The sequence below is a fragment of the Trachemys scripta genome, chromosome 9 (assembly GCF_013100865.1).
Source record: "Trachemys scripta elegans isolate TJP31775 chromosome 9, CAS_Tse_1.0, whole genome shotgun sequence".
Classification (NCBI taxonomy): domain Eukaryota; kingdom Metazoa; phylum Chordata; order Testudines; family Emydidae; genus Trachemys; species Trachemys scripta.
Genome location: NC_048306.1, coordinates 24,325,982 through 24,398,070, shown reverse-complemented (window position 1 = coordinate 24,398,070; position 72,089 = coordinate 24,325,982).

Genomic DNA, 72,089 nt, shown 5'->3' with positions numbered 1-72,089 from the left:
GTTGGCGCAGCAGGGGAACTGGCCTTTTTTGTAATATTTCTTTTCCTTTTCTTGATGGTGAAAGGTGCTATACTGACGGAGGCTGAAGTGCTCTGCTTATCCACACAGAGGCACAGCAGGTGTAGACACACCAATACTCTTGCTCTTTCCTGGCCTACCCTGACTAATCTGGGACTTAACTGCCATTTTGGTTAACACTACAATGATCTAGGGATGGGTATCAAGTGGCATTGACTATCTATGCCCCGGCAATTCTTTGTCAGTTTAAAGGTAAGCCATGAGCTGATGTCATTTTTAAGGATATGGCCAGTGTCAATGTCCCAAAGCCTTATGGGAGAAGCCCCATATGTTTGTTGAAGGATTGGCTTAAAGAAGCCCGCAAAGTCTGGCTTCTTCTCTTACCTGTCCTAACCTCCTGGGCCTTAAAAACCAGCCTTATCGTCTCCTGATAATAGGTTTTCTTGTAAGGATCTGACTAGATGGTAAATTCCGCAGGGAAGTGAGTTTGTGTTCTGGTGTGTCTGTAATGTGCCACACACAGCTATGGCACTGTGTTAATTGTGATCGTTGCTGAACTTGTTCAGTGCTAACAGGAATGTGCTCGGCATTGTACAAGAAGCAAAATGAACACAGCCCTTGCTCCAAAAGAGCTCCCAGCTTACAAGATAGACACAGGAGACAGAACTCCCTGGGAAGCATGGAGGAAGGGGGAATGTCAGAGGGTCTGGTTTGTATTGTCAGCTTGTTGTGGGCATGACAGAAGGAATGAATCTTGAGGGCGTTGTTTTGGAGAGGAGGCAGCTTGGGGAGCCAGGAGGGAGAGGGCATTGCATGAAGGAACATCACAGAGATGGGAGTGAAGAGAGATTATTGCAGTATCACTGACTAATGGGCTCAATCCTCAGGCAAGCTGGTTTGCCTGGGAGCAACTGGCTGTATGCCACCCTTCCACCATCAATTATAAGTGACTCGTAAAGGCCCTACAGTCTAGGCACTCCAGCAGTGGTCTCTCCTATCCCAGGCAACTCCCCATTGGCTGGAGGGCAAGAATTCAGGACTGGGGGAGGGTGATGTAGTTGCAGTGATGAGGGTTCAGTACTATGCCAGCTACCCATTTAGGGGAATTTCCAATCCCCTCTGCTGAAGTATCACGAAGAGGACTCAACGTGTGCCAGAATCCAGCCAAAATATCTCCAGGACTCGCCCTGGAGACACTATGAGAATGGCCTCTGTCACGGTCTCTCAGTAGAGGATGCAACCTGGAAATACAGAGGCATCATAAACAGGAAAAAACATGTTAGTGAAGCATCAGTGTTATCTGAATGAATGAGGTGTGACAGCACTGTCTGACCACCCCACCGCTCTTTAATACATCCAGGCCACTCATCCCAAAACACCTGCCCAACCTCAAGTGTGCCACTGCCAACTCTCCCCTCCCCCCAAAATAAACACTGCTTTCATTCACTGTCCAGGCCCCCAGCCTCTCAAGCTGCACCCCGGCCCCTGCACTCTCCCCACAGCTGCGGGGACAGTAAACCAATCACATTACTTTGAAAAAGGGCAAATGGCATTGCCAACTCTCACAATTTCATTGCAACTCTCAAGACGTTTGGTGTTTTTCTTAAAGCCCCAGCTCCCAGAGTCATGGGCGCACATGAGAATCATAGCTGACAATGAAATAAAAACATACATTTCTAGTCCTCACAGCACAGATTGAAAATAGGACCACTGACGGCTCAAAACGCCAAATAAAAAGGACCCTGAACGCATTGGTGTTTTTAAACCCATGGCTTTGGGGACCTGGCACATGGTTTATGAACGCTTGGGGTTGGCGTTATGGAAGTTAAGTGACTGGAAGCTTTGCGGTAGCTCTGGGGCATGTTTGTGCTTCTCTTGTTTTCTCCAGGCCAGGTGATGTGTGATGAACTTGTCTATGTATCTGGTTGTCCTCAGACTTTCTACAGCACCACCCATGCAGTTGCTATTGACGGAGTGATGCACTGGAAGTTTCCAGAGGCCTAAGCAAACTAGGTTGGGCTGCTTGCGACGTTAGTAGAGAAACATCTACTGACAGCGTAATAATAAACGTCCCAACAGGGAGGCAAAAGGCCCCACCTCCCAGTCCCACCTCTCATCCCGTCCCTGAGACTAAAGCTCATGTGTGAAACAGACGGGAGTGCAGCTGAGAGCCATTACCCTGAGGGACCAGAGCAGGAGCAGGATTTGTAGGCTGTTGACACGGACATCCTGTGCAGGCAATGGAGGCTTTTCTATTGAGAAGCAGACACCTCCAGCAAACGCTTTCACTAACAGATTGATTATTACTGGTGAGGAAAAGGAATCCACGTGAAGCCCGCGTGCAGAGCCTAAGACTGGAGCAGGCCACTTGGAGGCAGACAGGAATTTCCTGAAAGGTGGATGTAGCAAAGCATTAAAAGACCAATAAATAAAAAACACCTTATATCCCTCTGCCTCAGCCACACTCCAGCTCTCCTCAAGCCTCAAATCACTGAGGAACATAGGAATTGCCACACCAGGACTCCATCCAGACCAGTAGCCTGTTCCTGACAGGGCCCACTAGGACATTGCCTGATGCTGCAGTAGAATGTGCAAGGACCCTTGTCAAGGACAATTATGGAGTAACTTGCCCTGCCCTGCCCTGCGTAACCTACATTTCTTTTTAACCCCAGGGAGTTGGTTTACACTTGAAACAGGAGGGTTTATCTCCCCAGTGTTTTTTCTAACTTGCCTACAGCATTATTATTACTATTCCATCTGTAATAGTACCTCGAATAAGCATAGTTATCATTTTTATTTCTAAAGTGCTCTAGCCTGAAAGCTGCAGAGAAATAAATGCTAATCAGCACAGACTGGGCAAAGGGCAGCCACACTCCACCCCCCACCCCACCCCCAGGCAGCAGGGAGAATTCCACACACCGCACAGGACACAGACCAAAAAGCCTCATCCAGAAGGATGGCTTTACTGCATATTATAGGGCAGAGTACTGCAAAGGCATTGACCCTGGTCAGAGATAAGAGTAGCACACTAAACTCTTACATCTCCATAGGGTAGCCCCTTCCAAGTCCTCTGCACAATTCAAGAACTCTGTCACTCTTTCCCAACAGTCAAGGGCCACTGTCACAATTATAAACTGAACCTTGGAGTTGTTATACATGACTCCCACAATAGCCCTGCTCCATGCCTTCGGATTGCTTTGTTCTTAAAGGAGCCAGTGATAGAATGTGCCATCAGATGCCAGCACTGAAGTCGAGAGGCATGTGCTCATGTAAAGAAAACTTGAGAGCTGTAAAGACTGCAGTGTGAGCGAGACACAGGAGCCAGGCACTGTCTAAGGAATTCTCCCTAGTTATTTTATTTTTTCTATATATATCTGGGTGATCATCTCTGCTCATGCAGCCTCATCCATGCTGCCACGCTGAGCCCAGATGTCTCCTTTAAAGAGGAACTGAAAAGATTTGTTTATAGGGCTGTCGATTAATCACAGTTAACTCATGTGATTAACTCAAAAAAATTAATCATGATTAATCGCGGTTTTAATCACAGTTAAACAATAGAATACCAATTGAAATGTATAAATATTTTGGATGTTTTTCTACATTTTTAAATATGTTGATTTCAGTTGCAACACAGAATACAAAGTGTACAGTGCTCACTTTACATTATTTTTATTACAAATATTTGCACTGTAAAAATGATAAAAGAAATAGTATTTTTCAATTTACCTCATACAAGTATGAAAGTGCAACTTATAAATGTAGAATTTTTTTGTTACATAACTGAACTCAAAAACAAAATGTCAATCTTTAGCGCCTACAAGTCCACTCAGTCCTACTTCTCGTTCAGCCAATCGCTAAGACAAACAAAAAGCAACAGAGGTCCTGAGGCACCTTTAAGACTAACAGATGTATTGGAGCATAAACTTTCGTGGGCGAATGCCCACTTCGTCAGCTGCGTCTGACGAAGTTGGCATTCACCCACGAAAGCTTATGCTCCAATACATCTGTTAGTCTTAAAGGTGCCAGAGGACCCTCTGTTGCTTTTTACAGATCCAGACTAACACGGCTACCCCTCTGATATAAGACAAACAAGTTTGTTTACATTTACAGGAGATAATGTTACCCGCTTCTTATTTACAATGTCAGCTGAAAGTGAGAAAAGGCATTCTCATGGCACTTTTGTAACCAGCATTGCAAGGCATTTACGTGCCAGATGTGCTAAACATTTGTATGCCCTTTCATTCTTCGGTCAACATTCCAGAGGACATGCTTCCATGCTGATGATGTTCGTTAAAAAAATTATGTGTTAATTACTTAGTGACTGAACTCCTTGGAGGAGCATTGTATGTCTCCTGCTTTGTTTTACCCCCATTCTGCCATATATTTCATGTTATAGCAGTCTCGGATGATGACCCAGCACATGTTGTTCATTTTAAGAACACTTTCACTGCAGATTTGACAAAGCGCAAAGAAGGTACCAATGTGAGATTTCTGTAGAGAGCTACAGCACTCGAACCAAGGTTTAAGAATCTGAAGTGCCTTCCAAAATCTGAGAGGGATGAGGTGTGGAGCATGCTTTCAAAAGTCTTAAAAGAGCAACACTCTGAGGCAGAAGCTACAGAACCCGAACCACCAAAAGAGAAAATCAACTTTCTGCAGGTGGCATCTGACTCTCATGATGAAAATGAACATGCGGCAGTCTGCACTGCTTTGGATCGTTAGCAAGCAGAACCTGTCATCAGCATGGATGCATGTACTCTTGAATGGTGGTTGAAGCATGAAGGGACATATGAATCTTTAGCGCGTCTGGCATGTAAATACCTTGCAACACCGGCTACAACAGTGCCATGCAAATGCCTGTGCTCGCTTTCAGGTGACATTGTAAACAAGAAGAGGGCAGCATCCTCTCCTGCAAATGTAAACAAACTTGTTTGTCTGAGTGATTGGCTGAACAAGAAGTAGGACTGAGTGGACATGTATGCTTTAAAGTTCTACATTGTTTTGTTTTTGAATGCAGTTTTCTTTGTACATAATTCTACATTTTTAAGTTCAACTTTCATGATAAAGAGATTTCACTACTGTACTTGTGTTAGGTGAATTGAAAAATATTATTTCTTTTGTTTTTTACAGTGCAAATATTTGTAATAAAAATAAATATAAAGTGAGCACTGTACACTTTGTATTCTGTGTTGTAACTCAAATAAATATATTTGAAAATATAGAAAACATCCAAAATATTTAAATAAACAGTATTCTATTATTGTTTAACAGTGCGATTAATTATGTGATTAATCGCAATTAATTTTTTATCGTGCAATTAATCGTGATTAATTTTTTTAATCGCTTGACAGCCCCATTTGTTTAAAATAAGAGTATTAAAAAGCCCTTTCAAGATCCCCAGCAATTAATCAACCCTACATGCAGAATTCAACTTTGCAAATGCATTTGAAAACAAAATACTTGAAGTTCAGCTTCTCCTTCGTTCACCGGCAAACTCTGGCTTTATGATGTTGTGTTACCCCTTGTTAGAACTGATTTTATCTCTACCAGAAATGGCGGGTCAGATCCTGTGGTCTTAACTCGGGCGAAACTCCCAATAGCTTTAATGGGAGGGGCTGCAGGGCTAGATCCAGTGTCTTTCCCTGCACATAGAAGCATAGAAATGTAGGAGTGGAAGGGACCTCAAAAGTTCAGGCCCTACTAAGGCAGAACTAAGTATTTGTTGCTCTGGGTGCTGAGGAAAGAGAGGGAACTGTACATAGAGATGCTATATACTCTGGGGAAGTTTGGATACAGAATCAATTCTAGGTCCAAATGCTGGAACTTGGACCCATCCCTTTGTCATTCTTAAGTCTATATGTAATGGGCCAAACTCTGCTCTTAATCACACCAGCGTAAATGAGGAACAACTCTGTTGTAACCAATAAAGCTGCTCTGATTAGCTCCATTGTAAATGAGAGGAAAATTTGGCCCAGATTCTCTTATTTGTAGTCTTAAACTGCTTTGCTTGGACGTAATTCTGCTCTCACACCAGTCTTACACCAGTGTGAATCCATTGGCTTCCATGGAATGACTCCTGATCCATGTGAGTAAGTGTAAGTGAGATCAGAATCAAGTCCTTTGTGTTTGAGCTGTGCAGTTCCTCTTTTAACCCAACACTGTGAGAGCCTTAACTGCAAGTGATGGAGAAGAGTCCATCAGCTCCATAGATGACAAACACACAGAGCAGCTCCTAACTACCGCAGAATGGTTTCCCTTTTGGAATGAGCCACCAGTCACCCATGCAGCTGTGAGCCATACTTGCATCTCATCCTCAGAGCAAAGAGTACAAGTCAAGTCCTAACAACAGCTGCAGCTCCACATAACAGATCTACCAGGCTTCTCTAGTGCTGAGATTCCCAAACAACTTCTCCCGTCCCCCCCAAGTTTTAATTTATCAGGAGAATTAGTAAAACACTCATTTCTCATCTGTCTAACATTTCAAACTCCTGCTCTAATACATCTGATAAATATTTACAGAGCCTGACATAGTTTTCAGCTCACTCGACTTTGTACCAAGCAATTCCAAACATTCATTTCCCTTCTCCCACCCCCCTCCTTTGAGGTTTATTTCGGGGGGGATGAGAGTTCCCACTTTTTAAAATGCTGATACAGTATTAGTCATGCCAGATTGACAGCTCTGAAGTCTGCATTCCTCTATTTATCCTTAGGACAGGTACAGCATGGGCAGCTGTGACAACTTTCCCCATACCGAACCTTTCTCAACTCCATGCCAGTGGGACCCAATCAGTCACTATGGGCCAGCTTCCAGCCAAAAAAAGGGAAGTCAATGCCCATGCCCATTCTATCCTTGCTTCACTCCTCTGCTGATACTGCCATCAAAGAGGCCAATCATGAGGGCCAGTTGTTATGCTGGTTTTTGTGAAGCAGGTACACGTCTAAGAGCTGAATTGAGAATCACGGTTCACATATGGCACCAAAAGGCCACCGGATTCTGCTAATGTCTTTGGTCATTAACAAACTCAGCTGGATTCTTACTGCTAAGGCCAAACACGCCATTAGCCATTCCCAGCCTTCTGAGCCAGCCCGGCCTACCATGTTTACCTTTTCACCCCTTACACATTAAAAACAATCCCCCCACCACCACCCCAGGTTGTGTGCAGTGTGGGTTATCTAGCCCTCCCTCAGTGAGTCTCAGCATAGAGCCATGAGTTCTGCCTGTGCACTAGAGTGAAGCCTGTCAGTGTAGGCTGCTGTAATATTGCCAGATGCATGTCCTAGCTGAGATTCCCCAGCAGCAGCCAGATTCTGAATGAACATGTTAAAATCCTATCTCAAGTGTGGCTTATTAGTGCTACATTTTGACTTGGAATATGTTGTGTTTGTATGGGGTTTGGCCAGAGTGCAGCCCAATGTAGACTTGGGTTCTAAAATGCAGCCTGAGGAGATGCCAGGTCACCACCTTCAATGCTCCAGTTGCTTGGCTGCTTGGATCAAAGTGGAGCATCATGCGCTGGGATCTGTTTTCACCATATTAATGATGGAGGTAGCTGCATTCAGCCCACCACAGAATCTTTCCCAGTGAAAATCACCTCCTTATTTTTCACTACCCAGTTCTGTCCCCAGGGGTTTGGGGTTCTCCTTCAGGCATTATGGATTCCAGGGATCCCCAAAACACAGAGGAGATGAGTACAGGGAAAGTCCAAAGAGAAAATTGGCCCCTCCCCTCCAATGCTCTGGATACTTCTGCAGGGTGCTCAAAGGTGAGCAGGTTCGATTCAGGCCATAGCCTCCCGCGTTGTGTGTGCTTCCTGAGAAAGCAGGGCCTCCTTGGTCTTATTCAGCAATCTCTATCTCCGTGACTCACCAGCAATCTCTCCCAGCCTCTTCTCAGCAAGCAGTGACCGATCTGACCCCATCAAACCAAATCAGTGTCACTGTCTTTGCACCATCCACCTGACCCTCCCAGAATCAAATACACTGGCTCACATGTGCCATTTCATTTAATGTGGAGCAAATAACTGAGCACGGCTCAACACCATCGGGTCTGCCGGGGTCACAGGAAAGACAGAGACATTTACTCATAATTGTCCTTTGTCACAGCTGATCCCCTGTGGAGTACAAAATGCCATGAACACTTGCATGCACACACACACACACACATACACATTCCAACCATGCTGAATTTTAGCCTGTGTGCTGTGGAGCTGCCAGTTTGGAGTTCATGCTGTGAAGCCATTGCAAAATAACAGAGGTCACCCGTTTTGGCCCATCTGAGTTTTCATCTCATATTTTTCTTCTCTCACCTAACGTAGGATGTATTCTAATGTCAGCCCTGCCCTGGGACACAGTGGTCCACGAGAACTCAGGTTCAGAGGGAAAGGTAATAGCTCAGGCTGAGAATCAGTGACAGCCACAGTGAGGGGACAGAGCTGTGGAAGGAACAGTATCTGGCTAACAGTAGTACATATTCAGTGAGTCACATCACCAGCATACCATGTTTACACAGGAATGCAAGGGGATACAGACGCAGCTTCTCTGGCTTGTACAGCTGCATTGATTCAGACTCTCTCCACCTGAGGCAATTGTCAGGTTGACTGATATTTATGATAATAAATGATAATAAATATCAGTTATATGCTGGTGTAAATCTAAAGTAACCCCTTTGAAGTTAATGGTGTCAGTCTAGATTTCGATGCACATAAGCAAGATATGAATCTGACCCAGGAGCGCCGCCAGCCTTTTTGCCGCCCTAGGTGGTGGAAGGTCCCACCTCCAAAATGCCACCCCCGACAAAGGCGGTGGAAGGTCCCGCCCCTGAAATACTGCCGACGACCGGGGCGGCCGAAGATCCGGCCGCCGCGGTCGCCGCCCCCCAAATGTTAGCGTCTTAGGCGACCGCCTAGGTTGCCTAATGGGTTGCGCTGGCCCTGATCTGACCCTCTACATCTGACAGTGGACTCAGATTCACCAAGTCTAAGTGGAATATGAAGAATGACTCAGATTTTCTACATTACCATAAAAAAAGTCATGACGTATGATTCCTGATTGACTGGCCATATATAACTGGCATTTCCTTTTGTTTTGTTTTTTCCATCCAGATATCCAAAGCACTAAACAAACTTTTCAAACAGAATACAAACAGAACCCGCCACCCACAATGATATGCAGCCACCTCTTACAAGGAACACGGCAACTGCAGATGAGGATTTGTTTGTAGAAACTGCCATTTTCACTAGTGCTCATAAATCTGATCCAAGCTGAAATTTTACCTTTCCCTGCCTACTTTTAGCCAAATGAGCTTTTGTGTGACAAAAGGATCAAAATTCTTCCATACAGAAAAAAGTATGTATCTTGGTTTGGATTTTTCATTAGAATTTTTCACCTGCCCCCACAGCTGTTCCGCCCAGTAAGAAATTGGAGGAGAGAGAGAAAAGTTTTTCACCAGTGTGCAGACATACAAATTAATCACTTGTGCAATTCAATTGACTCTGCAGGTTTTACTCCCAGGGTGACTTTGTGTCCAAATTAGCTCTTTTGCACTTCCTCCCATTTTGTCCCTTTCCATAAAAATCCACAGAGCTACCACGTTCTCCTGCTTCAGATCCCTCCTTAAAACTCTCCTTTGCCATGATGCCTACAAAAAAACTCAACAATTGTTGGCAGCTGGTGAGCTGTGATGGCAGCTTATTGTGTAGACCATAATCATCTTGTTGTAACCTTGTGATGCCCCATCTGTTGCATTCATCTGTTGTCTCTCTCGTCTTAAACTCAGATCATCAGCTCTTTGGGGCAGGGACTTTTTGTTATGTGTGCATAGCACAATGGGGCTAGGGCTTCAAGATATTACCGTGAGACAAGTAAGTAATAATAATCATCTAGATGAGAAGATCTTAGGGACAAGGCTTTGTCTTTCTTACTTCTCCATAATGTGCCAGGCACACCAGTGATGTTATGTAACAAAGAAGAATAATTAGGGCTGGTTGAAACATTTTTGACTACACGTAATTGTGTTGAAATATGTTGTTTCATAAAACCGGAAACATTTTGTGGTGATGTATCAATTCTGCTGAAGTTTTTGACAGGATGATTTCTGAGGTACAGGGCTCTGACCACAGAGAATGAAACAAATCAAACACCTGGCCTTCTCCAGCTGAAATCACATATTTCAACACAATTGTTTTGCAACAACGTTCAAATGATTTTGGTTTCATTCCAATGCAGAATGGAATGACACAAACGGAATTGTTGTCTTCCAACCAGCTCTAATAATAATAATAATATAATATAGTGATTGTCACTGGTTTTTGCAGATTGTTAAGCAAATTTCCTTCCTTTTTTTCCTGAAACATCTTAAGATGGTGAATGTGGTGCAGGTGGAAGGTACCAAATGGACCTTCTTGGAGAGTGAAGTCCTTGACTTATTCATAGAGGAGATAGTTCATGGGCAAGGATAATACCAACTTCCCTAAAAATGACTCTACCAATGTCACCATGGCCCCTTCAGTCCTCAGCTTCTTTGTTGAGTCTGCCAGCACTGGTGTTCCGATAGTGATGTTGGCTTTTGTGATCAGAACACCTGTCCTCTAGGAACTGCATTAAGACCTGTGGAAGTTCTCCTCTGAACCATATTGTGGATCTCTGTTACAGGTCTAAAAGCCAAAGTTGCATTGAGATCAACCCTACTGCTAATGCCAAAGAAGTCCACCACAGCAATAATTTGGTGAAAGCATAATCAATGTTTTGTGGGATTTCTGTAAGCAAGGCTTGCTGAATTCCATCCGCTCTTTCATTCCAAGGATCATGCAGTGATGTCTTTGTGGAATTAGTAATAAATCATTTACAGCACTGACAAATGGAAGTGCCAGTCTGGAATTGTGCCAGGGGCTGGGAGCTGCCAAGCTGCCAAGATACTAGCAGTTCCAAAGCATGGGAGCCAAGAGAGTCACGAGACAACCTCCAGACTCTAGGCCAGAAGCTTTGCAGTCTTCATCTCTTGCTGAGTATGTGTAAACCTGAGAGAGCGCGAGGAGAGATGCAGGAATGTGAATTGCACTAACACACACACACACACACACACACACACACACACATTCCCCCTTCCAAATGTTCAGTCTGCTGCTGGCTAGCTTTGGGAGTGCCATGCTTGGTCCCCCTATGGAACTTCCCCACCACATACCAGTTGCTCTTCACTGGTGCGTTAGGGGGAGGGGACTTAGAGCTGGTGGTGCGGGGGAGGTTGAGGGAGGAAGAGTCCATAGCTTAAGCACAAAATGTATTTGTTTCCTAGTAGCATCCCTCTGGGCTGACATCTAAACAGAAATACTGCATCACCTCTGAGGAGAAGAGACAGCTCACTACTCTTCCATCTCAATCTGCTGAAAGAGTCAGGACTGGATGCCCCATAGTGCTTAGCCACCAGGCATCTATGTGGGACTTTACCATGTTATGGATCAACTTCTCACAACCCTTTTGTACTAGGGCTATCCTCTGCTCCTGACTCCCAGCCATTGTTAAACCTCCAAGTCCTCTCCTTCTAGGAAATGGTTCCCATCACTCAACTTAGAGAGCATATGAGACTTCCTGAGGCCCACAGCAGATCCACACCCTCTGCAGTGTTCTCCTTCCTCCACTCCAAAATCTCAAGCTCCTCACAAAGCAACTGAGTGCAGTCACCCATGGGGGTACTGATACTTTCTTGTGAACACAGATTCCTCCCAGTGGCAGCACCACACACTACTGCCAAACCAACAGACGCATTTGCATGGCCAATTATTTAACTGTATTAATTTCAAATAATATTTTTCCATTAAATAGCAATATTGAGCAAGTTGTTTGTTGTACTTTGTTTTGTACTGAAAGTCTTGGGGTAAGGCCAGGGAAGGATCTGATATTAGAGTGGGAGAGAAAGTTAAGGTCATTGCCATTCATTTGTACGCAGAAGTCTGAATGATGCAGTCTCCGATGCTTCCATACGCCACAGTTCTTTGCTGTATGACATCCCTGGATGCTCACAATTCTCCTGTCCTTTGGCTGCCATGAGACTTAATCAGTGCTGTTCTAGTCTCCGTTGTCTTCTAGCTCAGTCACAAGAATGGATTTTGTTGTGCCAGCCCTGACAAAGTCAGCTGCAGACAGAAGACCAGGTGTGACCAAACCGTGCCTCCTTCTGCCTACATTTTCTCATTGTGTTTCCTAGATGTCTACAATCATAAATGAGGAAATATCCATCTGATGGATCACACACATGCGTGCAATAACTTGTGACTCTTAGGCCAAGAAATCTAGCGATTTAACAAACACCAAAATACATTCTACAGCACTAGGTCTGTGTCAGATATAGATGGTGAACTGGAGTCTGCTAGAACCATAATTCATTTCTATAGTTAATCCTTATCTAGTTTTATTATAGATTTTCTGTGCTATTGAAGCTGCTTTATTTGTGTCCCGTTAGACTTCCATTTATACCACTAAACCACTAAAAAGGCACCAATCAGTTGGGTTCCTCAAGAGTCACACACTCAGAGTTTTGCCAAGCACAGGTTTTGCAGGATGCTGGGCAGATCCATATGAATTCCAGGATCCACTCTCCTATCCTCACTTTCCACCCATGCAGCTTTACTGAAGTCAAAGGGGGTGCACAGATGTAAAGGGATAGGTAAACCAGGGCAGGTGGCAAAGGATGTTAGTGCAGTACAATACGTTTTTAGAGACTGCTTTCCCAAAGCACATAAGGGGCTGACTAGGAATGGAAATTGTGCTCCTAAATCCACTAGGTGCTTTCAATAGTCTTGCTATTAGTGTTTTGAATGCCTTCTAGCGGTACCCCTAATTATAGTACTTCTGAAAACAGGAAATGCCTATTGGACTACATTTTCCAGACTCCTTAAGAGGAAGTTGGGTTGATGTGTTTTTGAAACCGGGGCCGGGACGGACCGCATAGTGGATTGTTAGCAGCAAATCTTACATTTTCTGCCTTCCCTTACAATAAATAAATAAATCCCATATGTGCACAGTCCACCACAGGCTAGGCATTGTGTATTTATTTATTGTAGATTATTTAGCATTTCTAAGCCAGCAAAAGACATGAATGGTCGGGGGACGGATAGGAAGCCAGTGAAGGAGATGGAATGGGCTGGGGGGGAGGATGAGGATGGAAGATAATACAGAGAATAGAAAGGGTGAATAGGGAGCTTCAGAAGAGGACCGAACATGAGGTGATAGGACTAGACCTGGTCAGGGATTTTCCATTGGAATGACTTTCCACTATAAAATGCCCTTTTCACAAACTCAAAATTTTCCATAGGAAAATTTCAATTTTTCCAAGAAAATCAATTTCCTGTTGGGAAAATTGAAATAGTGGCTTTCCAGCTCACTAGCTGGAAGGGTCTCATCAGTTTTTTCCAGGGAAAGGATTTCCATTTTCTGGCTGGCTCCAGGTTAGACCCTACCTCCTGGAATGAGGGGAGCGAGGCAGGCACAGGGTCCTGGTGCTATCAAGGTGATGTGCCACGTTAGGTTGTTCGGTGACACTTATGACAATGGCAGAAATGCATTTGGCCTATCACCCAACGTGTAGTCACACACATCAAACACATTCTCATGTCACTGCTCAGGAAGCCTTTCAGCCTGGAGCCAATTCTTCTGGCTGAGTAAGAAAGCCCCCAAAATGCAGCCTACCTATCCCAACCTAACTCCCCACTCCTAGCCTGTTACCAGCAGGCTCTGCTCAGTAATCAACAACATTTCAGATTCAGGTTTCAAACCCCCCAGAGTTTCAGTGAAAATTGTGTTTGCATCTGGGGTTCTGCATGGGCCCCATCTCTGCTTGTAACTTGGCATCCAGGGAAGGAGAAGCTCTGTCCCATATTACTTGATTGCTCACTGCCTCTGCAGGGTGAGGTTCCCCGAGGGATGGGTAGGGGCTGAGGACTGATCCCTCTCTCTCATCCATATGCTCTTGTTCCTTACGGTAGTGAAATAAACAGTCCTCTTTTGTGTCTGCTTTTGAGCTCTGCCTCCTGAACAGAAACTACCAAGAGCCCAAGCGCTCAGCAACGAAGATGTGCAAGAGGGAAGAAGGAGCTGGACTGATGACTGAGCAGGGAAGAGAGACAGAAGGAGGGAAAGTCTAGGGAGGGAGAAGCAGTTCCATAATCAGATTAGTCTAACGGGAGTCACAAACCCCCATCCCAAAGGGTGTGGGGGGGAGTTGATGGTGGGAAAACTAAAAGTGAAACATATTTGTTACCGGGAGCGGAGTTCTGACCTTATAATAAAAGGATTATAGGGGTTTCCAAGAGGAAATGAGCATGTGGATGTTTGCTCGGGTGATGGGGGGAGGGGAAGGAGAGAGCTTAATGAAACCACAAGTTCAGGGGGATCTCAATCTCCCTATAAGTCTAAGCATCCTTGAGCCATTCATGAGGTACCACTGCCCCCACGTGGCTCCATCCTGCAACCTCGTTGAGCAAGTGAGCCAAGACGGTGCTTTCAAAGAGGCCTGCAATGAAAGCTGAAGCCTTTCTATTCTGGGTGTCCCAGAGGTGAGCAGCAGACAGTCCCCTCTTCCTTTGACACTCTGAAAACTGCAGGAAGGACAGTTGAGGTGATTAGACAAAGACCCTGGGTTCTTCTGAGCGCCACTCTTGCAGAATCCAAGAAGATAAGAAAGAGACTGTGGTAAGCTTCAGTGCCGCAGTTTGCAAACAGGGGAATGTAGGACTAACACTACTGGAGGGAGATCACTGTTTTTTTTGTGATCAATCTGGATTAATTTTCTAGGGAATTTATTAAAAGCTTCCACTGCACCCCTAACTGGCATTGAAACAGGACATGTTAGTGAGAGTAATGCATTGAACAACCTTGCACCGTGCCTCTAACAATGAGACTTGTTCCCCTCGTACAGGCAGCCAATGGGCGAGAGGAGCTGATGGGGGGAGGGGTTGGGGAGTGTCAGAGACAGAGTGATTCATTTTTCAATTGGTCTTTTCTGGTCCCATGAACTCCTGGTAAACTCCATGCCCACTTCAGAGGTACCTTTAGTAAATAGGATGACAGCCGTTGCCTGTCAGCACACAAGTACTTTTAGTCAGGTCTGCCCAGGCCAGGAACCATAGAGTCATGGAATATCCAGTTTTAGGACTAGAGAGACTGTAAAAGCAAGAGTAAGGAACTGAAGCCCTTCAGCGGGGATGTCCTGCCTCCTACATTCCTGCTTGGTTGCCATCAGATTCCCTCGGTCATCTTCTTCTCCAGTAATCACTGAAAGTGTCCCTGAGACTCAACAGTGCTCTGTTCCAATGCAACAGGCACAGAAAAAATAAACCTACTTACTGATGTTTCATTGTAATCTCCGTCTCTCCCACAGGGCCCCAGCTTCACATGGCCCAAAGGCATCCGTGTAGTTCCAGAAAACTTTGCTGTGGGTTTCCCTACGACATCTTCTGTAATGCCCTTAGTTCTTCCTCCCATCATTCCCAGAGTCCATTTGCCCTCACCCTCTTCTTCATGAAACAACACCTGGACTATCACGTTTTCACTTAACTTGCAAGGTATCCTTCAGGTTCCTTTTGTTCGCTCCCCCTGTGTGTCCCCAATTGCTGGGGGCCAGAGGACTTATTCAGTAAGACTCAGAGCTAAGGTCAGGCACCAGCGGGTTTATTCAGCCCATCTATCCAAGTTGGACACCACAAAGAACTCATCATAACTCCCCAAATCCCTACCCAGTATGCACTGTCTTGTCTAAAATGTGAGTTGGAATCTCTGCTTTGGTTGTTCCTAAATCCTGGTCAGGATCCAAACCAATGCATTATTCTTACATACCTGTTTGTTTGGTTTCCTGTCTTTCCAGCGGGCTTCACTTCACCAGGCTTCAGTGTCCAGCATTCAGCTTCTGTTGTTTCTTACTCTGTAATTAACTCAAAATAACATACATAACCCACTCACTCACACTTACATCCTTCACAGTTCTAGCTCTCTGTTTGAAAGGCTTGCTTAGCCATGTGATTGACATATAACAAGACAACTGTGGAAACAAAGCCATCAATCCACACACACACCTTTTAACTGCAGATTGGTAGTTGCTGCTCTAAAGTGATGTCTCATTACTTTACTTTAGTGATCTTGTTAAATGCCAATTTAAAGCCTGATCACAAAAGAATTGTGCACAAGAATTTATTCTACATGGGCAAAGCGTGCAATGCATTGTGGGAAGGGAGAATATGAATTTTTCTCTTCAGTTCCTCACTGGGATGCATAGAGAGAAATGGGAAAGACCTTGTATATCAATTAGTCTATCCCCCTAGGTCTGGTAGGGCTGTCCTCTGTGCTTTAACCTCCAGGACTTTTTCCAGCCTCCATTTAAATGGCTCAGGGTTTCCACCACATCCTTTGGGACACTAATCTGCAATTTAATATATCCAATTGTGCTATGAAGTTTTCCTGGTATTCAGCCTAAATGCTCTATTTCTTCCCCTTCCTTCTAATTAGAGCTGTTCAAATAATGGAAAAATTATTTGCAAATAATTATTCAATGCCAAATGTTGCAGCAAATTTTCAATGAATTATTCAACTGGCCATTGTCCAAATTATATCCTCAGGGACCTCCCAAAACCATTCAATGCCTACACCCTTCCAATGCTTATACAAGGCTTTCCAATACATGTATTAAGCACTTCGGATGCTTGTACAGTGATGTGTGATGCATGATGTTTCTTGTTATTACGGAGAGAGGCATTCCCTAAGCAGCTATTCAGGGTCAGAATACAAAGGTTATTCTATTTGGGCACATACTGTAGGTGTCTCTAAGTTAGTTTGGTCTTGTTGATGAGTGGGTCATTTCCTCTTGCCCACTCTGAGCTTCTGAGGAGAAGTCAGCTGATTCTCCTGAGTCTGTTCAGTTTGATTTATTGGGTCTGTAATCAGGTCAGTTCTACAATGCATTGTATTTCCTACCAGCTCACCTAAGTTCAATGTAGAGTCAGGGGTGCTAGGACTAGAGGTGCTGGGGTTGTGGCAGCACTCCCTGGCTTGAAGTGGTTTCCATCATAAACAGTATCTGTGCACCTCACAATGTGGGATGGGGCAGTGCTATTATCCCCATTGGACAGATGGGAAACTGAGGCACAGGAAGTCTAAGTGACTTGCCCAAGGTCACACAGGAAGCCTGTGACAGAGCAGGGAACTTGAACACAAGTGTCCCAAGTTTTAGGGTAATGCCCTACCCACTAGACCAGCCTTCCCCTCCAGCAGGTTGGTTTGAATGGTGAGCAGGGCAATCCCACTGGATCCGAGGCCAATGAGCACATGAAGTCTAGTGCCTACGAACACTTGTGTTTCTTTTGGAGTGAGGATAGTTATGTTGGCATCAACAGGCCAATTACAGGTGGGCGTGGAAAGGTTTTGGAGTTCGGAGGCACTAGAATGGGGAAAAAATTGGAATTACTGGAGATATTGCATGTCAGGATCCAGGTACGTTGGCAGAGCTGGGGGAGAAAGGATCAGGGCTGGAATAGCAAGGGCTGCAGCAGGTCAGGACCAAGACATAGGACCAGGACTAGGGACACTGCAGGTCAAGGCTGAAACCAGTATGAAGGCCAGGTCTGGAACAACTTGAGGTTGCGTGTCAGGACTGAGGTTCACTGAAGGGGGGCAAAGGACTAAGAAAGCAGGGCTGGGTGTGGAACTAAATTTAGAGGCACTAGGAGAACTATGACTCTACCGGCACTTACTGCCTTTATGAAGTGTCATCATCCATTGAACAGATGTTTATAACCCTTACTGCCAGTGGGAGACCCACTCCCCATGCATATGGACAGCACAGTGGACCCCATTATGCTTGCCTGACTGCTGCTTTCCTCAGCCCCTTGTGGTTCACTTCTACAGGTGCCTTTTCCTCCTGTGTTTTCTTAAGCCTTCCCCTTTAAGAGAGGAGCGAGCATGGTGTTTCACAGCAGTTGATCATGACACCTTTTAGCAACAGAGTGTCAGTCAAGAGAGTGCTGTAATGATGCAGGGAACAGTGAGTATGTCTAGAGGTTAATTATGTCCCTGTCATGAAAAAATACCTTCTGGAGAGGACAGTGCAGGCGGGATATGAATGCATTGCAATCCTCCTGTATTATAGCAGTACCATATGCAGCCCTTGAGAGGAGAGGGTCTGTGGAGTCTTCTCCTATAAGCCTCTCTTTCAAAGGGTTTTATTATATACTCAGTCATAAAACTTTGCCTGGGGCTGAATTGGCAAACAGGGCCTTGGCCCAGAAGCCAAACCCTTTTCATTTTTTAATAACATTTCATGAAAATCCATTTGGCCCTTTGTAACTCGGACAGGTGGGAAAACAATAGCGCTTTCTATTTTCAGCTCCTCGCTCTCTGACAGGCTCCTGGCCTTATGGGAAGTGTTCGCGTGGAGCCGGCTGCTGGCTAGTTTGCATATTGTGAAGTGCTGCAAGATGCTCATTCCAGAGGCGCCCTAGAAATCCCGGGTGATGCCATTGCTATGCTGTGCACTAATGACTGGGGCTGTTTTGCTGAACTTCCGCAATATTAAAGAGCGTAGGAGAAATGAAACACGAAATCCCCGAGCCTGACATTTTTTCCTATTGTGGATTGTTTTCTCTGGCTGCATCAGGCAGAGCTGCATTTGCCCAGCCACACCAGCCAGATGCCTCCCCCAGACATATCCCATATGGCGCTGATAGAGGCTCTGCTCAGACATGACCTGTGAACCCAGTAGCACCGGACCCCAGGCCTTCCTTATACCCCGTGTGCCAGCAATGCCACACACTGACCATCTCTAGACAAACCCTCTCTATTTGTTCAACCACACCGGACACTGTGCCCACAAACATGTTTCTAGCTAAGCCCTTCTTTCCAGTGAGTGGGTTTGGGGACTCACATGCATTATAGTTAATGAGTATTATCACTGTGTCTTGCAGTAGCTCCCCAGATGTACTGGTGCCTCCACAGAGGAAGGCACACTCCCTGTCCCAGTGTGAAAGGTCGGAAGACAGATGAAGGGAGGGAGAGCAGGATCCAAGATGGCAGCAAAGTGGCCAGGCAGGTGATAGGCCATGTCTGGTTAGTTCCATGTGTGGTGTCCAGCTGCCCCTCACCACAGCTGTTGTTAGCCTCAGGCCCAGGCAGCCCTCATCTACAAACCCAAATGACTATAATCATTTTGCTATCGTTTCTCAACCACCATTAAAATCCTCGCTATACTATCCCCTGGGCCCTGCCCTCCGACTTCCGGGCCTACCTCAGCCCGCCTCTTACTCTGGGTCCGCTCCGTACTTCCCTGCCGAGAAGCTCCCCCTTTCTCGGCATACTTTCCCTGGCTATAGGGACAAGGGAGACTGGAAAATCACTATTGATGATAAAGGGGCTCTAGGCGTAGTGGAGGTCATTCCCCTAGGCCATATTGTTTGCTGGGGCAGCTGCAGACCCAGTCTCTGGGCCCCAACTCTCACTCCTCCCATTGCCATTGATTAAGCCCCTAGCTGTGCTCAGTCCCTGCCCATTCCCCAGCTCCCTTCCGCAAATGTTACCTCCTCTCCCCTCTCCAAAATATCAACCTCCCATCCCCACAAACTCGCACAAGATGCACAACTGCTGACATCAGGGGAGCTCCAGAGGCTCGAGCAGGGGATTTTGGGGGTAGGGTGACTAGACGTCCCGATATTTAGGTGTTTATCCCACGTCCTGACCGATCTTCGGTCAGGACGCAATTTGTCCTGATATTTCGCTCCGCCGGCAGCACTGGGGTTTTTTTGGTTTTTGCTCTGCCGGCGGACACCCTGCCCCCCATGTGTCCCAATATTTTCTTCCTCTCATCTGGTCACCCTATTTGGGGGGGCTTATGTCTCAGTATTCCTGGTGCCACAGAGTGAGGTGGGGCAGGAGGGCTAAGCTAGCTCTGTCCCAATGCAGCTGCTGAATCACTCCTTCTTGGAGAATGCCGTGGTCTTTAGGAAGGACCCCGGCTCCTGGGAACCTCCATGGAAAGGTCTAGGCCACAGGATGCTCCCGGGTGGGAGTGTAGCTGCAGGGGCTGTGTTCTCCAATTATCATGGCTCTCTGTGTTACTTCACTTCCACAAGATCCAGAGGATCCTTCATGTCAGTCTGTCCCTCGTTGCTCTGAACTCCCAGGCTGGGATTTGTCAACGAACCATTCTCCTGCCCCACTCAGATGAGCATTGAAACCGGGAGGTGAAGAGGCAGTTCCAGCAGCACAAAGGAGGTGGGGAATGGCTTATTCCATGTCCAGTCTCATTTCTTTTGACATCTCCCAGTTGCTGATCAGGCTGGAGGTGTTTAGACGACCATGCAGCTTCATTGTGTTCCCGACACCATGGCACCAGCATCAGCAGCCAGTCACATCTTAAACACCTTCCAGCTCAAGGTGTCAGCTCTTTCTCTGGCTTTCCCACCATACCTGCCCTCTTTCATTTTTCTCACTCTGTGGCTTTCCATAGTCACAAAAGCTGGCTCAGTCACCCGGAGGATTAAGCGGTCCCCGCAAAGCAATGGAGAGAGGCCTACAGCTGCCAGGAGGCTGACATAAAGTTCAAAGACGTGTTAGATGGGTCTTTTGGCATCAGGCTCTATTTTTACAGCTTGCACATTAATGTTACCAAAGTCTGAACAATTGCAAGGGACCAAAAACTTTGAAGGAAAAGAACAAGTCAGGTTTGTTTAGCGAGCATGCTCAGAGCACCGCTTGGGTGGATTTTCTGAAAGTCCCAACACAAGAAGAGATTATAGCCACTAGCTGAAAGGCAGGAGATTCAGATGGAGAGCCAGATGCTGTCTGGCCTAAGGCTTGCACAGAATAGTCTTTACTCAGTATGTGTGTGCGAGAGAGTGACTGAGAAGGAGAGAGGCTGGTATAATGGATGTGAGGGGAGGGAGATGGCTCTGACGTATGTTTTTGGTATGTTATGTGGGTGTCTGTGGGTGAGGTGAGTGTATTGTATGTGAGAGGCATGCTGCATGTGGAAGGGGTCTGCAAGAGATGAAAGAACGTTCCATAGTAACCTGCTATTGAATGGGGAGCCAGAAATAATACCAAACGGAGAGAGGGGATAAAACCCCAGACTCAGTGCAAAGTCCCACCCTGGACAGCTTGTATCCACCTCCCTCCAACTTTCTGTCTCTTTTGAACATGTCGCCAATGTGACTGCTAATTGTTTGTGAGCTGGGTGTGCAATGTATCCAAGGGCTGCATGTGAAGAGAGAGGTGTGTGAGAGAGTGCAATCTCTTTGGAGCCCAGGAGAGCCACCACAGTATAAAAAGGCATTGTCTGGCTGTAGCAATCTTGTAACTAGCAATAGGAAATGATTTGGACAACTCGTAAATTACACAAGCCTTTGATGGTTCCCAGGGTAATGCTCAGCTGTGGACTGATTCTGACTGTAAAATAAAAGTCTTGCATTCTGGATCAGGGAAGTCAAAGAACAATGGAGAGGTGGTTGGGGATACAGCAGCTGCCAACTTTCCCACTGCTGCTACCTGCGCTGGGTACCAAAAAGGCAGAGTGGCTGGTCACATCAGGCAAACAAAATTGTTCAAGGGGGATTTGCCTAAGGTCCATCTCATCAGCATTCCGGGCTCATTGCTGTGGCATAGAGGAGAACAAAGACACACAGACACCAACCATGGGGAGAGGAGAGATGAGAACTAAATACACTGGGATGGGGCTGTCTTGTGGATGGCCACTCATGCCCCACCGGAAGGAAAGCACAAGGGAGCGAGAAACACACTGGGACAAATTGTATCCCTCATGTTACCCTCTCGTCTGTCCCCCTGGGGAAAACTGCTGGAGCTCTCACCTTACCTCTCAGTGTTCTGGAATCTGGTGGTTTCTCTTGGTGCCTTGCCATCAAGTAGACAGCCCAATACACTGCTGGCTTCTCCTATTCTGCTGGTAAAAGCAGCAAAACTGACTTCCTTGGAGGCTTAACCCCAGAACAAGCAGTGCATGAGGAGAGACAGTACTGACCCCTCACCCTCCATTTCCACCCATTCTCATTGCAATATCACTCCTGACTTGGAGGGATCATCTCTGGGAGTGGGACGATATTTCAGTCTTCTTGGCTCATTCAATCCCTCGACTCACTTGAGACTATCACCTAGGGGACATATGAAAGCCAGCTGTGGCAGTGGTTTTTGTGGTATGGATTAATGTCCATCAGAAACTGGACTGAGACCTATCAGCCCACCAAACAGCTGTTGCATGGTAACAACTTACCATCAGTATTGATCTAGGCTGGATTTGAATTGTTGACCTAGGGGTTCCTGTGCACTGGTGTATCTGGTTTTACCTAATAGTGTGTGTGTGTATATTGTGCAAAGACCCCTGCATTTCCTCTTTTTTCCTCTCCATCAGGGTCTTTGCAGCCAGCTTTCTAGCTAAGGCCTCTCCCACAGCTAGTAAGAGCCAGTCAGTGTCACTATGGATTCAGTTGGCAGGGGGTCACTCAGAAAAGATAAGGGAAGGAGATTTCCTGGTTTCCTCACTCCTCATGGGTTGTCCATCTCCCTCAGCAGCACTCCCAGCTCCTGTGCCCCCCTGCACAAGGCAGCATGTCAATCACATGTCTGGAAGACTGCCCCTGTCATCCCTTTGAAACTGCTCCCTAATATACAGCAATATCCCTCAACCACTACGTGAGCTGCTAACTGTCCCAAGGGATATGAGGCCTTCCTTGTGCCCTTTGCTTTCCACATGGAAGAATCCCTAATTTATTACAACAAAGAACTAATTATAACAGCGTCTGCAGCCCTCGAGTCCCATTATGAAAGAGAGATTTTTCAAATTAATAAGAGAAACCAAATGAAAATGAGCTCCTTGACTTGACAAGTCATTGCTGCGGATCAACATCTCCAAACTGAAAAAGATGCTGTTTCTCTGGTTGATGGAACAGTGTGTGAGGGGAAGGCAGGAGCAGGGTGAGATAAGTGGGAATTAATGTCTTGGATTTTGTGTTGTGCCTGGAACAAAAGAGACCTTCCGATGGATCACTTAATGCCTCGTAGATGGGGGCCTCTGCTCTCAGGTATCACAGGGATGAGTGTGAGAGAGCCAGACTTACTGACTTCCAGCTTGTTCGCCCTGTGTATGAAATCTGCAAAATGTGACTCCCAGATACAGCTGGTCAAAAAATGGCAATTATTTTTCACAGGCAATCTTGAAAAAACATGTTTTTCTTAAATTTCCCAAAAATATATATTTTGGTTTTCATCTAAAAACTGGAAAAAAAATCAGTTTTTGAAAACCAATTTTGGTTCACTTTTTACTGAAAACCTAACATTTTTACAGAACAAAAATTGGGTTTCGGTTTCCATTTTTGGTCAGAAACCTGGAAAATCTCAACCAACAGGCTGAAAAAATGCCTTGAGAAACAAATGTTGACCCAGTCTTCTCCTAGCCACAACTAGCTCAGCTCAGACACAACACCAGGGGAATGCTGACAGCAAGAAGCGTGGTGCAAGAATCTTGCAATCCAGTGATCCCCAGCTATATATTTGCCCCTATGGGGCTCTTACCAACCAGGATAAGTTAGAGCAGCCCTGGGGCTCCTCTAACTTTTGCTGTGGGCAGTACCAGCTCCCTCTTGGCTCAGGGAAGTGCAAATGCTCCTTAAGGCATCTTTGCCTCCCACCTTCCAAGTCTTGTGCAGAGTAGAACTTACCCAGACCCAAGAATCCTGGCCAAAGTCCAGTTCTGTGTGTTATGCTAGTTCCAGTGTATTATGCTGGCCATGATGTCTGATCCCTATTCATCTGCCACAGCCAACAGTCTTTAACAGTTATAATTACCAATTCTACTGCTGCTCCCCAGAAGTTCAGTCAATAAGAACAGGAGAGTTTCAGTTAACTCACAAAGTTGCTTTTCTAAGCAGAACAAGGTAAACCCTCCTCCCCATAATGCAAAGCATATTTCTACGCTCATTATATAAAGTTGGCGGTAAGCTGCAAGCTGCTGCCAATTAGCCATAACTGGGTGAGCCTGAGATGCGAACTGTGGTTTGTGCCGAGTGTCTGAACCAGACGCTACGTGGAATTGAAATGATACTTCTCCCCCAGACCTCTCTAGCATTTGACTTCACACTGGGAGATCCTGCCAGTATGTTAACTGAACAGACCAGCCCTCTTCCCTGCTTCCTCCCATCCCAGACTGCCTCATGCGATCTCCAGGAAGCTCCTTACAGCATCTGTTTCATTTTATTGCAGGACCTTGTTTTCACATCCAGGGCTCATCATTTTTTGCTCAATGTTTTGGCATAAAATATTCAGCAGGTCTGAGATGTTGGAACACAAAACATTATTGTGAGTGGGGAAACAACTAACAATGCATGTGTAGAATAAAAATATGGGTCCCGATTCATTATTGTCCTGTACCTCTTTTATACCAATGGAGATGGGGCATAGGGGCGGCAGGGAAGGTGTGAGGCCCCTGGAGAACACCCGCAGTGCAGGAAACTCCTTCCACACAGATAGTTTTGCCAGCTCTGCACTGCCTCTGCAGCAGTCCTAGGTATAAGTGGCATTCTGGGGAGGAGTGGAGGCAGATCAGAGGAGGGAAGAGGCAGATTGGGTTGGGAGGGGACATGGTCAAGGCTGACTTTTTGTCCTGGTCAGTGGTCCATAGAGACAATTGAAACAGGCGCACAAGTTAGGGCAACCCTAATCTGCACCGGGGACCTCGCTGGGCCCTGATTAGAGAAGGCACAAGCTCCCTTCTCTTAAGGCTGGGCCAGCACCAGCCCAGGGATGAACCTGGCCCTGGGAGTCTACACTGAAGAGTCAGCTCCATTTTAAAGAGTGGTTAGGGTCCCAAAAACAACAGAGAGTCCTGTGGCACCTTTAAGACTAATAGATGTACTGGAGCATAAGCTTTTGTGGGTGAATGCCCACTTCGTCAGATGCGTGCGCCTGACAAAGTGGGTATTCACCCACGAAAGCTTATGCTCCAATACTTCTGTTAGTCTTAAAGGTGCCACAGGACTCTCTGTTGCTTTTTACAGATCCAGACTAACACAGCTCCCCTCTGATACTAGAGTCCCAAAAGTGACTTTGCAAATGGGGCTCCTCCTTCCTCAACACCTCTGCTGACTTTGAGTCCCATTTCACTCCTGTGAGCCCTGCGGGGCCCACACAGCTGGGGGAGTGAACTGGGTACTCCTGTGCCTCATGCACTGCTGACGGAATTGGCTACCTTTGATGCTACTCAGTAGCGTCCCAGAGCCTGTGACCTGCAGTCTGGGGAAGGCTCAGTCTCAAGTATTTTTTAGCTGGACCGAATGGTGTTGTGAAATTTCACTCCAATTTCTGCCACACAGTCATCCCCCTTGCCTCCTGACACCCCTATCTCATTGTAGTTACAAACTAAACCCTCCCCTGTCTGGCATCAGGCTCTTCAGGCTGTCAGGGCTGTATCCAGCATCTCAGGTACCTAATGGGTCACGGCTATGGGCTCCACAGCCACGAAATTGATGGGGAACAGACAAGAGATAGGTCCCGTTTCAGGGGGCCTGCTATGGGGAAAGAGGTTTTACATTCCAGAGCCTCACTGTCATCCACATTTCACTTACTGAAGAGGAAAGCTTATTTTCCTGGTTTAAATATAATGCCTGTATGTGATGTCAGTTTATTTGTCAAATAGCAGAGAGGAATCGGGTAGGTTGTAGAAGGGGCAGCTGCTTTCCAGCTGTTCATTGTTCAGGCCCATTTTCCAAATTCTCCCCATCGCTTTGGAACTTTGTTGTCATTTTGCCAGTTTGGCAACCACTCCCCTGTCTAGGGTGACCAGGTGTCCGGTTTTCAACCAAAACACCGGTCAAAAAGGGACCTGGTGGCTCTGATCAGCACTGCCGACCGGGCTATTAAAAGTCCAGTTGGCGGTGCTGCGGCGCTAATGCAGGCTAGTCCCTACCTGTCCTGGGGCACCACGCTGCGCCCCAGAAGTGGCCAGGGCTCCGCATGCTGCCTCTGCCCTGAGCACCGGCTCCGCACTCCAATTGACTGGGAACTGGCCAATGGGAGCTGGGGGAGGTGCCTGCAAGTGAAAGCACCCTGTGGAGCCTCCTGCCCCACCCCCAGGAGCCGGGCCTGCTGGCCACTTCTGGGGTGCAGTGCGGTGCCCCAGGACAGATAGAGACTAGCCTGCCTTAGTCAACCAGAGCCCTCACCCATCCCACACCCCAACCCCCGCTTCAACCCACAGCCCCCTCCCACATTCCAAATCCCTCAGCCCCCATGCCCCACCCCAGAGCCCAGAACCCTGACCCCCCCTCCCACACCCCAACTCATAGTCCCAGCCCGGAGCCCCTTCCCTCACCCTGAGCCCCTCATTTCTGGCCCCACCCCAGAGCCCACACTCCCAGTGAGAGCTCTCACCCTCTGCCCCAGCCCAGTGAAAGTAAGTGAGGGTGGGGGAAAGCGAGCCACTGAGGGACAGGGAATGTAGTGAACTGGGGACAGGGCCTCGGGGAAGGGGCAGGGCTAGGGTGTTCGGTTTTGTGCCAATAGAAAGTTGGTCACCCTACCCCGTCCCCTTTGGGGCTGATTGAAAACTCTCCAATCAACATCAGTCACATGGATGCCCCTTTCAGAACCCGGGAAAAACTGGAATGTGCTTGTTTTGCTTTCCAGATGAAGTTTCAAAGGATTCACTCTGTAACTCCCACTCAAATGTATCAGCCAAACTAGAGAACCAAAAACCAATTAGGATGGCTAGTCCATCCCTCTGACTGAAAACATGCAATCATGTACCAAGAGAACTAATTTGGTGGAGTTTGTGATGGAGAGGTGTGCCAGAAGGATATAGCCATCTTACCTGGGCTATGTATCTATGTATCATGGAACGACTACCATAGTCAGAACTAAATGGAGCTACAGTAGAGAATTTCCAGTAAACATTGGCCTGCATCAGAGATCAACCCTGAGCCCCTTTTGTTTTCAATTATCATGGATGTGGTAAATGAGAATATACAAAGGGCCTTGGAACATGCTGTTCATTGATGACTTAGTGATATATGCAGGAGATCCTGCCAACCAACTTTGAACAGCATCAACATAGTTTTGAGCTGGCTGGACTTAGAGTGAACAATGATAAGAACCCAAGGCTATGATAACAGAGGGAGGAGGACTCACATAAAGGATATCTCAGGCAGAGAACTTAGAAGAGTGAAAGAATGTAAATACCTAGCATCCATGGTTGCTGATTGAATCCCAGCAGTGTACTAAAGCTGACCCCAGTTTTTTGTGACAGAAAGGTGCCAATAAAGTTAACAGGTATAGAACCGTAATTCGATGCATTCTAATGTACGGAACAGAGACTTGGCCTGACACAAGAGAGGATGTCAGTATGCTCTCCACCACGGAAACAAAGATGTTGAGACAGCCAAATGATTGGGTGCCCCGTGATAGGAAACGAAACGAGGTGTAAGGTGCCTAATGCAGGTTGATCCAATTGAAGACAAGTTGAGGGAGGCTAGGCTAGGTTGGTATGGGCATACCTAGTGGAGACCAAAGAGCTATATCAGTAGCATGACTCTTGCAGTGACTGTGGGATGGAAGTCAAGCAAGAGGGAGACCAAAGCCTCAGTACATCAACTCAGTACATGAGCTACCCTCAGAGAGACCAATGTGCATGACAGCCTGGCATAGGATCAGACATTTTGGAAGAAGGCTATAAACATCATTAACTCTGAAGAAGGAAGTGGCAAGAAAGAAGAAGAGTCCATCCCTCTGGCTCATTCAGGATTGATCCTTGGTCCATATTCTCTAGTGCTTTGTCCAGCCTGCTTGTAAATATCGCCAGAGATTGGTGGAGGCTGAGCACATCTGATAGGGAGCTTGCAAAACTGACATGTATTGTAAATACAGCTCCAGCCCCAGTCTAGAGCGGAGGTTAAAGCTCAAACTGTATCTGACTCAAACTGGGGAAGGCAAAGCCCAGCCTGAAGGGCTTCTCATTCCAGGGCCAAGGCATCCATCACTTCTCATGGGAGACCATGCTACAGTCTCTGAAACCCACCGTCAGTGTTTTTTTTAAAGATGTGCACAAATTTTTCCTTGCTCACTTTCACCCCACTCCTCCTAGCTCCACCCGTCAGACCTCATTAACAATTCCTCTTCACCAGGTGCTTATATCCTCAGATAGTTGCAATATCTTATTGAGTCCCTCATTCCCCTCTCTCAAGACAAGTCCTTATCCCATAAGCAATGCTCAAGTACAAAAGCTCTCTCTGCCTGCAGGAAATAAATGGGAACTGAGGGAAGACAGAATCCTTCTCCTCCAGTCAGGGGCTAGGATATGGACCACGCACCTAACCAGGCTGCAGCCACTACTGCAACCTTTGGGGAGCATCAGCATCCACAGGTCTCTATGAGTCCCCTCAGCAAGGCTTTGGGTCAGTAAATCCACACTGTGCGCCATTGCTTGTGCCCTCACTCCTTCCCCACGCACATAGTCTTGTGCAAAAACAACATGGCCTGCGGGGGTTGTGAGTTCCCATTCTCCTTCTCCCATCTGTGTGGCTGAAATACAGCATTTCCATTGCATCTCAGGCCTTGTGCACCTACAGATGGGGCCAGGAGCTCCAGCTCTTAGTCCTCCGGCAGCTCCTGTATGGAATCCACACACCATATCAGGTGAGGGATGAAATGTCACCTTGTATGCATCCTGAATTCATTAGGGCCTCTGGGAGTTGTGTTATGTGCTTTCATGCCATTGTGTGCATGTTTCTGTGCTAATGCTTTTAAAATGATGTCACTCCAATACCACTTCTTAGAGGGCTTTAGCAGCAGCTTAATGCTAGGACTGTGTTTGAAAGATTGGAGTTATGAGTCTGTCAGCATTTCCATTACAAGCCCTAATTAATTTGGGGTGGTGGTGGGGTTAGGGTTAGAAGTTGTCATTCCAGATGTGAATTTTTGTTTTAATTCCTTTAAAAAAAATTAAAAAGGTTTAAATCCTTTAATTTTGAGTTTTGCCTTTCAAAGCAAAGGAAATATATGCTGTCTGGCTCTGTTTTGTTTTTGCTACATAGTTTCAAATGTTGCTTGCCAGACTCCGGACCATAAATGCTTTCATTTGAACTGAGCTTGCTACACGTCCGGGTATTTGTGGGATTATGCTGATTTCAGCCTGGGGATCCAGTCCCTGGTGAGCCAGCATATTAAAGGGTCTGCCAGAGAAGTCTTTGGGGTTGGTCCAACAGTGTCACTTAGGGCCTTGTGCTGCTTGTGGCATTATAATGCAACATCATGACACAGGACAAACTATAACATAGGAGTTGCCAATCTGAATTAGCCCCGTGATCCATCTACTCCAGCATCCTGTCTCTGGCAGTGCCCAGTACCAGCCGCCTTAGAGGACATCGCAAGAAATCCCATAATGAACAGTTATGGAATAATCTGTCCATAGAAGTTTCTTCCTAACTCCAAGCAGTTTATGTTTGGCTCATGCCCTGAAGAGGGGGAGGTTGTATTTAGAACTGGTTGGAAAATTTCTGTCAAAATTATTTTTGGACATACAATGTAGTTTCCACAAAATCAGAATTTTCTGTGCAAAAATTTTGATTTTGCTGAAACTTTCAATTTCTCATTGGGGAAAATCCAAATGAAATATTTTGTTTTGAGTCGGTTCAACCCAAATCAAAACATTTTGGTTTATCAGACTGAACTGAAATGTTTCATTTTGAGCCAGATCATGATTAAACCGCATCTGCTTGTGGCACCACAGTTCTTCATGGGAGTTGTCTCATGGGCTCATTCTCCTTCATGGGAATGGGCTCCTTGGCTGAATCACATCTCCTATGATGCACCATAGTCTCCACACTGAGCAACCCATATGCTGCATCATGGGAGATGCAGTCCAGCCAGCGACCCTGGCCTATAGAGGAGAATGGGGGCAGAAGACACCCAAACTACACCTCCCATGAGGCATAGTACCCACATAGGCAGATGCACTTTAATGGCAAACTGGCTCAAAACTAAACACTTTGATTCAATTATATAAACAAAAACATTTTGATTTGAGACTGTTAAAATATTTCATTTTGATCAATGTTTTAGATATTTCCTAATAGAAATTTTTCAGAACTTTTGATTTTGGGATGAAAAACGAATGTGGAAATATCAAAATTTCCCAGGGGAAGAAAATTTCAATTTTCATTCACCTCCATTTATATTCCATATGCTTTACTATCTAATATAATTGTAGATGATTTCATTATTCATATAAATACCTAGTTCCTTTTTTAATCTTACTAGGCTGCTTGCCTCAATCATATCTTGAGACAATGAGTTCACCAGGCTGATCGCATGCTATGTAAAAACAAACATTTCCTTTTAATGTGTATTGCGTTTATTCCATTGAATGCCATCCTGTTCTTGTAAATAAGTAGGGGCTCCTGATTTATTTTCTCTATAACATTCTTGATTTGACCTACTTGTATCATATCCCCTCTTAATGCCAACAACTACAGTCATGATAAACTAGCACATTTTGCAGGGAGAATATGTTACTTCTGAAAATACCTAAAAGGTTCTATAAATAGAGAGAGATGAACTGGTTCACATCAAAGAACTGAGCTGAACCATCACCCCAAACCTCAGACCAAACAACCTAAATAACCCTTTAGGAGGTTAGGAATGGTGGTTAAGTGCCTCTTCCTCCCTTGTAGTAATGCCTAGGGCATACCTATACACAAAAATTGTACCACTTAAACTATACCAATATAATTAAAGGGGTATTACCTTGCCGTGTGGATACAGTTATACCAGTATAAATAATAATAATACCTATTTCTTATTTACTGCTTTTCACCAGAAGATCTCAAATGCTTTACAAAGGGAGGGAAATATCATTATCCCTATTTTACAGATGAGGAAACTGAGGCACAGAGCGGTCAAGGTCAGCCAGCAGGCCAGTGATGGGAATAGAACCTAGGGCATCTGAGTCCTACTCCAGAGATGTAGACTCCAAAGTCATGCTGCCTATAACTGGTATAGCTTATTCTGGTAAGAGAAGGGGAATAAGATATATTGGTTAAGGCACTTTTTGTGTCTATCATAGAGTTTGTATTGATTTTAAGAAAACAATAACCCCCCAACTGAAAAGTGACCCACACAACATTTTCCTTTACCCCTTGTGCTGTTTCTGCAGGGATCCCAGTTCCTGCCATCCCAGGCAGCTCAGGATCTAAGCATGGGACTCATACTCAGAGCCTAGATGGAAGCAGCACCATATACTGCCATTAGGTTGCAGGGTGGAGTGAGGGGGCTCATCTCGGAGAGTTGGGATGCAACTAAGAAGAGAAAGTTTAGGATGAGTATCTGGGGAAATTCCCTAACTGGCCTGTTACACCATGGTATTATCTTCTAAACAATGGAATGGAAGCCCCATTCCCCATGCTTGAGATGTAAAAGTAGATTTGTCACTTCAAATGCCTATAGGAAAAAAATCCTGCGTGTGGGGTGGGATGGACTTAGTGGGACCATTTCTGCTTTTTTGTGATGTGATCTTGACCAAGGGCCTGAGGGCTATGCCTCTTGTGTCCAAATCCTCGCCCTGCTGTCAAGTCAGTTAACCTTTCTGTGCCTTGGGTAGTTTCACCAGAGGTGAGATAAGTATAATCCTGCTCATCTACCTAATGAGTTTAAAGTGCATCCAACATGGGAAGCGTTGTTTATGTTATCACTACCATTAGCTCTCAGGCAAGGGTTTGTCAGGCTTCGTGAGTTAATTATTGTAAAGAGCTTGATGACCCTTGGGCGAAATGTGCTGCAGAGGTGAAAAGTGTTATTTATTAATAATAAAGCCAGGATAACGGGAGGATTCTCCTCCTCCCCACCCACACCAGCAAAGTTAAAAAAAAAAAGAAAAAAGCAATTAGTGCATTTGGTTCCAAGTTGTTCCATTCTCTGTAGCTTTCAGGCACGTCGAATCCTTGCTGGACTCCTGCTTCCCAGCCGCACGCCAAAGGAGAATTGAGAAAAAGAGTCCCAGCTGCATCCCTCCCCACTGCTGTGGCTTTGAAGGGTAATTAAGAGGCGGTGGATTCACAAGACGAGAGATGGGCCCAGCACTCAGCGAAGATAAAAACAAAACACCAGGGTTTGCTGCAGCTGTTTGCTGAGATTTGGGGGGTGGGGGTTCTCCTTTTATTGCTTTCTTTTCACTTGAAAAATGTGCCTGGCAGTGTTTCAACCCATCACAGAGAGATTGTTGTTGTTGTTGTTGCCAGGAAAAGAGTTGCAAATAATTCTCCAATTAAAGCCAAGTTGGTATCAAACTTGGGTATCAGCATTTTTCAATCAGGGCTCGTATGCATGTTGAAGTGCCTGGGAGTCAGTTTTTGAGTGGTTGCATCTGTATCTCATAGCACATTGTTCATTTCACTACCATGGACCAAGGAGGATGAGCAGAGACCTGCCATTTCAGACAGATGCCAGCAGAGAACTCTACCATTTCATGTGCTTTTTTAACTCTGTTGGCGTTCAACCCCCCTCAGAATTTTGGAAATGGAACTTATTCCCCTTCTAAATATGTCCTTTTCTTTCAGGGAACTGAGTGCTGGTGAAAGATGCTAAAGCCACAGCTACTGTACATACCCCATTTTCTCCACCATCTGATCTCCATGTTTCTGGCCTCTTTCACTGGACAAGCCTTAGGTTTACTTTCCTACTGGGTTTCTACTAGATGTATATCCTTGTTCATTACTCCATTTACAGCCTTGGTTGCACACTAGTATCACTGAGGAGATCACCATCATGTTTTTTTGCAGTAGGCTGAGACAAGCAAAGTGATTTTGCTTGTGACTTGAGCAGGGTTTGAGCCCTGGTCTCCATACGTTCTACATTACAGCCATCACTTCATTAAGCCACTGTGCCAGCCAGTCCTTCTCCCTCATGCACCTTCTACATCTGAAGTATTCCATGCATTTTAACACAGACAGAACACTTTTTGTCTCCTCATAGCTCTCAACATAGGAAACATAAGGGACTAAATTAATCCCAGGTGCTACTCCACGGACTTCATTGGATGCATTTGTCTCAGTAATTTCTATCATGATAAAGGAGAAGACATCATTCCCCACTTCTAAAGATTCTGTAGCCAGACCTCTACAAAACATTTACAAGTGTTGGCTCCTCTGTGACCTGAAATAAATATATGAATGCCACTGGTCAGGGTGAGATAGAAGGGCCAAGATGTTCTGGACTGAGATCCTGGAGGCTAGATAGGGTAGGGCCAGGGTAGGTTAGTGGGCTTAATTAAAAAGAGGAATGAGGTGTGACATTGGGATGGGGGGGATTAGTTAGCCAAGAGGAAAGACAGTAAGATGGGGGATGGATGAGAATAGATAGGATGGAACGGTTTAGGTACAGATGGAATTTTGGGATATAATAGGCTGGAAGACAGACTAGATCGCTAAGAAGCCTTTTCCCACTCTGCTCCTAGGCTGGGATGGGATTGAATGGTATGGGGTCAGGCAGGGCTGGGATGAGATGAGATGGGATAGAGGCCTGACAGTGACTCATCGGTTCTCTTCTGACCCTTTGTAAGATTTCATCTAACGGCAATTTAAAAAAAAAACAAAACTCTAAAGAAAACAACAGCTGGGGGTGGCTCAGACTTTGTACCAACATTACTCTTCATGGGTATTTTTCTGCAATTGAGATACGCTCAGGAGAAGAGTGCAAATATCTGTCAGTGAATGACCCTGCATGGCAGGTCTGTGTATGGGCGATCAACTTCAATGAATGCAAGTCCCTATAGGGGAAAACAAGCACCAGCAACATGTCAGTGATGGGTGAGTAATTCCATTTGCATCACATCCTTTCTATCTGCTCTTCCCATGCCTCTCTGCATTGAAGGGAGAGACCCAACCTTTGGGAGCAGTGACAAGCCGTCAGGGGTTGATTCATCTGAGTTATTTTTCCATAACTGTACGTGTAGGAGGACTTGGAGCGATGGAAGCTCCCAAAAGAAGCAGATAAACTCTTTGCTGCCTTATTACACTGATGTTTCATTTCAGCTGGTATTCTCAGAGGAAGTCCGGAATGTGTTGGAATTATATGAGGGAAGTCCCATTCATCAGCATTCCAGCAAGCACTTTGTTTCAGCTTCCATAATTCTACCCAGCCTTCAGAGCTCTGTGGGAGGCTGAAATAAGAAAGCAAAAAGTGACCCAGAATGTGCAGGGTGGATTGTATGGGTTGTGGAGGGAGAAAATGGAGACACTAGAGATTTGGGGGAGGTGGGGGGGAAGAGAACACTGGAGGTGGTGTGGGCTCATCTATATGTGCACATTAAATTGGGAGAAGTTACTTGCCATTTGGGGGCATATTCCAAATCCATTGAAGTAAATGGAAAGACTCCTATTCATTTCAGCAGGTTTTGAATCGGGTCCTTAATGTTTATGTTGTTGCTATTATTTGCAGGCCATAAAAATGTTCTGAATGTGGTTTGTAGGTGCATGTGTAACAAATAACGATACAATTACATGTACACCATTGAATCAATGTCTGCCTGTCTGGTGTCTATCTATACATCCCCAGCTGAAACAAAACACAGTCCCACCCTCACATATCACCCTCCCAGGAAAAAAAACAGGACTAGATGTAGGCTTTGCAGTGGTGCTCTGAAATTCAACAAACGTGGGCTCTGTCAGATCCAGTATTACAATATGTTTGGTGCTCAAGTGACCTGAGGGAACCTGAAACTGTTCAAATTATTTTTGAGGGTGGTGTGAGTCCCTCAAGGACTGGAAAATGCCCGGGGAAATGATGTGTGAATGTAAAAGTTGACATCAAAAAGAGAGAGATGGGTAGTGTCTATGTCTTGATGCTGGCTGGTTTAATTTTGTGGGGTAGCCCACACATATAGGGCAGCTTACACTGTTCTGTTGTTGTAGAGTTGCTCACGAGTAATGAGTTGTTCACACTCAGTGGTGCGGCTGCTCGTGTGCAGTGGGCTGTACGTACTGTTTAGTCAGTGCAGGGTGGCCCATGTGTGCTCAGCTGAGAAAAAAAGAGCACTCAAGAACTTGATTTGAAAAACAAAACAAAAAGATAAATATTTACCAGGACTTCACAGACAGACAGGAAAAAAAAATGATGATACACACAGAGAGCAGGTCAAATGTTGTGCCCATCAGCTTCGACAGAGTCTTTTCATGTTACTGTTTGTTAATTAATGTTTCATAAAGACAACAGATTTTTTAATAGAAAATTATGAAAAGCCTGGATTTCAATTCCCTTATGCTGATCTGGGCCCCAGATGGGTCTCTTCCAAGATCTATTTGGGGACTCTGACATACCTAGTTTTCCTAACCATGCTTATCCTTATATTAATGGTTGATGGGGGAGCATGCAAGGAAGGGACCTTCTCTCCCCCATCCCAGCTTTGGGGCCATATCCAACCCCTGTGTCGCTCAATCAACATCAATGGACTTGACACCATTGAACTACAGCCTTTGTGTCACAGAATGTTTCGCTGGCAGGGTCTCTGGCCTATCCGATGCTTCGTGTACACCAGTCCAGCCACCGATTGAAATGTGCAGACTGTGTTTCTTCCCAAGGAAATTGGTGCTTCCTCATTAAGAAAAAAAATGATTAATTACTGACATAAAGAAAAACTATAGGAAAAAGGCAGATAAAAATCAAAGGGTTAGCAAGGAAAAGGAAACTGTTCTCAAACACAGAGTATCTTTGGCAGAGATCTGACCCAAGCCCCTCAGCTTGAGGACTCCCTTTCTGTCTCTGTTTAGTGAAAGTCCCATGGGCTGTAGGCCTCAGATGGCCATTTGACATAAAATACCATTGCTAGATCATCATCACTGGGGAACGGTGGGGAATGTCAGGGGTGGAGAGTGGGGAGAGAAAAAGAAAGGTCCAACATCTGCCCATTCACAACACCAAATGCCTCCAGTTGCACCCACCCTATGTGGCTCTGACAGTGCACGTCATCCCTGACCTGCAGCGCTGCTTGCTATTCCACTTCTCCCTCCCACCTTTATCCTGATGCACCTCAGTCCTCCAGTCTTGTCACTTTTACTGATGCTCAGTCCTGACCTGCCGCACACCTCTGTTCTTCCAGTCCTGGGCCTCCACACACAGCTCTGGTGAGTTTTGCACGAATTCTCCTACCCACATGACACAAAGTCTAGGTGAGATCTAGCTGACCACAAATTGTCAACTACAGAAGGAATTTACAAGGTAATCTTCATATGCTTTTTTAAAAATAATTGCTTTATGCACTGTTATTGAACATAACACTGTCCCTATAATCTAGAAAATGAAATCATTGCTAATATCAATCTATCCCTAGCTGCTACACACCCAGCCATTGTTGGCTGGTTGACTTCTTGCTGCTGTCACAGCAGAAATGAGTCTTGGAGTGGGATTTGGAGGATTGGTGGGGAGTGGCATTATGGACTAATTGAGGGAGGCAGTTTCCTGCACAAGGGACAGCATGGAAGAAAGTATAGAAAGAGATTTGTGGTAGAAACTTGTTTGTCCTTCATCAAATATGCCTACTGGTTTGTTTTTATAGGGCATACAGGGCTGCACACAAAGCTTTGTTTTTGTAGGGTTGCCCATAAGAGCTGTACTACATGTTAGTGGTGGGCTGTGAGCCCTAACTTTAAAGAAAAGGCAGCCCGAAGAGATTTCTCAGAGGCACAGCTGGCACTTGGGGACTAATTCCAGATGCCTTTTAGTGGGAGTTAAGTGCCTAACTGTTCCTTGTGCCTTGGAGAAATTTCCCTCAGCAGCATTTGTTTAGGGTAAGTACCACATCTGCAGAATTACATGGGTTTTGTGACTAGATGTAAAAAACCATAAGTAAAATATGCCAGCCAACCTTGACAGCCTCCCTTTGTTACAACGTCAAGTGAGCTTTGCCAGCTTTTATTGCTAGGGGATTGCAGTCTCTTTGTCAGATAACATGATATCATTGGCGTTAGACTCTGCCACAAGTACGAGCATAGTCCTAATTATATTTTATTGTACTGGTCCTGGCAAATACCTTAGGGGACCAGAGCCAGAAAAGGAAGTCCCATGCCCTAGCACAAGGCTCAGCACTCAGAGGAAACACTATGTATTTGTAAATAAAGTCATTTCAGATCAAAACCTGCTAATCGTCAGAAAGAGACAGAGGTGGGTGCTGGCCAGGTGTGTTCCATTAGGCTCTACTGCGGCTCTAGGACACTGGAGCTGTTAATCCCAGCTTTATAGGGTTGAGCTCACAACACCAAGGTGACAGACCCCAAGACATAAAATGGAATTTCTAACTCCCGTTGCACATTTTTTCCACAGCTTTTGTGCATTTTCCCATCTCTTATTTTTCTATTTTTCCTCCCTTTTGCTAGCTAGGCACAGAATATGGGGAACAGATGTTGGGGGAGGGGGTCCTGAGTGCAGATGAGATTAGTCATGGAAACGCAGAGCAGACGGCATCTGCATTTGCACGTCAAGCTGAACTAAGTGTGCATTTTTACACTTCCCAAATGAGGGTGGGAGGTGGAGAAATGGCTTCATTTTTAAAATTCATGTATGCGTTTATTTCTGATTGTGATCATTTTTGCCCCTCATTTGCCAGTGTGTCAACCTGGAGCCACAACAAGGGTCACTGAAGCCACTGCAGAAAATGCCACATCAGACCTTCATGGTGAATGAAGCCCCATTCCCATGGGCTTTTTTCTGTCCCAACACAAAGTTCTTTCATTTCTTTTCTGAGGGAGGCTGAATGAGCTCCCATCCCTCTCTCACAGCAAGGTGAGTTAGGTTCAAGGATGAAAGGCGGTGCTTTCTGTAAAGAGGAAGGATGGTCTTGTGGTGAAGATACTGAGATGGGACTCGGGAGATTTTGGTTCAATTTCTGCTTTTGCCATAGATTTCTTGATCAACCTTGGGCAATTCACTTTACCCCCTAGTTCCCCATCTGTCAAATGGGGATGATAATTAAGGCTAAGATTTTGTCACGGTTATTTTTAATAAAAGTCACAGACAGGTCACCAGCTATAAACAAAAATTCATAGAGCCTGTGACCTGTCCGCGACTTTTATTGAAAATAACTGTACAAGCCATGGGGCAGGGGCACATGGTGGGCTTCAGCCCTCACTGCAAGCCATGGGGCAGGAGCACATGGCCCCAGTTGCAGCCCCTGGCGGAAGCCACGGGGCAGGGGCGCACGGACGCAGTCGCAGCCCCCACCGTGAGTCAGGGGCACACAGTGCAGGCTGTAAACCCAGCTGCAGGACAGCAGAGCAGAACCTTGGCTCCAGCCCCAGCTGAAGCTGAAGAAGTCACAGAGGTCCAGTAAAGTCACAGAATCCATGACTGCCGTGACCTCCATGACTAAATCATAGCCTTAATGAGAATCTCTTTTGTTCAACTTCTCTTGTATACTCGTCAGAGCAGACACTGTCTTTTACTCTGGGTCTGTACAGTGCCTAGCAGAATGAGGCCTCCATCTCTGTTGGGGCATTATAATAATATTAGCAATAGGGGAAGGTCAAATATTTTCCATCAAAACTCTTTTTCAATAGAAGAGTGGGTTATTGACAAAGTGAAATTTTCACAAAAAGTATTTGCTTTCTGTGGGAATTTTCAATTTTTTGTCAAAACGTTGAATGCCTGAAAACTGAAATTGTTTGTGTGTCTCAGGATTGATTCAGTGCCATGTTCTTGAAAGGATAGTGGCCCGAGGAGACTTTAGGTAGGAAGGAACAGGACCCAGGAAGGGGTTAATGCAAATGGCAGGGTCTTAATTAGAACAGCATTGCTACACCTAGGAAAGGGGTGTGTCTGGTCTTAATTAGGGCTGCCTTGATATACCTGGGAAAGGGTTGTGTCAACAGTAGGAAGCCCTCAGAGTAGATGGCCAGGCCAGGCGCAGGGAGGCTTGGATGGGAGGCCAGAGTTCCTGGCTCAGTAGGAAACCTGAGAGAAGCCAGGTGGGTTGCAAAACCTGAGAGAAGTAAGCTGGGAAGTTATCAAAGTCTGGAGGAAGGCATGGAACCAGGCCCAAAAGAGGGTCAGCAAGAAACAGAGATTTTTGCGTGGGGAGCCCAAAACAGGGCCCCATAACTAGGGATTGAGGGATTGTGATGGGAATTTAGTGGGGAGCCAGCCAGAGTGGGAAATATCTGAGCTGGTAGTGACTGAATGGCTTAGCAGTGGGGACACCAGGGGAAGTCCTGAGGGCCTGAAGTGTGCCTGATGGTGCTGATTTATCTTTTATAAATGTAGGAATGTGGTACCCCAAAACAGGGAGTAGGTGCCTGGCCAGGAGGCTAAAGTGCCAGAAGAAAGTGACCACCAACATCAACAGGAAGGTGCTAGAGAGGCAGAAACCCCACTTAGTCATGCATGGGCACCAGGGTGCTCAATAATTGATGGATTGCCCTATTACACTGGGCTAAAACCAAAGTATTGTCTGAAAAACCAAAGTATTTTGATTTGGCTATGCTGCTGAAATGCCTCATGGGAGTTGTAGTTTGGCTGTCTTGTGTCCCCATTCTACACTATGGGCTAGTCTTGCTAGCAGGACTACGTCTCCCATAATGCACTGTGGCCAGGAACTCCCATGGTGCACCCCCTCACCTCTGCATAAGGGGAGATTATTGTGCACCAATGGAAAACATAGTCTGACCAAGGAGCCCAGCCTATAGAGGACAATGGGACCATGAGCCACCCCCTTTTCTCCCCAGCATCAGCATGGTCTCCCCTTAAGAGCAGTAGGGGTGGTAGCAGGGGTCCCCGGTGCCCCCAGAGAGATGGGGTCAGATGTAGAAGTAAGTACAGAGGCCTTTTTGTGGCTGGTGTGAGTGGGCTGTACACCTGCACTCTTCTCCTGCCACACAGAGACCTCCACTGGGGTAGTATTGATGGGACCCCCAAAGCAGTGGGTGTTGGCGTTAACAGCCCATTGAGATGCATGGGGCAGTTCACATCTCTCAGAGGTATTGTTTCAGGCTGTCTGCAGATTTATTTAACTTCATTACAAGAACTGGAGTGCCTGAAGCCCTAGGAGGGGTTGTCACCGCACAGGACGCCTGGTCGTATCCCCTCAGATGGGCATCTGTGTGCAGCAGTGGAGGGGTTAAAGGCCCAGGCTGGCTTGCTGTAAAGAGTCCGAGCCCCATGACAGCAGCACCCATGGAACGAATGAGATTTTTCATTCTGTGAGAAGGGCCATCTGTCACCCTGAACTCCAGCCTGGCTATTTAGTTGTGACTTCCCCAAATAACCACCATTAATTAATGACATGGGAGTCTTTCCTGTCGAGGATCACAACAACAAGGACTGAGGGGAGCTTGGGGTGAGGAGGGGGAACCAAGTAAGAGAGAGAAAATGGGTCATTTTTCAAAGTGATGAATGGGAGGAAGGGAAAGTGGAAGGGCGAACAAGGGAAAGAGAAGGGAATTGATTTCCAGATAAAGTTTTCAGGACACTTAAATAAACATCTCAGCCAGAGAGGCAACGAGAGGGGGAGGGGAGTGGGACATGTGTGATCTGGGCAGCACTGAAAGCATTTCAACAGGACACGTAAAATGAATAGCATTTTTTAAAACACACTGGTTCTGGGGTTTTTCTCTGCAATCCCCAATTTCCCCTCATTTTAATCCCCTTCATGTTTCTATCTGGGATCCATAGTTCTGGCCAGCGTGAGGGGTAGACATGTGGCCTGATTTGTATTTACATTAAAGGCCACTTTACATCCCTCTGGCAGTGTAAAGGGGCCTTGAAGTGGGTGGTAGCTACATTCACATTCACCTTAAATCCCCTTTATGCTACCAGTGCAGTGTAAAAAGGGCCTTAGCGTAAACGAAAACCAGGCCCTTGTGTCCGTTAGACTCAGTGCCATTCCCGAGATGGCCCATGAGGGTCAATAGAGACATGTCCCCTGCCTGGGGGGTTGAGCGTCCTCCTCAGAATCCACCGCAAAAGCTGGATTTCTGCATATCTCCCCTCCCCCTAGTCCTCCATGTTACAGAGAAGACCCTTCTGTTCTCCAACCTCAGTTCCCCAGGGACCATTATTCCCTGGAAGAAGAAGGAAGGAAACAGAATAAGCCCATCCTGTCACACACATTTTTTTTTCTGTTGCTGCTTTTTCTTTGCTTTCTCCTCTTTTAAGAACAAAAGAGCAAAGGGGGAGAAGAAAAATTGCCATGCTGTTAAAAAGGAAATGAAAGCCCATCAATGAATTAATACAACATCAAATGTTAATTATTAGGAGATTGTAAACATTTATGGGAACAGCTTAAAGCCAGGTTCTGCTCCATTAAATTGCTGAGGTGGCTTGTACTTTATGCCTATCTTGACAGAGTAAGAAAGAGAGAGGGAGTTTGTTCAAGGAGGGCTTTCCTTCCTCAGGTTGAATATCCTTCTCACCTTCAGTGTGGCTGCAGAAATTCTCACTCTTCCTGGGTGCTTCCGATCCTTCTCTTGGACCTTCTTCCAGCTTCATCCCTGCCAATTTGAAGGTCTGTTCCTCACCTAAGGAAGGATAGACCCTCAAAATGAGTGACGGCTGCCTCCATCCCACATATAAACCTTGTACTACCTCTAAAATGACTCAGTGCGCAGCTGGGGACTTTAGACAAAGTTATTTGGACTGCAGAAATGAATCCCTTCTCATTTCAGGGTCCCTGCTCTGCTATTTTCTTTATTAATGAGAATATTTTGCCCTTCCCTAGCACCTTTCATCAATCTCTCTCTCTCTGTCAGCGAAGGCTCTCAAAGCACTAAACATATATTAATTAATCCTCATAACCCACCCCCCTTTCCTACAAGAAAGTTACATTCCATTATTCCCACCTTCACAGAGAGGTGAAGTAATTTGTTCAGTATTACCCAGTGAGCCACTGGAATTACTGGGAACAGAACCCAGAAGTCCTGCCACCAAGTCCTTTGCTCTGATATCTAGACAACAAACTGTCCCTTTTCTTGTCTCCCACATTTTGGGACTTTGTCCCTTAGCATGTATCAGAGGGGTAGCCGTGTTAGTCTGGATCTGTAAAAAGCAACAGAGAGTCCTGTGGCACCTTTAAGACTAACAGGTGTATTGGAACATAAGCTTTCGTGGGTGAATGCCCACTTTGTCGGATGCATGTCCCTTAGCATGTTTCACACATAGAGCAGGTCTACCCTACAGAATTACTTTGGTATAACTTCATCACTCGGGGGTGTGAAAAATCCATACCACTGAGCGACATCGTTATACTGACCCAAGCGCTTCTTCTGCTGACTTAGCTACCACCTCTCGTGGAGGTGGATTAACTCCGCCGATGGGAAAGCTCTCTCCATCAGCATAGAGCGTCTTCATTAAAGCACGACAGTGGCGCAGCTTCATCAATGCAGCGTTTTAAGTTCAGACCTGCCCAGAGGCTGCAGCAGTCCAAGGGCGTGTTGTGAAATCATATTAAGTTGTCCCCTACTGAGATTCCTTTGCTGATGAAGAACCAGGGACCACACTCGTGGTGCATCTAGTACATTGTCTTTTACATGTGTTCTAGAATCACAACAGCTAAAGGGAGACTGGCCAGTGCTGCAGAGAAAGATTGTGACATTAAGGCCTGGAATGCTGAGCCACAACCATCCTAGCAGAGAGCGTTCTGCTTCAGGGTATCACAAAGACAATTTGCAAGCTGAACCATCGTTTAGGAGAGAACAGGCTGGTCCCTGCAGTGTGCCTGGCTTGCTTCTCCTTACCAGTCACTGCTAGCTTTGGAGCAATGTGCATCTCTAGGGATGCATGGATAGCCTAGTGATTAGGGTGCTAGCCAAAGATCCGGGTTCAATTCCTTGCTCTGTCACAGAGTTCCTGGGTGACCTTAGGCAAATCACTTAGTGCCTCAGTTCCCCATCTGTAAAATAGGGGTGAAAGTGCTTTCGTACCTCCCAGGGGTGTTGTGAGGATAAATATATTAAATATTGTGGGGAGTTCATATACTGGGGTGATGGCGGCATGAGACAGATCTATATGTTGGATCCTTGGGTGACAACTGCCTCTTCCTGCTGCCCCACAAGACAGTCCTTCAGCTCTTTCTGCCACTGCATGCTTCCCACTACCCCAGTTTGGAAGCCAAGCAGGATTTCAAATGACTTTGTAATCAGTCGGTATTGCCACAGACTCCCCAGTTTGTCAGACAATTCAATACAGCTGTGACACATAAATTGGCAGAGGCTGCCATATTATTTATGATGAATGTGCTGGATGGTACATGTGGCCAGGGCAGGAGGGATATGGGAGCAAGTTAATCCTTTTAGCACCTTCCTGAGGAACAAGATGGTTTTAAATGTACAACAGTCAGATTGTTATATCTCTGTGGGATTGGCCTTGCATGGCAGACATCTCATCATTAAGACCCTTTGGATCAATCGAGTCATCACTGATCCCAACATCAACTCACAGAAATTAATCCACGTCTCAAGAGAAGGTCACTGGGCCTGACTCAGCACCCTGCTCTCATTGCAACAGTGCAAAGTGAGTGTTAAGTGTTAGAGCGCTTACCAGCTCATTTTACATCCCAGGGTGTATTGATGAAATAGGGTGCCAGCCAATGCAGAATCAGGCCTGATGTATTTTTCTTTTCTTTTACAACAGTAAGAGGGAGGTGGGCTTGATTTTAATAAGATCAGATTCCGTTAGTTCTAACAGCTGGAGAGTGAATCGACAGAAAGCCCTCGCTCAGCTTCACCATGATAAACATGTCAGGATATGACAATCATTCCTTTCATAGTGAGTGAAGAGAGGCTATGATTGGAAATGTCATGCTTTGGGTGTATGAGCAATAATAATGCCACAGTTAATCATCCAAAAGAAACCCTCTGATCCTTTGTATTTATTTGTATTATTTAGGATCTATTTGAAGGCAGACAAGCTGAAAGCATATGTTTATATGCGCCAAACATGTTTAGAGTATTTCCTGAACATCTAAATTACTTTTTCATATGTTCCCATCTATTGTTATTTCCTATTGGGGGTTAATTAGCTCACAAAGAACTTTACGCTGAGCAAATACTGTAGAACATTATACAGTTATAACAGTATAGCAGCAACTTCTCCAGCATCATTCAGAGGTGCTTTATCTACATTAATTAAGCCTTACAACTCGGAGCTCCCTCTAAACACCTACAAAGCTACCTCATTATCCTCCTTCAAAACCCACCTTAAAACTCTTACTTTCTGTGATGCCTACAAAAACATCTTGACAGCGATTAGTCTGCTGGAGCACTACCTGCCACGCTGACCAGTACTGTCTCATTGTTTCTTTGTACTCTCCCATCTATCTGTCTGGATCCATTTGTTGTCTCCCATCCTAGACCAGGGGTCGGCAACGTTTGGCACACGGCTCGCCAGGGTAAGCACCCTAGCAGGCCAGGCCAGTTTATTTCCCTGCTGACACATCAGGTTCATCCGATCGCGGCCCCCACTGGCCGCGGTTCGCGTCCTGGGCCAATGGAGGCGACAGGAAGCCGTGGCCAGCACATCCCTCGCCCACGCCGCTTCCCGCCGCCCTCATTGGCCCGGTACGGCGAACCATGGCCAGTGGGGGCCGCGATCGGACGAACCTGCCGCGTCAGCAGGTAAATAAACTGGCCCGGCCCGCCAGGGTGCTTACCCTGGCGAGCCACATGCCAAACATTGCCGACCTCTGTCCTAGACTATAAACTCCTTGGGTTAGGGGATGTCTTTTGGTCAGTGTTTGTACAGCAGCTAGTCCCAGGGTCTGTGGCTAGAGCCCTAGGTACCCCAGAAATACAAATTAGATAGCTACAGATATATGTGGCTAGAGACTTTCAAAAAGGTCTTCCGTTTCAAAAGAAAATGGACAGGACATTCTGAGGAATATTTTGGCCACCTTTTTCCCAGCTGTTCTCACAACACACCTGTCCAGGTGGTGAATTATTATCTCCGTTTTACAAACAAGCAAGCTGAGGCGCAGAGACAGACTTTTCCCAGGTCTCAAAGCGAGTGAATGGCAAAGCTGGGAAGAGAATGCAGGAGTTCTAACCCTCAGTCCCCTGCTGACAACACTCCCGCCTGATAGCAATGGAGCTTAGAGACACGGAAGTGAATTCCATAAGAGCTGAAAGGATGGATATGTGACATTGCCCATTAGAAACCTTTGAAAAGTCCCTGGAAATTTCAGCGTATTTTATAATTGGTCGCAGCATATAAGATAACCAGTCAAACCAATATATGCCGGTCAGACATACAAACAGGGCTTTATGCCTGTTCCGTCCCTTGAAAATAAGGCAGTTATTTTAGATGCATAGAGCCTGGCACCTGAAGCACAGTACACAGATTATAAATGCTTTGGGGCAGGGACTGTCTCTTTGTTCTGTGTTTGTACAGCACTTAGGAAGATGGGGTCCTAATCATATCTGGGGCTCCTAGCTGCTACCACAATAGAAATCAAAACAATGATAATAAAGCTAGTTGGCCCATGATTTTCTTTAAGTACCATTGCCCTCGTAGTTGATTTCTCCTACATGTTTCTCTCCCTTTCTTCATTACTCCCCTCAGCATGGAATGTCCACTCTGTTCTGGTTTCCCACACCCAAGTCCAGCCTGAAACCTCACCTCTTCCACAATGCCAACAACAAATTATTTATGATGAGTGAAATTCAACCCTGTGCAAAGGGGCCAGCATTAGGACCCTGTGCTACTCAGGGTATGTCTACACTGCAATTAAACACCCACAGCTGGCCAGAGCCAGGTAGCTCGAGCTAAGGGTCTGTTCAGTTGTGGTGTACAAGCTAGCCTGAATGTCTACACCCCATTAAACAGCCTCTTAGTCCAAACCAGCTGGCATGATCCAGCCACAGGTGTTTAACTGGAGTGTAGACATACCCTTTGGCCCCAGTTGGTGCTGGCCTTCTCTGTAGGGGTCATTTTCAGCCAGAGTGAATAATCCAAATGTTCATAGATCACGGAGCTCTCTTTTCTCAGATTAGGCAATAATTATAATAATAATTAATGAAAGCCTAACTGAGCTACCATGATATGTGCACATCAGGACTGAATGAAAAATGACAATTATTTTTCAAAGGAAAATTTCACCACCATTTCCCACAAAATATTTTTTTCAACAAAAACTACATTTAGTAAAAAATTTCATTTTTGGAAACCCTTTTTACCAACATTTTTTTGAAAAAAAATTCAGTTTATGATTTTTCATTAAAAAAAACAGAAAAATGTTCATTTTCTTTTACATTACTTTTTGACAATAGAATTTTGACCAGCACATTCCTTGGCCGTGTAAGTGTCTGATCAGAAGATTGCTATCCCCTCTTCACTCTTTGCAGGATGGCCAACAGCATGTACTGAGAAATCATGACTCAGGACCCCAAAATCAAGACATCAGCTTAAGAATCATGAGATTCTTTTTTAAAAGCTTCTCTTTATTTACCTTCTGGTTTCTGAGCCTTTACTGTTCACTCAGATCAGCTTTTTAAGATTTTCTTTATAACCATGAGGTTTAGAAACTTATGGTTTCTAAAAAAAAACCCAACCCTGAAATTCTCCCATCTTCACAACTCCAACAGTTGCTGCATTAAGTAATACAGTAAATATTGTGATTCTCATGATAAAATCAAGAGAGCTAGCAACACTGAGATTGTCCCCCCCACACTGATTGCTGCTTCTATAATGTAGATTATAAACTTTGGGGGCAGAGACTGTCTTTTATTTCTGTTTTGAAACACCTATAATACCTTTGGGTGCTATTATGTAAGTGCCCAAATTCTGGGCACCATTCATATTAAATAGTAACTTATTCCATAAGCAGTCCCAGAATAAGGTGCTAATCAACATAAAGGGGGGCAGAATCTGGTGCTGAACAGATCCATTAATCATAATAATGGGGGAGCATGGTAGTTGATCTGTGTTCTGATGAAAGTTGATCCATCTATTAATTGAAAACAGTTTATTTGAAAAATGTAGCCCGCCTTTTCTGTTTGTGGGCACACTGCAAACAGATCACAGTTTTGATTAAATTGTCAGATGAATAGTTATCATGAGCATATCTGAGTCTGCAGATTGTTTGCAACCTGTTTGTCATGAATATTCAATATTCAGAACACTATTTCAAGTTACTGACTCGTCACCTGAGTCACAAGGTCTTGTTTCTGTACTTTGACTGTAACCTTTATAAATTACTTCTGTTTCCACCTGAAAAACAAGGTTTTCTTCATCACAAAGGGCTTTAAGGCCTGGTCTATAACTAAAACGTAGGTCGACCTAGGTACATCACTCGAGGTGTGAAAAATTCACATCTGAGAGATGTAGTTAAGATGACCTAAATATCTGAGTAAATACAGCTGGGTCAACAGAAGAATCATTCCAGCAGCCTAGCAACCGCCTCTTGGCGGGACGGATCAACTAGGGTGATAGAAAAGCCCCTTCCATCGCTGTAAACAGCCTCTACACTGTGGCACCACAGCAGCACAGCTGCACTGCCATAGCAGTTGAATTGGTAACTGGTTAAAAGATAGGAAACAAAGGGTAGGAATGAATGGTCAGTTTTCAGAATGGAGAGAGGTAAACAGTGGTGTCCCCAAGAGACCTGTACACGGCCCATTCCTATTTAACATATTCATAAATGATCCAGAAAAAGGGATAAACAGTGAGGCGGTAAAATTTGCAGATGATACAAAACTACTCAAGATAGTTAAGACCCAGGCAGACTGCGAAGAGCTACAAAAGGATCTCTCAGAACTGGGTGACTGGGCAGCAAAATGGCAGATGAAATTCAATGTTGATAAATGCAAAGTAATGCACAATGGAAAACATAATCTCAACTATACAGATAAAATGATGGGGTCTAAATTAGCTGTTATCATGCAAGAAAAAGATCTTGAAGTCATTGCGTATTGTTCTCTGAAAACATACACTCAATGTGCAGCAGCAGTCAAAAAAGCTAACAGACTGTTGGGAATCATTAAGAAAGGGACAGATAATATTGCCTCTATATAAATCCATGGTACGCCCACATTTTGAATACTGCATGCAGATGTGGTTGCCCGATCTCAAAAAGATATATTGGAATTGGAAAAGGTTCAGAAAAGGGCAACAAAAATTATTAGGGGTATAGAACGGCTGCCATATGAGGAGAGATTAATAAGACTGGGACTTTTCAGCTTGGAAAAGAGGCAACTAAGGGGGTATATGAGAGAGGTCTATAAAATCATGACTGGTGTGGAGAAAGTAAATAAGGAAGTGTTATTTACTCCTTCTCGTAACATAAGAACTAGGGGTCACCAAATGAAATTAATAGGCAGCAGATTTAAGAGAAACAAAAGGAAGTATTTTTTCATACAACGCACAGTCAACATGTGGAACTCCTTGCTGGAGGATGTTGTGAAAACCAAGACTATAACGGGGTTCAAAAAAGAACTAGATAAATTCATGGAGGATAGGTCCATCAATGGCAATTAGCCAGGATGGTCAGCGATAGTGTTCCTAGCCTCTGTTTGTCAGAAGATGGGAATGGGCGACAGGGGATGGATCACTTGATGATTACCTGTTCTGTTCATTCACTCTGGGGCACCTGGCATTGGCTACTGTTGGAATACAGGATACTGGGCTAGATGGACCTTTCATCTGACCCAGAATGGCTGTTTTATAACAAGCCCTAAGTGGTGCATAGTCTTCTGCTGGGCCTCTGCACAGGAGTCAATTTCACCCACATTGGATAAACTTGCTTTGATGTCATCAAGCGTCTCTGTTTGATTTTAGGTTGCATCTTTCATAGTTTTGATGTGAATTAGAAGAGTGGAGCGATTGCATCCTAGACAAACTGTGAATGGCATAGGCACAAGAAACCCTCAAGCCCTATGTAAAATTTATTATAAAGCACTGAAATGTGACATAAGAAACATAACTAATGAAATGACAAGCTAAAGCAGCCTTCCTTGCAGAATTATACCTGGGATCCTGGTCCATAACTAGTGCTACTGCAGAACAGATAATAACAATACTCATTATCAGAGGTGAATAATTGTTTTCATTGGTGAACAAATAGCATTAACTGTAATTGTCAGACAAATATATTTTGTGGCCAGGGCTTGTAAATTTTCTTGGCTATTTTTCCAAGGCTGAACTAAACATTTATTGCACAAGAACTGAGAACATTTTCTCCACATCAGTGTAAACTTTAAATGGAACACCTTCTTCGTTTCAGGCTAGAGTCATCTCAAAAGCAGGTGACAATACTACATGAGGCATATGCTGTGTGTGAAATCACACTGCTGGTTGTTATTGAATTCTTCCTCTTACAAAAAGCAGCCACGTACAGTCACCAAGAACTACTTTTATTTTGTTGTTCAATCAATATAAAATAAAAAAAGAACATGTTTAGTCTCTACCAGAGAGAGCACAGTGTGTGTTTCTCCTGTCACAGGCTGCATGGGGACACAAAATGGCAGCTCCCTCTAGCAAAGAGAGTGACTTCTTTCCATTTACAGGTGTTTACAGGTGCAGTTCACAGCTCAGAGCATGTACAAGGTGTGCAGCCACATTTCCAGCAGGTCATTTTCACAGTGATGCGTGAGGATTTAGATGGTGATTCTCAGTGGCTTTAGCATGCATCTCCTTCCAAATGTGATCTTTACAAGGTTCCAGTCCTAGAGACCCACTGTGATTCAGTAAGATCCTGCCTTCAGGCACATCTGCTTCCTCTCCCCTCCCCTCCATTCCCAGTTTATGTGATGGTGACATTCACCTTGATGGGAGGGAATGTATATTGCTGAAATATACAGCGCATCTTGGAAAGCTAATAGGAACTGGCAGTCAAATCAGTCCCTTTGCTTTATCTCTCAGGAAAAATCCTATCTCCAGTTTGCATCTCTTGCTTTGGGCAGCCTCTGGAACAATGCAGTTCTGTAAAATCAGTGGGGAGGGAGGGAGAACATATGGGCCCCATCTAGGCCCTGTAGCCCATCCAAGTTGGAGTGTGTTGTTTTTGGCTGCCCCGAATGGCTCTCTCTGTGAAGGAGGATGGAGCTCAGGGTCCTTGATGGTGGGGGCCTTTTGCAATATGAAGCTTCCTGCCGAGGACCATTCAAGGGCAGCCCTTGTAGCAGATCTAATTATACAAACAATTTTGTTCTGCTTCTCCAAATAAACATAGTGAGGTCTGCGGGACACGGCACGATGGGAAATTAGAAATGAGAACGCTTGCTAATGGGCTCCTTAGCTGCAGGGGTAAACAGATTATTTGAAAAGGCCCTGGCCGCCCCTCCGACATCTCCAGACGCTCCCCCTGCTTTCCTCTCCACCTTCTCCCTTCCCTCCCCCTCCTACCCCCGTCACACCAAATATTAACAAAGCTTGCAATTTAATCAAATCTCTGAACTGTGAAAGGAGACTTCTGTAGATTTGATTTCAAGGTTTTTCCACGTCAGGATTTGCATTGAGAAAATTAGATTAGAATCCTGCATGCAAAAGGAAGAGGAGCTGCATGGAATGGGGTGGGGAGGAGGAGAGCTGGTGGTAGGGGGAGTCAGAGTTCACTATTTGACAGATTAACCCAATTGGTGAATGGTTGGGGAGTGGAAAAGGGGTGCCCCCTTCCTCTCCACGAAGCCCCTGGGATAAGTTGTTTGGTTTCTATATACAACCCAAAGGCTTGATCTGCCACCAGTGGATGTGGTTGTGGATCATTCCCCATAGCAGGGATCGAGAGGGGCGAGCCAATTATAGCAATCTGAAAGGGAATCTCACTCTCCAAGCTGCTGCCACAGTCATAATAAGAAAGAAGCTGCTTTCTAAGAGATCCCTCTCCATGGCGAGCTACTTAAAAAACAACAAAACAACTACATCAGTTCTGTTGCAGGCAAACAGCTTTTTAAGGGCCGGGTACTCTGCTCAATTCCTAGCAATGGATGCACTGGTGATATCACAGGAGTGATTCCTGATTTCCATGGTTAACTCCTGCACTGCAGATGGATGCGAACTGTAGGATCATATGAAATACAAATCCAGTCCATCCCTTTAGGACCACTACAGGAATGCTCCCTTCAGTGTTGTAGCATAGTCATAGCAGGAGATTATGACAATACTGATAAAAGTTTAGTACTGGATCAACAGGTCCTGGAGACTGAAGTCTTCAAGTTACCCACAGAATGGGTATATCACCCTGCCCCACCCATTTGCCTTGACCCTTGATCTAAAGAGAAACCTTCTAGGTGTTAGAGAGGACTTCAGTTTCCATGACCCATTCAGTGTGTGGCTTCCCTACTAAGACTGCCAACAAGGGGAAAATGCTGGCTGGGTTCTCTGAATGGACTTTTATCCATTAGGAACCAAAAGCCCCAATTCATTCCTTCTAGGCATGACACTGCTGCCAGCTGGGACGTGCTCCTGGTCATCACCTCAAGGCTGCCATTGTATCTGGCCCCATGCCAGCGAATGGCTCCACCCCCAACCCCTGAGCCTTCCACCCTTTCCTTTAAAATAAAAGGCCAAATCCCGAGCTCCCTCCTCAGGCTTTACTCAGTGCTTACAACTGGAAGTAAAAAAAAAGGGGGGGGGGAAGAGCTTCAGCATGTCTCACATCAAGTAAGCTTTGATCATCTCTAAGGAGATGAGCTAGAAAAAGTGCAGCACAGAAGGATAATCCCTTTGCCCCGCACATCCCAGAATGGTCAGACCTACTTGTCATGGAAAGTGCACAACGGGCTTCATCCTGCATCCTCTGAAGGCAATAGGACTTTGACCATTAATTTCAGTGGGAGCAGAATCAGGATCCAGATACTCTTCCACTCCTCCTGCTGAGTCCTCTTCATGTCCAATAATATGGTCTCTAATTGGGCAGACTAGGCAAAAATACCAGGCTGGATTATTCCTAGAGCTCTCACACCATGCTTACCAAAGCACTTACCAAACTATAGGCCTGATCTGGCACCACTGAAACATTGCCTTCAAAGAGAACTAAAACTGGGGCTCTGTCACAGGGTCCACTACTCACCCATAGGGCTCATCTGTGGATTAGCTCTCAATCAGTCTGACACACCCTCCTTCAGTTGCTCACCTTTTGGTCTCTCTCTCTCCAGACTCAATTGCTATTGTTTTCCCCTTCTGGGGTATCAAACTGTCTGTCTTCAGTCTCAGGAAGTCTTCTGATCTGCTTCCAAGTCCTGTGTCACTTTCCCAGTGGCCAGTAGGGGAACCTAGGCCTGCTCACTCCTCTGAGTTCTAGTTGAGAGACCCTCTCATCAGTGGCCAAGGTCTGCTCCATCCCAAATCTTGCTGACGTTTCCCCAAGCGTTTTCTTATTCTGCCTTTCTTAGGCTTCCACTCCACCTCCTTCTGAATAAACCCTTCCTTTAGGGCCTGAATGATAGGGCTTCTCCTTTCCGCCTGGGTTTCCTCCTTTCCCTCTCTACTGCAGGCCTCCTCTCTGCAGCTCTTTTTGGCTGCCAACTATCTGCCTTTATGCAAGCCTGACCTCTTCCTTCTCAGCTGGGCTGCATCATCAATCAAGGGTTGCTTAGCAAACCTAATTCCCCTCAGGTGTGGCCTCTCAGGTTAACTGGCCCCTTCTCAGCCTCATTAACCCTTTCCAGGGTAGTGTGGGGTGAACACCCCATCACAGGCTCCCATGTACTGTATATATAGAAAGAATCACTTCACCCAGCACTGAAAGGCAGCCAGCTCTGGCTATTTAACAGGACACAGCAGCACAATATTTTAGGATGCAAATGGAGCCCCGAATCTAACTGGAACTGCCGGGGGGATTCAAGGAGGTGGTATGAAATTCATTCAGTCCTGTACTGGGAGAATCCTTTCCCTGTGTGACACTTGTACTGATGTCACTTGCTAACTGTCCTCCCCTGGGGCAGTCAGTCACGGCCAGTACATGTGGTATTGGACCTGAGCGATTGGGCACAACCTCCCTTCATGGTACTACTAAATGCTGCTGCCTGGAATACCATGGCTGAGCTCTGGCAGACCCATAGTGAAATCCCGACACTGGATCCATCCCAGACTAGCGTTTTGGCCGGGGCTCCTCCCATCGCATACTAACACAATTGGGTTCTGTCAACACACCTTCATGAAAAGAAATCTAATTCCAATCACAGTCCCTTGATGGTGTCTTGGCAGGAACATGCTGTTGGCCAGGAATCTGTTTTCATTTCTACTCCATGTAATTTATAATTGTATCAAAACTAAAGAACGAATTGCTGCCTTGCTACATGCCACGGTACCGCTGCATCGCACTTCCTGCTGGCACTCCGAGAGTTGTTTTCTGACAGGACTGTGACATTGATGGGCTCATCCCATCAAGGAAAACCAAGTGGGCAGGAGTACCTCACACACCTGATGTAACTCTGGTCATTATGGAGGATCGTGAGCTTTACAAACATCGTTGCCTTTAGTAATACTGTGCACACTTTAGTAACTATGATCTGAGGGTCTCAAAATATTTAATTAACTAATTAAGCCTCACGACCCTGTAAGTAAGATATCGACCTTCCCTTTTCACATAATACACGGAGCAACTGAGGCACAGGGCAGCACCTCTGAAAATTAGACTCCGTATTTACGTGCCTAAATATGAGTTTAGGAGCCTAACTCTGGGTATCTAGATTTGACCGTTTTGGCCTAAGTGACTTGCCAAAGCTCACAGAGCAGGTCTGTGGCTGAGCTCGGATTAGAATCCAGGAGTTCTGACTAACTTGAGCCAGCAAGACTCTATGCCCTCCCTCGGCACTGCTCTGGATAGACAGATGGATGCTTAGCTGCAGTGGGACCTACTTACTGTACTCACAGTGAAGGTTTTCTTATGGGGAAGTTCTCTGGAGGAAGTGACTCCACTCTGTGGTGTGCAGTCCTGGTGCAGGGAAGCTCTGTGACAGAAGGGGGATTTCCCTAGACTGCCCAAGGCTTTGTAGATACACTGTAGCTACTTCTCCATCCTTGTGTCTGCACTACCTTTCTTGGGCTGTGTGGAAGGGTTGTGCTGGCACAGGAATGGCAGGTGCTTCTAATTAAGTCACAGACCCACTACCCCTGCCCCAGCACGCACCCTCTAGCCCAACCTCAGCGGCTATGCAGAAGAAGCCCCCAGGCAGTACAGCTCTGCAGAGCACAGGAGCCTTATACTCCTGTTAATATTGTTGCCCCTCCCCCAAGCAACAGAACTGTACCAGTTAATAGAATAGGCAGTCTATTGCATGAAGACAAAAAGGGGTCATTGAAATGCAGCTGCCTCTGGGGAGGGAGACAGAGGCAGTTTAGGACAGGAAATGAGAAAGAATGGCCTATCCAACTGAAACTCCAGGTGGAAGGTTAGGAGGCAGCGTGTACTTGCTCCAGTTGGAATGCAGCCAGGGCTTATTCCACTGCCTTACATTCACAGGACATGCAATATATGTTTAAAGTTTTAGATCTCTACGCATGGAGGTTTCTTGTCACATTAAATCATTTCTTCTAGCATCCTGGCCTTTATTACAGCTAATGTATCTTCTCTTATCATCTTGCAGAGCCTGGGGTTACACTGAAGCTCATTAGCGGCCATGCTAATGTCATATCCAGTCCGGCCAACCATGCCTCTTGCTGATGATTAGTTTGTCTCCTGTTTGTTGCTGTTGTTGGGACTTGCAGGGCAGGGCAAGGCTTAGAAGCTGCATTCCCAGCTAATGCAGCATCCCTCCATGGGAAAAGTGTCAGGCCCGGAAAGAGCAGGTAACTCGATACTCTCTGGCTGAGAGGCACAACTGTAATGAAGACGCTTACAATAAAGAACGCGTAGATACCTTACAAGAGTAGCAGGGCAAAGCGGCAGGGGTAGAGAGATTGTGGCCTCCTTCATACAGTCTCGTGCTCCCCCAGCCAGGTGAAGGGAGGTTAACCCTCTCCACCAGAGGTTAAAGAATTAAAGAGAATGTTATTTCTCATGGAGGTAAGGGGAGGAAGTGACTGGTGAGCCTGTGGATCTGGAACTAGGGGAAAAGGGGGCTCTGGAGGTAGCTCTCTGGGGTCTGATTTGCACCCACAGAGGAGTTGTTAATAGTCTGTGGCAGAAGAACTGAGTCCCTCATATTCTGTGATCTCTTCACAGCAGGTTCTGCCACATTAGCCAGGAGGAAGGTGTACCCGGTCCAAGAGGCTGCAGGCTGGCTTTTTCTCCTTGTGGTCATTCTTTACTCTTTCATGGCACCAGATGGCAAACCACCTCTGGCTAGCTAGCAAAATTCCCATTGTTCGCTTGCTTTCTGGTGTTATTTTTCCAGCCCCCCTTTTTCCTCCCCACAAAAGAATCACTAGGTTCCCTGTACATTTTAGATCACTGGATTTAGTATTGGGAGAGCCTTTCTGCAAAGGCCAATCTAAGACGACACAGACTGTGTGCCATGCAGAGTCTCAGCACGTTTTAATTACCAGCGACGCTGCTTGTGCCCTGTAAGATGACGGAGCTCAGGACTTAAGTGCTTGGAGCCCAACTTCAGTACCAGTTGTGGGCACTCAGCGCCCCACAGGATCAGAGTCTGGACCCACCCTCCCTCTGATCACTAGAGGCTGGCTGCCTGAACAAAAAAGGATACGAATGCCTCAGTACCCACTCCCTTCCCTTCTCTCCGCTTGGCCCAGGGTCAGTCACCATTACCCAAAAGGTTCTGCTAATGGTACCGCTCGGTATCAGTGTGTTCCCATTTGAGAACTGGTGGGGAAACATGGCGACTTTTTAAACGCGAAAACCTGCAAAATTCAGTGCAACATACTAATAGTCATAATAATAATCATTGTCAGCATAACAGTAGTAATAATAATAAAATAAATGGACAGAGAGAAAGAAGAGCTCTCAAAGGAAATCCAGTCTGCCGAGCATGCTATGCTGGGCTGCTTGAACCCCATCTCTGTCTGGGGCTATTGAATTGCAGGACTAAGTGGTTTCCTCTTTACCTCACAGGGGAGCTGCTTTTATGTTCTACTGAAAAGGTATCCGACTCAAACAAGCAGAGCCATAATGGGGAGAGCATCCATTAAACGGAGGGAAATGAGGGCATGTTAAACATGAAATATTCATGGGGGCAGCTGGCTTGTTAATGCAGTTGTGTTTACAAAATATCTCTCACTCAGGAGGAGGGGGCGGGAGTGGAACATATCAGATAAAAGGGGGTCCTGGAAAATCCGTGTGTGGTTCTTGGGATGCAAGGATTGTAGGGGGGCTGGGGGGAGCATGCCTGATAAAGAAGATGAGCTCACAAGAGGTGCTTAATATTTCAGAGGTCACCAAAGACAAATACCAGCTTCGGTTCACCGTGCTCTCAAGCTTATTATGGGGATCTCTGGTTTACAAGTGTCATGCACTCAGCATATAGACCCAGATTGGAAGGCTAATGGATAACTGTGATCTTGAGCTATCTCATATACTACACAGCATGGTACTTAAATGGGAGACACAAACTGGGGTTCTTCAGGAGGTGCTACTGGTGATTCAGTGAGGTATGTTCTTCCTTATGAACAAGTGTTCATTTGCAGGATTTGTTGTGGGTGAATCAATAGGGGGCACTCTTTCTACAATCTGCAGGAAGTACCACTGGTGAATTGGTAGATGGCTTTTTTTCTCTCTGCCAGTACTGACCTCATTCCCCCAGCGTGGTGCTTAGGATGCTGTCTAACAGAAGTGCCCTCTTTTTAATAAGACATAAAACCGAGAGCCAGAGCCCTTGTGGTCATTAATAACCTCCATCAGTTTCTCAAGAGGCTTTCCATTGCCCATCAGCATCACTGCCATCTTGTCTGGATTGATCTTACTCCAACTAGTTACCATAGAAATTGAATATGGAAGGATCATTTCCAACAGTACGATTTCTGGCGCATTATCTAGTCTAGATTTAAAAGCCAAGCAAGGAGGCTCCCAATTCTTCCCTTGGATGACTATTGCATAGCCTTAATATGTTTCACTTTCCCAGTCTATCAAGAAGTTTATCAGCCTCTGTCAGACATGACCACGATGGGTACACTATCAAACCTAGGGAGAAGAGAAAATATTTTCTATTTTTAATATCATTCCATTCCTCCTAGTTCTATTCTAAATGATCAGTCTTTCATTCATGGTGTTTAAACCACTTCATAGACTTGTATTATTCCCCCCACTTGCGTGTTGCTTAATCAAGTGATACATACTGGCAAAAAAATTCCAAATAAGTGGCCTGGATTTCAGAGGTGATGAGGCAAAGAAGTCAATCGGAACTGCAGGTGCTCAAAACCTCTGAAAATCAGGCTACTCATTTACAAGAGGTGCTTAAATATGGCCTTACTTTCCGCAATCATGCTCGCCATTGTATTCAGCACTTTGAAAGAGCCTCTTTTTCAATGGCCCAGTATTGTGTGCACCTGACAGGGGAGTAATACTCCTATAAGTCCACCAGAACCTTGGGAGGGTGCTGCTAAGCAAAGCCACCGCAGAATCGGGGAGCAGGAATGTAGGGCAGAGCATTGTCAATTTAGTGATGGCACTTTAGCTTACAAGCACCTCAGAGCCTCTACCAGAGGCTTCACACATGTTGAAGAGGATGTTTTATTGCCAGACCCTTCTTGGGGTGAATGAGGAATTGCCCATAAAAACCTTCCAGGTCCTCCTCAGAAGAAAGAGTAGAGCCACCATAAGATGATTCTCTGCACCCTTGCCTATTCACAAGAGTAGGGGAGATAGCTGCAAACACACAGGTCTGATTTCAATGTGGGTTACTCCTGTACATACATTCTGCTGTCCTGAATTCCCTCTGTAGCTCCAACTGGATACATTCTTCTTCTCCACTTCCGAAACTATATTCTGCCTGTCTTAAACTAGTATGTGATGTTGATGTGCACTGCTATACATCTGCTTCTTTCCACCTCTGAGGTGGCTGCATTCCAGAGGACAATGAGGCAATCCCTGTGTGTATAGCTAGATTCTGTGCTGTGGGACAAAAGGCGCTATTAAAATGTAAGCTATCACAGTAGCACCTCACTAATCCACACACTTTATAATTCACACCGAAAAATGGCTCTCTCCCCACTCTTCTGCAAAGACCTCAGAGCATTTCTCACTGCTGTCCGGGGGGGTTGTATTACCAGGACCTCCGTTCCTTTACAAAATGTACTACAGTACATTTGCAAGGACATTTACTGAAATAGCATCACTAATTGAAAGCAACCTACAGCTGTCAAAATGAATGAACAAAGGGCATTTGGTGATGAATTACCTTTGCTGTTTAAAATTGTGTTGGCTCTGTTGCTTGCTAATCCATAGAATTCAGTAACTCACAATGGGTCTCCCAGACGGTAGTGCAAATTAGTAAGGCTCTACTGTATTTGTTATTAATCATTATCATTATTATTAAATAATCAGAGAATTGCCAGAATCCATAGCAAAGCAGAGGGCACAGGTTTTCTGCATTAAACCAGAACCAGGACTTGGCTCTTGGTAGGCCTAGATTAGAGTCCACTTGAGAATTCTGCAGCACTTAACTAAAAAATGGTGGGATGGAGATGACCAATCACTGGGAAGGCTGCTACTGGCACCCATGTGATTTCAGCCTAGGAGTCCTTCCTTTAGCAGTTAAAATCCCAGGCCCTTAGTCAAAGGGTTCTGAGTCTGAGTGCTCTGGGCAGATTCCTAGTAAGGAACTTTTAGTTTCAGCAGGAGAATGAAAGAGATAAAAAGGAAGAGATCAGAAGGTGTGTACATGGACTATTCACACTGAGAGCAATTGGACAGAGCCATGACAAGCAAGAAGGAGAGGCAGGAGAAGGAGAGGAGAATAAATTTTAATGAAGAACAATTTTTAATGGTTGCTTTTTTATACTCCAAATGAAAATAGGACAACCTGGAGAGAAGCAGACAGGAGCAAGGTACAAAGAAGCAGGGCCAGCTCTGGCTTTTTTGCCACCCTAGGCAAAAAAGCCACCCGCCGCCCTCCCGTGCGCAGCAGGGGAGGGCGCCGAGCCCGGCCGCAGGCCCGCAATCCCCGACCGGGCCAAAGTGCCAGGGGGAGGGCGGCGAGCCCGCCGCGGCTCCGCTCTCCCCGGCGGCCAGAGCGCCAGGAGCAGGGCAGAGAGCCTGGCCGGGGCTCCGCTCTCCCCGGCAGCCAGAGCGCCGGGAGCAGGGCGGCGAGCCCAGTCGCGGCCCCGCTCTCGGGCCTGAGCGCCCCACCGCGCCACCCCCCTCCAGGCGCCACCCCAAGCACATGCTTGGTGGGCTGGTGCCTGGAGCCGGCCCTGCAAAGAAGGATTAAAGGGGATTACTGTCATGAGGATAACTGGAACCAAATGGCTTCTGGTGGTTCTCGGTTGAGAAATACCTCCCAGACTGAATGCCTGGATGGGTGTTTTATGATGAAAAATCTTCAGTCCTTGGGAAACTGAACCAAATTTCAATTCTTGGCAGGGTTGTCCTTCCTAAACCAAGTCCACAGTAGTGTCTCCCAGATACTAGTGTAAGAATTAATTTGCACAGAATTAACCAGATCTGTATATATATTTTCCCCTTGCAGACAGGTTCAACACCAGTCTGGGCTTGATATTTTACCATTAGTTTTCTGCTTTCTATAATTTCCTGCCTAGGTTTTTCTTCCAGCTTGTCTCCCCAGTCCAGTGTCTAATGCTCTGTAAAGCCCTGTTCCAAAGCCCACTGAAGCAAATTGAAGGACTTGATCGAACCCATAGCTTCTACCATGCTTCCTATTACAAGCCTTCTAGGGGGCAGAAATGGACAGGTAAAGGATTCCATTGCGTGAGGTGAGGTAGCAAAATTTGCAGATGATACAGAAATACTCAAGATAGTTAAGTCTGAAGCAGACTGCGAAGTGTTACAAAGGATTCTCACAAAACTGGTGACTGGGTAACAAAATCACAGATTTCAGAGTGGTAGCCGTGTTAGTCTGTGTCAGCAAAAACAACGTGGAGTCCTTGTGGCATCTTAGAGACTAACAAATTTATTTAGGCATAAGATTTGTGGGCTAGAACCCACTTCATCAGATGCACAGAGTGGAAAATACAGGAGCAGGTATAAATACATGAAAGGATGGGTGTTGCCTTATCAAGTATGAGGTCAGTCTAATGAGACAATTCATTTAACAGCAGGATACCAAGGGAGGAAAAATAACTTTTGAAGTGGTAATGAGAGTGGCCCATTTCAGACAGTTGACAAGAAGGTGTGAGTAACCATAGGGGGAAATTAGGTTTAGGTTTTGTAATGACCCAACCACTCCCAGTCTTTATTCAGCCTAATCTGGTGATGTCCAGTTTGCAAATTAATTCCAGTTCGCAGTTTCACATTGGAGTCTGTTTTTGAAGTTTTTTGGTTGAAGAATTGCCACTTTTAGGTCTGTTATTGAGTGACCAGAGAGACTGAAGTGCTCTCCTATTGATTTTTGAATGTTATGATTCCTAATGTCAGATTTGTGTCCATTTATTCTTTTGCGTATCATCCCAGGCATTGGCACCCTGACAGCAGGATTATCTGGCTATGTAGACTCTCTCCTCGGGCCCTACGCTACCAGCACTCCCAGCTATTTTAGACACCACTGACTTCTTGAGGAAACTACAATCCTTTGGTAATCTTCCAAAAAACACCATCCAAGCCACCATGGATGTAGAAGCTCTCTACACGAACATTCCACACAAAGATGGACTCCAAGCCATCAGGAATGGCATCCCTGATACCATCACTGCTAACCTGGTGGCTGAACTTTGTGACTTTGTCTTCACCCACAACTATTTCAGATTTGGGGACAATTTATACCTTCAAGCCAGCGGGAGTGCTATGGGTACCCGCATGGCCCCACAGTATGCCAACATTTTTATGGCTCACTTAGAACAGCGCTTCCTCAGCTCTCGTCCCCTTACGCCCCTACTCTACTTGCACTACATTGATGACATCTTCATCATCTGGACCCATGGGAAGGAGGCCCTTGAGGAATTCCACCAAGATTTCAACAATTTCCACCCCACCATCAACCTCAGCCTGGACCAGTCCACACAAGAGGTCCACTTCTTAGATGCACAGTGCTAATAAGCGATGGTCACATAAACACCACCCTATACCGGAAACCTACTGACTGCTATGCTTACCTACATGCCTCCAGCTTTCATCCAGACCATATCACACAATCCAAATTGTCTACAGCCAAGCTCTAAGATACAACCACATTTGCTCCGATCCCTCAGACAGAGACAAACACCTACAGGATCTCTATCAAGCATTCTTAAAACTACAATACCCACCTGGTGAAGTGAAGAAACAGATTGACAGAGCCAGAAGGGTACCCAGAAGTCACTTACTAGAAGACAAGCCCAACAAAGAAAGTAACAGAATGCCACTAGCCATCACCTACAGACCCCTACTAAAACCTCTCCAGCGCATCATCAAGGATTTACAACCTATCCTGAAGGACAATCCCTCACTCTCACAGATCTTGGGAGACAGACCAGTCCTCGCTTACAGACAGCCTCCCAACCTTAACCATTGGCCAAACTGGACAGTCTCTATGCAAAAGAATAAATGGACACAAATCTGACATCAGGAATCATAACATTCAAAAACCAGTAGGAGAACACTTCAGTCTCTCTGGTCACTCAATAACAGACTTGAAGGTGTCAGTTTTGCAACAAAAAAACTTCAAAAACAGACTCCAAAGAGAGACTGCTGAACTCGAATTAATATGCAAATTAGACACAATTAACTTAGGCCTAAACAGAGACTGGGAATAGTTGGATCACTACACTAATTGAATTTTTTCCCCCCATGTTAAGTTCTCCTCACACCTTCTATGGGTCATCTCGATTATCACTTCAAAGTTTTTTCTTCTGCTGCTACTTATAGCTCATCTCAATTGATTGGCCTCTTACAATTGGTATGCATACTTCCACCTTTTCATGTTCTCTGTATGTATAAATATCTTCTGTCTGTGTGTTCCACTCTATGCATCTGAAGAAATGAGCTGTAGCCCACGAAAGCTCATGCTGAAAGAAATTTGTTAGTCTCTAAGGTGCCACAAGTACTCCTGTTCTTTTTGCGGATACAGACTAACACGGCTGCTACTTTGAAACCATTTCAGACAGTTGACAAGAAGGTGTCAGTAACAGTACGGGGAAATTAATATTGGGGAAATTAGGTTTAGGTTTTGTAATGACCCAATCACTCCAAGTCTTTATATTAAGGCCTAATCTGATGGTGTCCAGTTTGCAAATTAATTCCAGTTCTGCAGTTTCACATTGGAGTCTGTTTTTGACTTTTTTTGTTGAAGAATTGCCACTTTTAGGTCTGTTATTGAGTGATCAGAGAGATTGAAGTGTTCTCCAACTGGTTTTGGAACGTTATGATTCCTGATGTCAGATTTATGTCCATTTATTCTTTTGCATAGAGACTGTCTGATTTGGCCAATGTACATGGCAGAAGGGTATTGCTAGCACATGATGGCATATATCACATTGGTAGATGTGCAGGTGAATGAGCTCCTGATGGTATGGCTGATGTGGTTATGTCCTATGATGGTGTCCCTTGAATAGATATGTGAACAAAGTTGGCACCAGGGTTTGTTGCAGGGTTTGGTTCCTGGGTTGGTGTTTTTGTTGGGTGGTGTGCAGTTGCTGGTGATTATTTGCTTCAGGTTGGGGAGCTGTCTGTAAGGGCGGATTGGCCTGTCTCCCAAGGTCTGTGAGAGTGAGGGATCATCTTTCAGGATAGGTTGTAAATCCTTGATGATGCGCTGGAGAGGTTTTAGTAGGGGTCTGTAGGTGATGGCTAGTGGCATTCTGTTACTTTCTTTGTTGGGATTATCTTCTAGTAAGTGACTTCTGGGTACTCTTCTGGCTCTGTCAATCTGTTTCTTCACTTCACCAGGTGGGTATTGTAGTTTTAAGAACGCTTGATAGAGATCCTGTAGGTGTTTGTCTCTGTCTGAGGGATCGGAGCAAATGTGGTTGTATCTTAGAGCTTGGCTGTAGACAATTTGGATTGTGTGATATGGTCTGGATGAAAGCTGGAGGCATGTAGGTAAGTATTGCAGTCAGTAGGTTTCCGGTATAGGGTGGTGTTTATGTGACCATCGCTTATTAGCACTGTGTGTCTAAGAAGTGGACCTCTTGTGTGGACTGGTCCAGGCTGAGGTTGATGGTGGGGTGGAAATTGTTGAAATCTTGGTGGAATTCCTCAAGGGTTGATGACCTTTGGTCTGATCTGGTATGGCCATTCTTATGCTCTTGTGTGTCAGAGCCTTCAATATTAATCCACAAAAGCCAGAATTTTCAGAAGTGTTCAGCAGCCACAACTGAGGTGAGATTTTTCAAAAGGGCACAACATGCTGAGTGGACATTGGGTACTGAGTTCTTCTGAAAATCTGGCCATAAGTGTCTCAGTAGGAGTGAATGGGAGCTGAGCTGAGCTTTTTTGGAAAGTCAAGCCCCATTTGAGGCTGTTGAGCATTTCTGAAAATCTGGCCCTAAGCAATTTTTGAGAAGCTGTCGGCAAGAGCCTAATTTTCAGAAGCAGCAGCCTGTTTGCACCTGCAGATAGTTGGGAGCACAATTTTGCAGGCAGGGATAAGCGTAAATACAATTGTGCTCAAGTATGTGCCTAACAGGAAGCTGAGTTGACGCCCTTCTGAAAATCGGGGCCTAAGACTCCATATTAAAAGTAAAAAAATCAAACAGTCCTTTATTGGATGCCTCCCCAGAACTCTGATTGTCTAAAGTACTTCCCCTTTACTATAGTATCTGAGCACTACAGAATCTTTAATGTGCCTATTCTCAGAATGTAGGGAAGCATATTTCCGTCTTACAGAGGGAGAATTGAGACACAGAGAGAGTTGCTAAGTGACTTGCCCAAAGTCACATGGTAAGTTCCTGGCAGAGCACAGAATTGACTCCAGTTGTTGGAGTCCCAGGGGACCATCCCAACTATTGAACCATCCTTCCTCTCCCAAATTGGCCTCACTACAGCAGAGTAAATATCTTGCCAATTTTCCCACAAATATTTGCTTGAATAAAAAGTGATTTTGGTTCTCTTCGGTTAACACTCCTTTTGTATTTACTTTCTTGAATTTCCCACCAAACAGGTGTGTTGGCATGAATGTTCAGAGAAACAACAAATTTTAAGCAAATATTGCTGAGTATTCACAAAAAGAGAATTCTGACTGTATAAACACGAGTATTTGCCCCAGAAACTTGGATCTAAGTCATTCATCCAATCAGGGATCATCCAAACAGTGCTATGTGATCTGTGTGTCCAATTAGAACTGAACAACATACACTGAATGTTGTATTTCAGACATTCATAGTAACTGGCCCAAGAAAGACCAAGTATTTTTCATTAATAGTATTCAGCAAATCATTTTGAAGAATAAAATCCAAGAAAATCATATTGACAATTTTGCCAAAAAGAAATTGATTGTATATATTATTGGCTGAAAGTTATTCTCCCAGCCGTACTCCTCATTGAGCCTCTTTTAGGATCGGGGTGGATTTTAGTCATTGCAAAGTGCAGGTAAAGGTCATTGATTGGACTTTTTCCAGGACATTAACAATTCCAGCCATGCAAGTCCCTCCAATACCATGGTTGGGGGCAAGGCATTCTCAGCAGTGGATCTAGTATCCTGGGCTCAGGTGCCTTCGATAACATTAACAGGATGTTTTACCCTAGTACCTCTAATCTGAGTGACTTCATGCAATTAATTAACTTTCAAACGCAGCTTTTACAAACATTCATTTCCACCGTTCAGTCATATCTTTTTCATTTCAACCTTTGGCTCGCAATGTTTACACAGCTATGCAAATGCCCCTCAGTCCTGATCTGTGGCACTCCCTGCTATTCTAATCCTGGGCCGCTACTCAGCTCTGCCCAGGCACCCAGTCCTGATCTGAAATGCCTTATGCTAGTTCACGCTTATGCCATCCCACAGCTCTCTCAGCGCACCTCCTCTTTGATCTGCAGCAGCTCCCACTAGCCTTTCCTGAGCACTGACTGCGTCACGTCAACCCTTGTACTGGGTCTCTCTGGTTTGACATCATATGTTTTACTCTTATGAGCACAAATTCCTGCCTTGTCACTGTCATGAACAGCCCAATAAAGACTAAGGGTATGTCTATACTACCCACCGGATCAGTGGGCAGCGATCAATCCAGCGGGGGTCGATTTTTATTTTAGACGCGATAAATCGACCCCCGAGCGCTCTCCCGTCAACTCCTGTACTCCAGCGAGAGGCGCAGGCAGAGTCGACGGGGGAGCAGTGGCAGCAGCAGCAGTCGACTCACCGCAGTGAAGACACCGCGATAAGTAGGTCTAAGTACGTCGACTGTAGCTGAAGTTGCGTAACTTAGATCGATCCCCACCCCAGTGTAGACTAGGCCTTAGTTTGCAAAGAAATAATGACATAAGTGACAGCAACAGGCAGAGAGCCCTGGGAACAGGGGACACTGACATATCAGGGAAATTAAACATTCTGCTAGGTTTAAAATAGCAATAATGGTCTCTGGGGGTCAGGCATTTCATGCCTGTGAGTGAACAGCTGGGTTAATGTTCAAGGCTCAACTCCTCCAGCCAGGAAATAGCTGACCTGGAGGTCATTATGGTTCACTCATGGCTGATAACCCAGGGGGACTTCACCAGCCCTATCTTATCTGGCCTGCTGAATGGAGCAAGATTTCTGTCTGCACTCATCCTGCAAGTGTTTTCTCTGACCTCACCTGAAACCTCAGCAATGAGGGGCCCTCACCTGCTCTCAGGCAGGGAATACCCGGGCTTGATTATCTGCACTCTCAGCACAAAACTCATTTATTTAAAAAAAAAATGCATAGGACTAAATAGTACAAGACTCTTCACTCTTAACCCCTGCACCTCCCATCACACTGAGGGAGCGGCTCTGGAGTGCTGGTTAGTGGGCTGTATTTACACTATAGATAATATATATAAGGGGCAGCTGCAGTCTAGGGGACTAAGGTTTGGGGCTGGGAATCAGGACTCCTGGGTTTTCCTCTCAGCTCCGCAACTGATACTGCAGGTGACCTGGACTGAGTTAAAGCCCTTGCTCTCACTGTGCTTCAGTTTCCTCATCTGTTCAACTAACTACTCTAGCCCACCTTTGTAAAGTACTTTGAGAGAGATGGGAAAGAGGCTACAAAATCCCAATTACTGTAACACTCTCAGACCTGCCAGCCACAGCAGGCCATTCCATCCAGAGAGTCAGGAGGCACTGAGTAGCACCGCATTCCTGGATAACTCTGCATGCCGATGCATGTCTGACAGGCGTCTTCAGCATCCGATTGCAATTCGGGGGGAAATCAAACTGCCATTTTGGTGCCATTTTTGCTTTTTAATACTGACGCTTTGAACATTTCCAGGAGCAACAGGAGGCCAATTAGCTGACAACAAAACCATCTTCACTGCCAGCTGGATGGGAAAAACACAACTTTTACCTTTCTTAGTAAGTGAGTGATTATTTGAGCCAGCTCCAGAATTATCGGAACTGGGGATCCTGATATTAATCCCCTAACGCCTTATGGCTAAATACCAAGGGGATGCTCTAATCCAAGAACATTTGCACTAATGCTCACAGATAAGCATTTACCTCCTGGTTCTAGGGGCAAGTACATTCAACTTTAGTCCAGAAGCCACAGTCTGTTCAGATGGGAGGTGGCTCTGCATTGGAGTGAGATGTTAATTTGCTCTAGTTATCACTGGCTCCGTAGGATCTGGGAAAAATCAAAGAGAATTCCTTAATGGATTCTGCTGCAAGAGGGGACACTGCCAGTGGCGTGCTTCTTCAGAAGCCCCGTGTTCTTTCTGCCATGTGTCTGGATAACGCTGACCTCAGTGTTTGACACCACCACTATGGGTCTCTTGCATGTACAGATGTTGGTCCCTGCACCAAATGAAGAGCATGGGGACAGGAGCAGATGGGGAAGAAACAGCAGGGAGGATTTTCAAGAGCTGAGGGCAACTTAGTAGTGCCTAAATAATCCTCTACAAACATGGAATGATTGGGGGTTGAGAGATGTCATGGGGCACACCAGCCTGTCACCTCTGCAAAGTTGGGTTCAAATCCTGGGATCCCCATTTGTCTGGATCACAAATCCACCCCACACTCAGTGGCTGCCCAAGAGAATTTCTAGGACTGGAATAGCAGAGAGTGTTGTGAATCAGGATTGAGATGCATTGGCAGAGCTGTGGGACATGGTCAAGACCAGAATAGCAGGAGTGCTGCAGATCATTGTTGAGGATGCATTGGCAGAGTTGAATTCTAGGAAGAGACAAGCAGGATCCTTTACTAGATGAACCAAAGGTTGACTCCAGTTCAGAAATGCCTGTTTAATGCACACAGTGACTTCCACCAATGGAGCAAGTCATCAGGTTGTCCCTACTGTATATTCTCACCTTCTCTGAAAGTTAAACATACCCTACAAATGCAGAACTTGCCACAGATATCACATGGCACATCCACATAGCCCAATAGTCAGTTAGCTCCAGGCCTTGGTGTCACCCAACGCCTGTACTTTACAGTGTAATTAATGGATAAGGTATTGGACTGAGATTCAAGAGACCTGAGTCTATTACTGGATGTGCAATTAACCTACTGTGTAACCTAGGGCCAAATCTCTTTGCCGCTCCGTGCCTCAGTTCCCCAACCACAAAAAGGAAATCATGATACTTACTTCCTTTGAAAAGTGCTTTGAAATCTATTGATGAAAAGTGCCAAGTATTGTTATTATTTCACTTTACTATCACTATACACCTTCATAACCCATAGCCTGGTTTGGTGTCTGAATACCCACATCATGTCTTGGTGTCTCCATACAGCTCAGAGACCATTCAAACCTCTCTGTTATCACTCATCCCTAACAAGCACAAACGTAACGTGGGTTCAGCAACCATCCATGTTGCATTATGTTTAATCAATTTACAGCAACAGAAAAATGTCGATGAAGAAAGAAGCAGGAGTGCATTGGTAGCTTTAATTAGCTGCCAAACAATCGACTCCAGAAGGAGGTTATGTGGCTTGACCCTAGTGCTTCCATCAGCTCCCACAGCTTCACTTTTAATGGCCAGTTTGATCATCAAAACCACAGGATCAAATATTCCCTTCAAAGTCTGCCCTAGCCCCTCTCAGGCCCAGTTGTTTACTGCAAGGTTTATGCCTTTGTGTGTGTGGTATTACCAATCTAAAAATAACCGCACTTTCCATCTCCGCCTATAATGTAAAACCAGGTTAACATAACTGCACAACGGGAACTGCAGCCGTCTAGCTTGCTCTGAAATCAAATCTATTAAAGCATTAGGCTCTCCCTCTCTCTCTCTCTCTCTCATCTAAACACGCACATTATTTTTCAGGCAGACATCATAGCCACTTTCCACAGAGGATAAAACAAAGGGAGCAAATTCCAGGCTGACAGGACTGTGACTGAAACAAGGGAGAACACAATTGCCATAGTCCCTATGGCCCCTGCATTATAGTGCGGGGGGAGAAGGGGGTGCAGAAAATTACAATAGTGGGCAAATCGTGGCCCTCTGGAGTTCTACAGTGCAGCTTGTGCCCACTTGCACTTGCAACATCAAGGAGCAGCTGGTGCAGACAATGGGTCCTAGCATGCAATGTTCCATCGTGATCAGAGTAATCTCTTGTCTCTGCTTGGCTCAAGATGGAGCATCACATGCTGGAACCTGTCGTCTCCATGGCATGTACCATATTAAAGATGGAAGCAGCTGCAGTGATTGTCTCCATTGTAGGCAAGTTAGGTGCAGCCCTGGTTTGTGCATATTTTGAGTGCCCCCACATTACCATCTCCAAACCAGCTGGCTGACTCCCTGGATATAGTCTGGTGTCTCCTGTGGCTGGGCAGGTCAGTCAACATGGAGATTATTGGTTAAAGGAAAATTTGTTCTAAGGTCATGCAGCTGCAGAGAGAGGGGAGGGTCAAGGAAAGCGGCATAGATGTCAGTAATGCAACACAACACTAATTGGATGGACTGGAGGAGCCAGAATGAGCATTAGAGGCCAGTGCTAGCTAGTAAAGAGTTAATATCACAATTAACTATGCTCGTGTAGCAGATGTGAAAGGATCTAGGAAATATATGTGGCACTGAATATGCAAAAGAGGGAGAGAAGTGGTACCATTTTGATCGTTGGTGGGACATCATCAACTACAATGGAATTACATTAGGCATAAATATAGCCTGGGCACTGTAAAGTCCTAAAGACTTTCATTGAGCCCTGAAGGATAGAAAGGAGCAGTTAAGGTGGGCAAGACTATTGGCAGGACAGGTGTCAAGGCTTGTCAACAAATAGCCAGAAACTTTCTACGTGCCAAAAGGATAGATACACAGTGAGCCAAAACCACCTCATTACCGGCTGTAACCCAGTGGAGTTACACCAGGAAGAAGTTTGGCCCACCGTGGGTCCGTAAGGGGTAAGCACAAAGGAAGTTGAGGAATTGTTTGTGATCCACGAAGTAGTGCAATTAAATTAAGCAAAGGAAGATTTAGGCTGGCGATTGGGAAATGTTTCAGTGCTGACATGTGTCGGGCTGGGGAATGGCCCCCAAACCTGAGCCGTAAACAACTGAATTGCAGATTGTACTGGAAGGTCCTGCACTGGCTGCAGGCGGACTAAATGGGAGCTCAATGGTCTTCTCCATCTGTAGTCTCTGGGGCACCCTTGTAGTGGGACTCCTTTTCACTCTCCAGGACAATAGAGCCAGCATTTAAAAGGTATTCCCACCTACATGCTTTTGAAAATCCCACTAGGTGCCTATCTGCATCCTTCGGCACTGAAATATCTTTAAATATCCAGTTTGTTGTGCCTTTGTCAGAAATGTTGTGGTTTCAGCGGTCTTGCTTGTGTCCTTGGGTTTTTTTCCAATCCCACCTCTCTCTCCCTTCCTTGGTCCTTTTGCTTGCAGCCCTCTCTTTCCCTACTTACTCTTCTTGGTTTGCACCTGGTGAGAGTTTACCCTTGCTGGAGTCCCTGATTGTGGTGGTGGGAAGCTTTACTGAGCTCACGCCAGTGAAAGTTGTCATTGGTGAAGAGAGGGGGCGTGCCAAAGAAGCAGCTCCCCTTAGGCTATAAAAGCAGCTTGGAGGAAATGGAGAGCAATGGAAAGCAGAGAGGAAACAGAATGCTGTCTCTGGGGGTAGTCGCTTGGTTATGGTTTTATCAAACCAGCTGCTGTAGTGCTCGCATTTGCTTGTGGATACATGCTTACTAACGGGGCATATGGAACATAGGCACAATTGAAAACAAGCTGAACAAAGTATTAAAGTAATTGTTAGAGCCACTTAAAAATGTTCAATAGAGGGAAAGATGTGATGAGCTGCAAATTGCCAAAGCGTTAATGGTAGCTCTCCAGCCGCCAGGGCAGAAAGCTCAGCATCTGAATGGGGAAGTGAAGCTCACCTAGGATACACCTGTGCAGCTCAGACCTGCATAGGCTGTCTACAGTCATGGCTTTAATGAATTTTCTGCTCAGTTGTTGGGAAGGTTGAAAGTAAATTAGTGTCTGTACCGGGGAGGGTGCAGCAGTTAGAGAAAGCCACGTGTGCCGGGTGGGTTGGCCTCTACAAGGTGAGGACCCTGTGACTATTAGAGAGCCCAGATTCTTAGGGGTTTGTTACTGGACAACAACCTTAAGGGGTGGTGTAGTGAGTGTTCCTACTGTTGGGGAGGACAGGAGCATTCTTGTTTTGAAGGTTCTAGGGAGTTCATAGTCCTGAATACAAACTATCACTAATACTACATATAGCAAACCAGATCTGGGCTCCGAATCTAAGGCTCTTTCAGACTCAAACCCACAGAGGGAAAAGTCGAAGTGAGTGAAATTTGCTAGATATCAGCTTCAGTATAAGGGTGAGAACAGACTTATTGCCTGTTTGTGTCAGGTAAAAGAGCCCTGAGTCCAGAAAACAATCCAGAGTGGGAGGGTGAAGCAGAAAGGCTGTAAGAGGCTTAGAAGTGAGAGTAGCCAGCAAATCGGACCTGAGCTTGAAATAGATATGCTATGCTGCAAAACGGGCCGATGTGACACTGGGGTGCATGCAGGAAGGCATCAGGGAGGTGATAGTTCCCCTCTCTTGCTTCTCTGGGCTCCATGTTACCTATCTGATATTAACAAACTGAAATGAGTTCCAAGCAGCTCAACCAAGAATGCAGAGGAGGCTGGAAGGAATGGGTGTGAGGGAAGAGTAAAAGAGTGGAATCCATAGAGCTTGACTAGGTAACGAGTAAGGGGTCAGGAGAGAGGAGGTAATGGTCTGCAAATGAAACATGCTAATAGCAAGGAGGGAGAAGGGTTGTTTGCTGTGTTACATGGCAATGTGAATAGGAGGAATGGGATGAAGTTATAGGGAAAATTTCCTGATAGTGAGAGATTTCTTGGGCTGCGGAATAGACTCCCAAGGGAAGTGCAGGAAACTTCCTCACTTGATGAAAATAGCAGAAAATGTACACTAGGAAGTAATTCTGCATAGCACAAGGTGGATGGTCTGAATGGGACGAGCTAGGTCACTTTTGTTTCTAGCATATATGATTTTATTGGGCCCTAAGCAGCTGGGGGAAGGCTAAAACTGGATGCTAAGTCGCCATCTTGTTCTGCTCCTGGAAGGTAAATGATGCTGTGAGGTGCTTCCCCATCCATTTCACCTGCCAGAATGTGAAGTCGGGCTCAGAGATCCCTCCCTCTTTGCTCAAGCTGATGGATGGGTGTTGAAGATTGCATGCCATTCCATATAGTCCTACTACCCAAGAAGGAGTGAAAGACTCAGACAATGACTGCTGCTGCCAGACTCGGAGAGGTCAGCCCATGAACTGCAATTGTCCCACTGTTGGAGTTATTAGGCAATGTGTTCTCTCACTGTTAGGGAGAGTTTCAGGCCTGAATTACTGAGGTTAAACATCGTCCCCCTAAAGTACAACATCCCTTGTCTTACTTGTGCCCGTTACATGGGGGTGGGACCAAGGGGCTTTTGGACCAGCTTGAATGGAGGCTGAAGTCAGGCCCAAACCCTGAACTAATGAGAGAGGCTGTATAAGGTACTTTTCATGTGCTATGTACTC